At 38.4% G+C, this 60,948-nt stretch overlaps 2 protein-coding genes across 2 annotated transcripts; both read left to right on the top strand.

Annotated features, from left to right (window-relative positions):
* The first annotated feature begins 22,827 nt into the window (after positions 1 to 22,827).
* fdx2 (ferredoxin 2) lies at positions 22,828 to 27,454 on the top strand. The gene is made up of 5 exons (XM_062996930.1): positions 22,828 to 23,002; positions 23,598 to 23,652; positions 25,644 to 25,750; positions 26,264 to 26,351; positions 26,483 to 27,454. Exons 1-5 carry the CDS (start codon positions 22,828 to 22,830, stop codon positions 26,637 to 26,639), a joined length of 582 nt encoding a protein of 193 aa, XP_062853000.1. The 3' UTR covers positions 26,640 to 27,454.
* A 14,391-nt stretch (positions 27,455 to 41,845) lies between these two features.
* Positions 41,846 to 42,685, top strand: LOC134317305 (forkhead box protein D3-A-like). Its single transcript, XM_062998121.1, has one exon. It carries the CDS (start codon positions 41,846 to 41,848, stop codon positions 42,683 to 42,685), a length of 840 nt encoding a protein of 279 aa, XP_062854191.1.
* The last annotated feature ends 18,263 nt before the right edge of the window (positions 42,686 to 60,948 follow it).

Below are 60,948 nucleotides of genomic sequence, written 5' to 3'. Positions count from 1 at the left end.
GGTGATGTGCATTTGGGCTGGAAGTTGTTCATCCAGATTCATCTATCAACGGCAAGATTGTAAAGCTAGATTTATTACTCCAGAGAACATGTTGCCACTGCTACAGGGACTAATAACAGTGTGCTTTACACCACTTCTGCTGTTCTTGGCATTGTAAACTCTGATTCCGAGCTTATGTGCAGCTGCTTGGGAGTAGTAACCCAGTTTATAAAACTCTTGATGAGCAAATCTTGTGTTGATCTTTTTTCCAGAGAAACTATGTAGCTTTCTGCAAATTAAGAACTTATAATTTTCCACTATACACACTTCCGCAATCTATTGTACTGTTCTGTGAGCACTGGCAAACTGTTTGTACAACATTAGCACTTACAGCTTTAGGAAGATAGAGATTTGACACACTATTTTGTTGGGAAAATTAATCAAACTCAGGTTGTCAGTATAACTCATAGTGCAAATGTTTGTCTATGAAAATGTGCCGGGCTGTACGCTTGATTTTATTTTTAGGTACGAGCAATGTGTACGGCTAAAATAGCTCAATTCAAATAGTTATACATACTGTATGTCATGGAGAGTAGTTTTTCATTATTTATTGACATTTTGCAGGTTATAATAATAAACATTAATGTTCATGGATTATTTTTTTATACTCACGCTCTCTACGTCCTTACCCTGAGGTGCAGAATTCCTCACTGTAAATCTGATCAGGCTTAATCTTTATTTCAGGCAGTTTCTGACCTGCTGAGAGGTAACATATCCAAGACCTGTTGGAAATAAATCTCTACAAAGCTGATGAATTAAGTCTTTGTTAAAAGTTGGAGAATTTGCTGACTCTTGGCTGGGGTTCCCCTGAAAAGTGGCTGGTAACTTTAGGAAGATTGGTTAAAATGTGTGAGTGTAAGAAGTACAGTAGATACGATCAGGTCAGACATGTATTATCAAGCACCATAAGAGTTTCTAAGTTGTGGATTTTGTAAAAATATAATCATTATTCATTGTCTGTTTTACCACTGCTTGGTCCTGGTCAGGGTCGTGGTGGGTCTGGGGCCAAAGGTAGAAAACACCCTGTGCAGGTCTCCAGTCCATCAAAGAGCATACACACACTTGCTCTAATTAACCTGACTGACAGAATGGAACCTGGCTGCCCGACTGGGGAATCAAACCCTGACCCTTCTTGCTGTAAGGCGACAGAGCTATCCACTGATTTACAGTGCCGCCCTTTCTAAAAATATGCTTAGTCAAATATATACATATACAAATTTCAGTTATTAATTTGGTGATATAGAATGTTTATAATTCAAATCATCTTATAATGTTAAAATATCACTGAATTTTTATGAACTGGTGTTGAACTGGTGTTGCCTATATGTCCATACAAATAAACCTAGTTTAACTGCACTCAGTACAAGCCCCTGTTCTAGTTCTAGCTGATCTCTCCATAGGCGTCTTTCTTATGTAGCAGTCTCTAAGCCCATGGTGATGTGAAGCTTTGACTAGGGACAGTAACTTTTAAATACAAACCAATTGTTTACATGAGAAGAAAATGTTCAGTGGGGAGATTGCATTTCCATGTCTCAAAGTCCTTACCCTCCTAAAATGTTGGCTTTTGTCCAATAAGCAAGACTAAGGTAGTGGGTAATGAAGACCAGTACATAAAAAGGGTACATTTAGGATCCCCACATCAAAACACACACACAAAAACTAATATATACTGTATCACTAAATTACAACAGTAAATTAAAACCACATAACTTATTTGGTAAGTTTAATAATTAATGAAGGAATGTCCACATATTTTTGGTTATATAGTAAACTTTAATACTTGACAAAAAACAGAAATGCTAAAAGAAGGGTTTACTGCTCTTACACTAATAAATTACTTTACTATTATGAATGTGTTTATGTGAACAGGTTTCTGTTATTCCTTTACAACAGGGACAGTCGTGGTCATTACACACTATACACATTCATTACAAATAGATGAAAAGCTTAAGTACCCTTTTAACCAGTTTATAAAATTTTATATAAATGTTTAAATGACCATAAACTACATGTAGAGATCTTATAGACTGTAGAGTCACAGAAACCAAAGTCTGACCTTACTTAGCTATTACCTTTGCCAAATTACCACCATCTGATCATGCTGTGGCTGACCTCCTTTTGTTAGAGCCGCCCTGTCAGAAGTATTTATCCATCAAACTATGCTAAGCAGGAGTTGAAAGGTTTTCTGAAGGATTAGTGAATACCTTTTTCAAAAAGCATTTCTCCAGCTGAGCAGTGCATTTAAAAAGTCAAAAACTATTTGCTTGTCCACAATGATGAGGAAGGTAAGAGAAAAAAGGGAAACTGTGTTTCCGCAGCTACAATGGAATGAGCTTGAGTAATGCTATTGACCTGCATAAAGGAAGACGAAGAGCTACTGTGTTATAATATAGTTGTTTCACTGTAAACCCAACTTAAAGAGAAACTTGGGGTTAGTGAGGCCTAAACCAGTGACTTTATGATTACTAGTCCAGTACTTTAACCGCTGAACTGCCACTGCCCCAAGTTTCATGAGATAGTAAACTGGTTCCCAAGACTGTATCACTGACTGAACCTAGTACTACAAACACTTTTTCAATTTTGATTATTTTGTCAAAAAATGTTCTTTTCTAAACAAAAAATATCTAAAAATATGACAAAATCTGTTGCTAAAAATACACAAAACTTTATTTATTAATTGTGTAGAAGGATCAAAATTGTTTAAAATTAAACCAATTAAACCAGGTGGCGCAGGGGTAAAATACGCTAGCACACCAGAGCTGGGATTTTGAATACATCGTATCTCAGCTCTGCCATCTGGCTGGGCAGGGCGGCAACATGAACAATGATTGGCTGTTCTTTACAGGGTGGGATTAGCCAGACCAGGGTTCCTCATAACTGGTGCAATTACGACCTCTGCTGGCTGATTATTGGCGCACACAATCTCTGTACACAAGGCTGATCCGCATATGAACTGAATGTGTGTGTATACATATACATATGCTTCTTTTGTTTCTACTTTATTTGCCTGTGTAGAACTTTCTCTGTAAAGTGTCCTTGAGCTTGGTTAAAGGCGCTATATAAGTGTAACCTATTATTATTATTATTATTATTATTATATACAGTGAAAGCAATGACAATTTTGAATGACCTTTTTATTTGTTTATAGTAAAATTACCTAGAGAACTCAGTAAATTCAGTGAATTTACACTGTATTGCAGTGTGTAACAGATTCTGTTGCACCAAATGATGTTGTCATGAGGTCACAAAAGTTATATTTCGAGCTTTTAAAATAAAGGTATTGTCCATAGAAGCTAAACAACCTTAATCTTAGGGAGACTTATTAAAATAGTTGGTTTTTGTTTTACCTAGAAGCTTTTGACCCAGTAAGTCGTTCAATTATTTTGTTACAGAAAAAGATCAGTTGCATGAACACTGCATGAACATTTTGCATCAAAATGTTAAAGTGTAGTAGAGTAATTTGATTGGTACAAGCTGCAGTATTCTAGCATCAGCATTGTTGAGAATTGCTAAAATAACCCGTCACTTGTTTTTTTGTTGACTAGTCACTGTGACCTTATTATTGGAAAGGGGTTTACCTGCAGTGAGAACATTTTAAATGCCGTGGGTGTATCTGTGTAGAGCGAGGGCTGGCTGGGTAAAGCGGGGGTGAAGAGAAAACATTGAACCTACTCTACCTGACTAAACGTCATAATCAACAATATCAACGTTGTGTTGCACAATAAAGTCACAAACCTTAAGCCCGAAATTATTACAACCCTTGAGTTCTTGTTAAAACTCAATCACTCAAACTATAATTTTATCACATATAAATTCATGTATCTATGTTAAAAACCACAGTAACACAACAGCAGGGTGGTTTCCTATGTTTGGGCTGTGTCATTTACCAGTCATGATAAAGCTACAGAATTTGTAAGGGTTTTCTTTGCAGTGGTTTTAATAACCTTTGCACAATTACATGAATAATGATTTAAATTCCTGTATTTACCCCAGGAGTATCTTTAAAAACAGATAGCATCAGACCACATATAGTATTTAGCAATAGCTCTATTAAATACCAAAACTTAAGCTCTCAGCACTCTCATGCATCAGGCTCAGGGTGTCAAATGCTAAATTATTTCCACCCTCGGCTTCCTGTTAAAAACATGATTCTGTCACACTTTAATTCCTGGCATTACATCATAAACCACAGTAACACAACAGCATCTCATCATGTCATGCAGCATAGCTGTTTACTTTGCTTGGGCTGTGTAATTTCAATCATGATTAAGCTACAGAAAATCTTGTCCCCCGGTGGTTTTAATTACATTTCTCCAATTATGTAATACACTGATCAGACATAACGTTAAAACCACCTCCTTGTTTCTACACTCACTGTCCATTTTATCAGCTTCACTTACCATATAGGAGCACTTTGTAGTTCTACAATTACTGACTGTAGTCCATCTGTTTCTCTACATATCTTTTTAGCCTGCTTTCACCCTGTTCTTCAATTGTCAGGACCCCCACAGGACCACCACAGAGCAGGTATTATTTAGGTGGTGGATGATTCTCAGAACTGCAATGACACTGACATGGTGGTGGTGTGTTAGTGTGTGTTGTGCTGGTATGAGTGGATCGGACACAGCAGCACTGCTGGAGTTTTTTAATACCGTGTCCACTCACTGTCCACTCTATTAGACACTCCTACCCAGTTCGTCCACCTTGTAGATGTAAAGTCAGAGATGATCGCTCATCTATTGCTGCTGTTTGAGTTGGTCATCTTCTAGACCTTCATCAGTGGTCACAGGACACTGCCCACGGGGCGCTGTTGGCTGGATATATTTTTGGTTGGTGGACTATTCTCAGTCCAGCAGTGACAGTGAGGTGGTTAAAAACTCCAGCAGCGCTGCTGTGTCTGATCCACTCACACCAGCACAACACACACTAACACACCACCACCATGTCAGTGTCACTGCAGTGCTGAGAATCATACACCACTCAAATAGTACCTACTCTGTGGTGGTCCTGATCATTTATGAACAGGGTGAAAGCAAGCTAAAAAAGTATGCAGAGAAACAGATGGACTACAGTCAGTAATTGTAGAACTAAAAAGTGCTTCTATATGGTAAGTGGAGCTGATAAAATAATGTTATGCCTAATCGGTGTACATGAATGATGATTTAATTTTTGTATTTAATTTTTTAATAATCAAAAACCTAGGAGTGGTCTAAGAACAGACACCATCAGATTTAGACAGGTTTAGCAATAGCTTTTGTATATCAGGTAATCAAACTAAAGCTCTCTTTTTTGTACACAATATGAGAGGAATCAATTATTGGAAAAAACAATCAGGGGGTTTCCACACTTTTAAAAACTTTATTTATTAAGAATTCCAAAAACAAATAACATCACTTTTCTACATAGTCACCTTCCAATGCATTTTTCCCAGCAACTTTTTAATGTTATCAGCAAAAAAATGTTTTAGTCATGATGCCATGCAGGGTTTTAGACATTTTACAGTCATGATAAAGTTACATTAAGCTTTATTTTTAGTGCCCACCAAACTAGGAAAGCTTATAACAACTGGTTTAAAACAGTAGGGACTCTAATGTTTTTAATCTAAACAGAACTCACTTTTTTCTTATTTATTGAATCAGCAAACACAGCAAAAATTATCACATGGGGACTGATTTGGAAAGCTTTGCCAAGAAAATGTCTTTCATGGTTAAAAGGACTGTCAGAATCATTTAACCCTCTCAACTGACGGGGTCATAGCAAAGCAATGAATACCCAAGGTAAAGATTTTCATCATGGAGCATTGTTAAAACAGTTTGCTATTCATGTAGAAAAAAAAGATTTGCTTCTGTATTGTTCTGTCCTTCCTGGAGCTGCTTTACAGGAGCATACCTGTGGTTTTGGAAAGTTAAAGATCAGTAAAAAAGAAAAGAAGCAAAATAGCAGATGTGGAAAAAGAAACAAAAGATTGAGTGTCCACACCAGCATGCTTCTGTATCAGTGCTGTGGACCAAAACCCAGTTGAAATGATTGGACTAGATCCAGACCTACCATGGTGTATTGGTTTTGTTCTGAAGGTTCGTACTATGTGCTGAGTTTGTAACACCCAGCAGACATGCTGGGTTGATACACTCTTCTTGGCAGTACAGTTGACTAACACTTTTTGAATTAACCTTAAATTCCCATTTTTCATAAACAAATAACAAATAACAGAAAATAAATAAGAACCATGTTTGTAATGGAATTCAACCATTCCACAGTCGAATAAGGTGGCAGTAACACCTGACAGGGACTGGTAGACTGTTAAGGATTCAAGGGAACGTAATGGTAAATGAAAAGAGATAAAAAAAAGAGATGCCCTCTGCCAGAAAGAAGGGTGTTTAGGCCCACTAATTCAAAGGACACTGCCAAAGCAACACTAAAGTGGTTTAAAATAAGTTGGTTTATTCTCTTGGACCCAGTGGTGGACACAAAATGATTGTTTTTTTGTGTGGGCATATCTCAGAAAGTATATACAATTACATTATTACTAATGCCTAGTTCACACTACACGATTTTTGCCCTGATTTTCGCTCGCTGACAGGTCGGCGCTAGATGTGGCAGCTCGGAAACAACTCGGCGTTCGCTCGGGGATCGAAACTCGGCTTTTGATCGCTATGTGCGAACTGTTCAACGACTCGATCCGAGCAGCTCGCCGATCGCTCGCTGACTCAAGAAAAATATCTAGCATGTTAAATATCTGGACTAGTCGGCGACTCAAAATCGTGTAGTGAGAAAGGCATTTGCGAGAAGGTTGCGAGTGGCAGCGAGTGCTGTGTAGAACTACAGCCAATGAGAACGCAAGATACGGGGTGAGGGGGGAGCTGTACAAACGTGGGACAGGGGCATAATATGATTTCTATCAGAATACATTGGCACACACACACACAAGCTTTACAAGCTTTTTAGTATTTTGTGATCTTACCGTCCACGCCAAACCATAATACCAACGCGGCATTGCAAAAAATATTTACTGACCTCAAACTCACTACAGAACAGACAATCCCTGCTGGTCGTGTAGCCCAATCCACTCGGGTTCACTTATTTTTCCTACTTGCTTTTATGCTGCACATCAGCGCACAAACAACTCTGATCGCTCGCTTATTGTTGAAGTGAAATACACAATGACCTAAAAGACTCCCGATTGCAAGCGATCCAGTTGTGTAGTGTGAACTGTACAGTGATCTGATTACTTGGAAAGTCGTGTAGTGTGAACTTGGCATAAGAGTTAAAAATCCAAGGGGGTGTATATTTGCCTGACACGCACTCCCTCTGTCGTGTGCACTGTCCACCAATCCCTTCTTATTCACCCATACTTCTGTGGATTTGAGCTTGAGGTTGGCTTTGAGAGCCACACCCCGATCTCTGCACTCCTCCCCTTTCTGTACGGACGCCCTGGGCAACCAAGGTCTTTACTCAGCATTGATAACCCAATCTCTGCATACATAGGACAACTGTGCCTGCTAGAGGGCACCCAGCTGATCGGTTGCAGAGCTGAGATTTCAACCCAGTAGCTTTTGAATGTCGGTGCTTTCCACAAGGTTTAGGACTGTGTTTATGGGAATTTTTGACCATTCTTCCAGAAGCACCTTTGTGAGGTCAGACACTGATGTTGGACGAGAAGGCCTGGCTCACAGTCTTCGATCTAATTCATCCCAAATGTGTTCTATCGGGTTGAGGTCAGGACTCTGTGCAGGCCGGTCAAGTTCTTCCACAACAAACTCGCTCATCCATGTCTTTATGGACCTTGCTTTGTGCACTGGTAAGCTGCCATGTTGGAACAGGAAGGGGCCATCCCCAAACTGTTCCCACAAAGTTGGGAGCATGAAATTGTTCAAAATCTCTTGGTATGCTAAAGCATTAAGAGTTCCTTTTACTGGAACTAAGGGGCTGAGCCCAACTCCTGAAAAACAACCCCACACCATAATCCCCCCTCCACCAAATTTACACTTGGCACAATGCAGTCAGACAAGTATCGTTTTCCTGGCAACTGCCAAACCCAGACTCATCCATCAGATTACCAGACGGAGAAGCGTGATTCGTCACTCCAGAGAACACGTCTCCACCGCTCTAGAGTCCAGTGGTGGCGTGCTTTACCCACTGCATCCGATGCTTTGCATTGCACTTGGTGATGTAAGGCTTGGATGAAGCTGCTCGGCCATGGAAACCCATTCCATGAAACTCTCTACACACTGTTCTTGAGCTAATCTGAAGGCCACATGAAGTTTGGACATCTGTAGCGATCGACTGTGCATAAAGTTGGCGACCTCTGCGCACTATGCGCCTCAGCATCCGCTGACCCCGCTCTGTCATTTTACGTGGCTACCACTTCGTGGCTGAGTTGCTGCCATTCCCAGTCGCTTCCGCCTTTGTTATAATACCACTGACAGTTGACTGTGGAATATTTAGTAGCGAGGAAATTTCACGACTGGACTTGTTGCACAGGTGGCATCCTATCACAGTACCACACTGGAATTCACTGAGCTCCTGAGAGCAACCCATTCTTTCACAAATGTTTGTAGAAGCAGTCTGCATGCCTAGGTGCTTGGTTTTATACACCTGTGGCCATGGAAGTGATTGGAACACCTGAATTCAATGATTTGGATGGGTGAGTGAATACTTTTGGCAATATAGTGTATCTAAGTTCTCTATAACCACTGACAGTGGAAAGTGTTTCTGCATTCTGCTGCAATGTGCCATTACAGCTCAGAATGAAACCAGCCTTGAGGTTTGGGTGCAAATGCATTGTGGTAGATGTGAAAAAGAATGTGAAAAAAACTACAGACGGCAGGTTAAGGTTCTCTCCCACTTACCCTCAGCCCGTGAGACAGCAGTGTTTTTCTGCTGCCACCCACGGCCTGCCCTTTCATCTTTGCCCCTGTTTCTGGGTCAAGAAGGGTTGATGAAATGTCACAGGCCTCATGAAGGGTGAGAGAAACATTAGCGTCCATTATCCTGTTTCTTACTCATTGCTCTGTGTGGTGGTCCCTGGAGAACGTCTGTCCATTCCTGAAAGCTGGATGTGTGTGTGTGTGTGTGTGTGTGTGTATGTGTGTGTGAACATGTGTTTGCTCCTCCAGTTCCCAGTGGTAGGTTAGTTAGAGAGTTACAGATGTTTGTGACTGAAGCTCAGAACTATTAGCACAGAGGGCTAAAAAAATATTTATGCTCCTAATATAAAATACTACAATAAATTCTGTAGTGATTTTAAGGACCTTTAAAATGAATTGATGAAATGATTTAACATGAATATTTATCCTAAATGAAATGTATACATGTTTTCCTTTACTTAAATGTATTTAATAAGCCAAGACCATTATTCCCAGATGTGAAGTGCACGCATGAGAAAAGAAACACAAATACAAGTCCATAAAGCAATATAGTAAATATGAGGGTTCTTCAAAAAGTTTCCACACTTTTTTAAAACTCTATTTATTAAGAATTTTAAAAACAAATGACATCACTGTTCTACATAGTCACCTAACGATGCATTTTCCCAGCGTCTCAGAACTTTTTAATGCCATCAGTAAAAAATGTTTTTGGTTGAGCGCATAGCCACTGATGCACCACTGCTTACACATCATCATCACATGAAAATCTTCTTCCCCTTAAAGCTTCTTTGAGCGTACAAAAAGGTGGAAATCAGATGGCGCTAAATCCGGACAATAAGCTCTCTCTCAGTCTCTCAGACACGGCCAATTACTTCTCCTCCCACACAAAATATTAAAGTGCGGAAACTTTTTGAAGATCCCTCGTAATTAAAAAGGTTGTCTTCTTTATTTTGCTCTATAAAAAGTAACAAAGAAGATAAGCCAAGATTCTTATATTATTTAGTCGGCTTCGCGACTCGAGATCGGTAACTTTAGCTGTCAGTCTGAGGTTAGCGTCTGTAAGTTTACCGCAGGTCGCTTCAAGAGCACGTATACGTTCATCGACCAGGTTCGCGTTGGCTTCCAGTAAGGAGATTTTTTGGTTATGTTCAGAAACCATGGACTGCTTATGGTCCAGTTTGTCTTCCACTGAGGATATCCCAGCTTTGAACTCATCTGAGAGAGCTTTGTGATGTTCGTTGAGAAGATTGGTAAGAGTCACCATATTAATCTCGTCACCAGGCTCTGCGACTGGATCGGTTTTAGCACTCTGCTCTTTTTTTACCGAGTTTGGTCAATTTGGAAGTCATAATTCGATGTCGAGCGATCTCTTAAAGTAAAATCAGGAGCGAGTCATAAGCACGTCTACTCCATTCTCTTGCTTTACCGGAAGAGAACTGTTTAAGAGAGAACTGTTTAAGCTTAAGCTGTGTGCACAACTGAGGAATCAGGTCAGACAAACATGTTTTGGCTTTCAGCTGGAAAAACTGTGTAAATCCAATTTTCCTGCCAAACTTTTCCTCTTATTGGGTATCAAATTTTTTCTCTAATGCTGGGATCAGCAGTGGATGATCATCTTCCAGCTTCGACTACGCCAACGTAGCAGCTGATTCCCACACAGCTTTAGCTACACTTCAGTTGCTTTGCCAGTGAACATGCACTGAGATAAACAGTCCAACAGGAATGTGTTGGAAAGAAACTCAGTTTCTGATGTATACTTTCAACGGTGTAATTCCACGGAATCTGTAAAACTGGCAAGCCTGTGTGGATTCACTCGAGCAAAGCATTCGTCTTCCTTCTCACATTTAAAACTGGTATGCATCTTGTCACCAGCTTCTAATTTCACAGCCTATTTCAGGCTTTTTCAGATAAACACCCACACTTGACATGAAAATACTTGCCTGTCCTTATCTTTTATCTTTACGATAAAGACATATCCATAACAAATTCATATCTTCCGAAAGAAGTCATATTTACGGAAAAACACAGAAAATAAAAACTCAGGAGAAGCAAAAATGTAAGCAATAGCATGCTAAAAATAACATGTAAACCATCTATTTTCATCAGAGTAAATAAATATTTGACTATGTTGGATCTATGTATACAGTGTATCACAAAAGTGAGTACACCCCTCACATTTCTGCAGATATTTAAGTATATCTTTTCATGGGACAACACTGACAAAATGACACTTTGACACAATTAAAAGTAGTCTGTGTGCAGCTTATATAACAGTGTAAATTTATTCTTCCCTCAAAATAACTCAATATACAGCCATTAATGTCTAAACCACCGGCAACAAAAGTGAGTACACCCCTTAGTGAAAGTTCCTGAAGTGTCAATATTTTGTGTGGCCACCATTATTTCCCAGAACTGCCTTAACTCTCCTGGGCATGGAGTTTACCAGAGCTTCACAGGTTGCCACTGGAATGCTTTTCCACTCCTCCATGACGACATCACGAAGCTGGCGGATATTCGAGACTTTGCGCTCCTCCACCTTCCGCTTGAGGATGCCCCAAAGATGTTCTATTGGGTTTAGGTCTGGAGACATGCTTGGCCAGTCCATCACCTTTACCCTCAGCCTCTTCAATAAAGCAGTGGTCGTCTTAGAGGTGTGTTTGGGGTCATTATCATGCTGGAACACTGCCCTGCGACCCAGTTTCCGGAGGGAGGGGATCATGCTCTGCTTCAGTATTTCACAGTACATATTGGAGTTCATGTGTCCCTCAATGAAATGTAACTCCCCAACACCTGCTGCACTCATGCAGCCCCAGACCATGGCATTCCCACCACCATGCTTGACTGTAGGCATGACACACTTATCTTTGTACTCCTCACCTGATTGCCGCCACACATGCTTGAGACCATCTGAACCAAACAAATTAATCTTGGTCTCATCAGACCATAGGACATGGTTTCAGTAATCCATGTCCTTTGTTGACATGTCTTCAGCAAACTGTTTGCGGGCTTTCTTGTGTAGAGACTCAGAAGAGGCTTCCTTCTGGGGTGACAGCCATGCAGACCAATTTGATGTAGTGTGCGGCGTATGGTCTGAGCACTGACAGGCTGACCCCCCACCTTTTCAATCTCTGCAGCAATGCTGACAGCACTCCTGCGCCTATCTTTCAAAGACAGCAGTTGGATGTGACGCTGAGCACGTGCACTCAGCTTCTTTGGACGACCAACGCGAGGTCTGTTCTGAGTGGACCCTGCTCTTTTAAAACGCTGCATGATCTTGGCCACTGTGCTGCAGCTCAGTTTCAGGGTGTTGGCAATCTTCTTGTAGCCTTGGCCATCTTCATGTAGCGCAACAATTCGTCTTTTAAGATCCTCAGAGAGTTCTTTGCCATGAGGTGCCATGTTGGAACTTTCAGTGACCAGTATGAGAGAGTGTGAGAGCTGTACTACTAAATTGAACACACCTGCTCCCTATGCACACCTGAGACCTAGTAACACTAACGAGTCACATGACATTTTGGAGGGAAAATGACAAGCAGTGCTCAATTTGGACATTTAGGGGTGTAGTCTCTTAGGGGTGTACTCACTTTTGTTGCCAGTGGTTTAGACATTAATGGCTGTATATTGAGTTATTTTGAGGGAAGAATAAATTTACACTGTTATATAAGCTGCACACAGACTACTTTTCATTGTGTCAAAGTGTCATTTTGTCAGTGTTGTCCCATGAAAAGATATACTTAAATATCTGCAGAAATGTGAGGGGTGTACTCACTTTTGTGATACACTGTACATACACCGATCAGCCATAACATTAAATCCATCTCCTTGTTTCTACACTCACTGTCCATTTTATCAGCTCCACTTACCACATAGAAGCACTTTGTAGTTCTACAATTACTGACTGTAGTCCATCTGTTTCTCTGCATGCTTTGTTAGCCCCCTTTCATGCTGTTCTTTAATGGTCAGGACTCTAACAGGACCACTACAGAGCAGGTATTATTTGGGTGGTAAATCATTCTCAGCACTGCAGTGACACTGACATGGTGGTGGTGTGTTAGTGTGTGTTGTGCTGGTATGAGTGGATCAGACACAGCAGCGCTGATGGAAATCATTTAAACATCTCAATGAGTTCCTTTCTTGCTTTTGATCACTTTATGTAAGGAGCATTGCATATTCTCCTAGTCTGTATGTGGGTTTTCTTTGGCATTCCAATTTTTCCCCATCTCCCAAAACATGCAGACGGTGGATTGGCTGATATGAATGACCTGTTGGTGAAAGTAACAGACTAACTAAGAGATAGTTGATGCATGGTGCTTTGCAATAGATTGCTGCCTTGCACCTAGTATTTTAGAGTGTTTTAATAAATGAATGAATGATCTATGTACACAAATTGAATGTGTGAATCTGAATTAATTACATTGATTACGGAGTAAGAATAATACAATATTATTCAAGAGTTAAACAAGGTAAACAACACTAATGCCATTTAATCAGTAACAATCATAAACATAAACTCTACTTTGAGAAAGTACTGACCTATTTCTAACCCTTCAGACATGACACATCTAATAAAATAGGTGCATTAAATTAGATACAGGTAATAGCTTGCTGCACACCTGAGGCCTTGCAGTGAAATGGAGTACAGGTGGAATCTGCTGCATGCATGACTGCTGGGTGAAATCACCCATAGCACTCATTCACACCTTGACATTATTCACCAGACAGAGCTGGTCATAGACTGGAGAAAAAAAAAACATGTTCTCTGCTTTTGTAACAGCCAACACCTAAACAGTGAAAATATGCTGGCATTCATATTACATTGTCCCCTCATATTAACCTCCAATCTTCTAGAATAGCTTTCTTATATGTTTTAAGCGTGACATCATGAGTTGAGGACAGGAGTTGATTCATTTATTTTAATTGTTTCATGCTGGTAAGGGTTGCAGTGGGACTGCATTCACTCATACCCAGAAGTAATTAAAAGTAACTGTCCACTTTTTTGCATGTTTATGGAAACCCATGCAACCAAGATGCAAAATCCCTATAGATGCGACTGAACCCTTGTCCACAGGAACAATGTTACCAACTGCAGCACTCTGCCGTCTTTTGGCAGCTGATCTTGGGTAGTAATTTCTGGCTTGCAGATGCCATTTATTTAATTCCTGATGTATTTTATGAGGGTAAGAGGGTCCAGGCCAGTCAGTTCCACATAAAACCCAGCAAACCATTTATTTATGGTCCTCTGTACTTAAACAAAAAAGGATATTCCCTAAATTCTTGCTACCAAGTTAAAAGAACATTACTACAGTCAACATATGCTATATCATTACATGCCTTGCCTTAAGGGACCCAAACTATTTAAACAGCTCCAGACCTTCATTCCACCTCCACCATACTTCACAGGTGGTTCTATACATGAAAATTGAAAAAGTTCCTGCAAACCCATATCTGTAAAATGGGAGAATTTTGCTGGCATGGTTTGGGTCCACCTCTCCCCTGTCAGAGGTAGGAGTTACTACAAATCAATACAAACTGTCTCTAATGTCTCCATATGATCAACTATGTCTATGCCAATGATTGTAAGTTTATTTATTTATTAATAGGATTTTAAAGTTATGTTTTACAATTTGGTTACATTCATGACAGAAACGGTAGTTACTCATTACACAAGATTCATCAATTCACAAGTTTAATGTCAAACACAGTCATGGACAATGTTGTATCTCCAATTCACCTCACTTGCACATCCTTGGACTGTGGGAGGACAACGGAGCTCCGGGATGAAAACCCACTTAGACACGGGGAGAACATGCAAACTCCACACAGAAAGGACCCGGACCGCCCCATCTGGGGATCGAACCCAGGACCTTCTTGCTGTGAGGTGACAGTGGTACCCACTGAGCCACTGTGCTGTCCCAATGATTATAAGGACGACAATATCACTTATCCACAGAGAACAAGAATCATTTCATGTTTTGGTAAGAATGGAAATAAAGACAATGACAAGCTCCGGTTACAATATCTTAGACCCACTTGAAGAATTATGAAACATTTTGAAGCAGTGTGTTAGACAGTGCTCTCCAGCATAGTCATAAAGAAAAACATATTAGGAAACATCTTTTAAAAGAACAGTGTTCCATTCTGTGTAGAAGTGATACCAAGGCAACACCTGACTAAGCCACTTATGCCTAGACTACACGATTTTTGCCCTGATTTTTTCTCGCTGACAGGTCGCCGCATGTGGCAGCTTGGAAGCAACTTGACGTTCGCTCAGGGCTCGAAAAATGACTCTCAATCGCTATGTGTGAACTGTTTCACAATTCGATCCAAGATCGCTCGCAGATTCAAGGAAAATATCTAGCATGTTAAATATCTGGACCTGTTAGCGACTCAAAATCATGTAGTGTGTTGCGATCAGGTTGTAATTGTTATGAACGGAAGATGCAGAAGAGAAACCCTGGGGGAGGAGTTGTAAATATGTGGAACAGGGGCATAATATATTTTATATCAAAATACATCTGCACACACCCACAAGCTTTACAGTATTTGTGACCTTATCGTCCACACCAAACCATAATACCAACGTCGCTTAAAAAAAAAAAAAATGTTATTTGACTTCTAACTCTCTCTGCAGAACAGACAATCCCTTCTGGTCACATAGCCAAACCCACTCCTTCAGCCAGATTCATTTATTTTTACTCCTTGCTTTAACGCTATACATCAGCGCTCAAACAATGATTGGTCGCTTCTTGCTGGCATGCGTTATTGGACGTTGTATCATTAAACCTTTCATCACTTCTTGCGTGTGTTTTCGTGACAAAACGTAGTTTGGGAGACTAGATAGACTTGCCTGAGATTCCTCATGGTGATAGATTGTGTAGTGTGATCCCCTATCGCCGATCAATCGTATAGTGTGAAAACCACAACGACTTAAAAGATTCCCGAATACAAGAGATCAAGTTGTGTAGTGTGAACTGTACAGTGATCTGAACGACTTGAAAGTTGAGTAGTGTGAACTTGACGTTAGTGTTTTTTTCTGAAATTTTTCTGTAATTTGCCTCCAGACTGTTTGCAAGTTGAGTTCACCAAACAGAACACAAGATTCTCACTGTGTGACTCTTCATGTCTTCATGCTCAAATGTTTCCCTTAACTGACCCTTCCTCCACTCGGATTTCTTGGCCACATGGAAAAAATTTGTTGCAGACAAAAAAAAAAAAAAAAGCTTCTTTAAAACCAGATTTTGACAAAGTTGTCAGCTTAAATTAGTCTCCATATGCATAAGACATGTTTCTTAAATGTTTTCAGTTAACATTTACCACTGAACTGGTGTGATGTTTCAGTTTTTTAATAGGCAAGTACTTTGGCATTCAAATGGCTTGCAATTTCATGAAAGGTAACTGAATGTATTGGACAAAAGTGTCAATGCGGACGCTTGACCATGACCGTGTGGCTCTTCTAAGGAGACTGGGTGGAATTTTAGGGTGGACTTTTGTGCTCCTTTAGTCAAGAGAGCATTTGTCAGGTCAGGCAGCTGTGTTTGACGAGAAAGCCTGTTTTTCAATTAATGTTGCAATTCATCCAAAGATGTTCACTGGGAGGACAGGGCTGTGTACAAACCAAATCCTATTAAATCATGATTTTTTGTCATGCTGGAACTTATTGTTGGTTTTACACACTAAAACACATGAACTTAAAAATACAAGGGTTGTTTATTCACTTTTGGCCACTAGGCAACTTAACATGCATGTCCACATTGAAGGTGTTTATCATATGCCTGTCATTACTTGTCCATATCATCAGATAAATATTCTAAATGTGCTGAAAGAATGCCAAGCAAAAGGCAACAATGACAAGAAAAAAATAAAGAATAAAAACATCACTTGGTTTTATATGCAGTTGTAAGAAAAAAAGATTACAAATTAGAACTAGGTGGATTAATTACTTACAAATTTTTTTTTTTACAAAAAAAAAACGAATCCACCACAACCCTGACAGAGGTTTAATGTTTCATAAATGGATAAATAGATTGTTACTGAATGTTAATAATAAACATATGCTAAACTGATTCTATCCAAACTGCTAACACACTGGAAATTGTACATTTATGTCTTTATTAAATGCAATAAATAGATTTTTTTTGCATGAACAGACCTTTTTTAATAATGACAACATTCTCATTTGCTTAAGTTCAGAATTTTGACCTGGCAGACAGTCCAAAACATACATTTGTTAAAAAAGCATTGTGTTGGTAATTTACTATATATTAATGTACAATATTAGTTATAGTTCTAAGTTATGTTGCACTGCCCATGTTGATGACAGTGCTACTCTTATGGTCTTCTATATCTTCTATGTCTTTAAGCAATATTAAATTAAATGTTTCATAGATAAATGCAAACTGTTCAGACACTAAAGCAGCAACAGTTGCAATTTTGATTGCTTTCTTCACCATGCCTTACACCTAATCATACATGCAACAGAACAAAATATATGTACATACGATTTTGGGTTGTCTTTAAAGAATGGTTTTACTGCAGAGCAGATTTGAACCACAATAATGCCTAATATATTTGATGAAGACACCAAAGACTGTCCTAATTAATGATGAATATCAGTTGCCCGTCCATATTATATCATAATTTAATCAACATTTTATAAAGCAGCTTGTCAGGTTGTTCCACTGTTGTGTGGGTGCTTCACATGCACAATTGCCCATGTCTGAGTAAATCACTGCAGAAACTCTCTATAAGAGTTATAATGGGTCAAAGTTTGCAAGTGCAATTGGGAAGTATCCATGTCTAAATTGGAAAGAAATGGGTGATAAAATGCATATTGTACTTATTATTATCCTATGCTTAAATATTATTGTTTTAGAAGAGGCATGTATTGCATGTATTGATGTGTATTCTACCTAGATTAGTTTTGCAGTGGGCTGTGTAAGCTTTTAGTTGGTTGGACGGCCAGTTTTGAATATTAAGATATATACAACAATGGGACGGTTAAGATTTGTTGCTGTTGTGATGTAAATTATTTATGACCTTCTCTAGTAGACTCTCTAACATAGATACAGCATGGACCATAACAGTGATCCTAAATCTTTATAAGTGCAATGCAGTGTGTGTAGGTCTGTGATACTTCCTCTCCGTGTCATAATCCTGTCGTTTTGACTTACAGTGCTGGAAAAGAAAAGCCTTTGAACGTAACTCAGATACTGCTTTTGTTTAATCTAATCTCCAGTTTATCTCAAGCTCCATCGCTACAAGACTGTGAACACAAGTCTGCTCTGTTTTTAGTTTGAAAACAAACCTGCACAGGCTAGACATCTAAAGCTAAACTCTGAGATGGAAATCACTGACTGTTGCAGGGTGTATTTCATATTTACGGTATTTCAGAATACTGGTGCAAAGACGAGAGGTTACTGTGCTCTTATACAGCACTGTAATGTATTTAATAAACAACTCTGACTAGCTTTTAATAGACAATTATTTAACAATGGGAAAAAGTAGTTACTTTGTTGTTTTTTGAAAACTTCTTTAAAGGTCTTTACTTCTTTGTCCACAGTTTCTGTATACAAATGTCAGCAAGATTGTAAAGTAAAACACTATTTTATTCTATAATGCATTTTGTTATTTATTATGTAATGTTAACTTTTAATTATTAATTTTCACTTATCATTTGATCCCTGTCAGGTTCAAATCACTTTACATAATAACATTTCAGGTTTCATTTCTTGATCCTGTTGCAGGCTGTGTTAAGTGACAGTGGTTTTCCAAAGTACTCCCAAGCTGATGTGGCTATATTTATTTCATTAGCATAACAGTTTCTTATGCAATGTTGTCTAACCAGCAGTGCTTTCCAGCCTCGCCCTTCCAGGACTAAGATTCCTCTGAATTCCCTGAATCTTTTCTCAGTATTATGTCCAGTAGATGGTGAAATTATTTGCAGGCTTCTTTTGCCAACCAAAACATTCAAAGTAATTTCTTTGTACGTTTTAGTTAACAATATGGAAATTATGTTTGTATATTAGATTAAGCTGGTAAAGTTGCCACAAAGCAACATGATTCCTGATCAAAGCTTGCATGATTGTGTGGAGTTTTTCATGTTCTTTTTTTGGTACTACAGTTTCTTTCTACCCTCCAAAACACATGTATAAGGTGAATTGGTCACACTAAATAGCCCCTATTTATGAGCATGTCGGTGAATGTTTGAGTGTATTTTGCCCTGTAATAGATTGGCAACGTGTGTTTTTGCCTTGCACCCATTGTTTGGACTGGCAGCAGTGAACCAACCGCAACTCTGAGCAAGATTAATTGGCTGGTGAAACTAAATAAATAAATGACTATATCATATTATACGTTTTTAGGGTGGCGTCATTTGTCTTGTGAGCTATGACATAATGACTGATCTATAATCTATGACTGTTTACTTTATAACGTTGTCTGTTATGAGAGTTTGGAATAGAAGGTGCGCCTACAGAAACATGTCTTCTGTCTTCTAGTGCCCTCTTGTGGTCAAATGACACACTGACAGCTGTCTGAATTGTAAGACAGTAAACTTAACAGTTAAATAGAAGTATTTTTAATTTAATTTGACATGATTTCTAACTTATATATTTGACATATAATAATTGTAGTAAGGAGAATAATAATGATTAAACCAATTCTAACAATAAGAAAGATCCACAGTTGTACCAGAAATTAGTTTATGACTAATAAAAGCAGCTGCCTAAGCACATTTTGTAATCATCTACAATAAAGAACATGTTGTTGGACAAAAAAGTATGTGCTTCACTGATTTAGTCACAAATTGTAAAAACCCAATGCTTTAAAACTCACTAGCCACTTTCTTGTGAACACTGGGTAGGACACCACTACTTTAAACATCCATATTTGTTTATGTGAGAAAAGAAGTTCAGTTTATGTTTGAAGTGTAACTGGACAGCACATTGTGGCAAAAAATGGGTGCTTCACAGCAACATGGGTTCTGGGGTCCTGGGTTTAAGCCTCTCCTCCAGTTACTGTCTGTAATTAGTTATGTGTTTGGCCTGTTTATCCTGTTTTTTGTGTGGGTTTCCTCCAGGTATAACGGTTTCCCTAAAACATAGCAGGGTCTGGCTGCAGTCCCGAATGGCTGCAAGCGTCACAGATAAAGCACCATGTGACATAGGTTTAATCCTTGTCTCTGGTCACTGTCTGGGGTTTTACATGTTATTCCTATGCATGCATGAGATTTTACCTTGTTACTTGATTTAAAAAAAACAAACAAACATGCATATGTGTGTGTGTAAGTGTGTGTGTAACTGCATTTAGCAGAAGCTTTTATCCAAAGCGACTTACAGTACTGTGACAGTATACTGTCTAAGCATTCAAGGGTTAAGGGTCTTGCTTAAGGGCCCAACACTGGCAACCTTGCAGTGGTGGGGCTTAAACCAGCGACCTTTTGATTACTAGCCCAGAACTGCTAGGCTACAGCTGCAGTAGAACACATTTCTACTATCTGTGTGTGTGTGTGTGTGTGTGTGTATGTGTGTGTATGTGTGTGTGTGTGTTTGTGTGTGTATATACAGTATATGTGTGTGTGTGCGTGCTTGTATGTGTGTGTGTATTTGTGTGTTTGTGTATGTGTGTGTGTGTGTGTGTGTTTGTGTGTGTATGTGTGTGTATATATATACTGTATGTGTGTGTGTATATACAGTGTATCACAAAAGTGAGTACACCCCTCACATTTCTGCAAATATTTCATTATATCTTTTCATGGGACAACACTATAGATATAAAACTTGGATATAACTTAGAGTAGTCAGTGTACAACTTGTATAGCAGTGTAGATTTACTGTCTTCTGAAAATAACTCAACACACAGCCATTAATGTCTAAATAGCTGGCAACATAAGTGAGTACACCCCACAGTGAACATGTCCAAATTGTGCCCAAATGTGTCGTTGTCCCTTCCTGGTGTCATGTGTCAAGGTCCCAGGTGTAAATGGGGAGCAGGGCTGTTAAATTTGGTGTTTTGGGTACAATTCTCTCATACTGGCCACTGGATATTCAACATGGCACCTCATGGCAAAGAACTCTCTGAGGATGTGAGAAATAGAATTGTTGCTCTCCACAAAGATGGCCTGGGCTATAAGAAGATTGCTAACACCCTGAAACTGAGCTACAGCATGGTGGCCAAGGTCATACAGCGGTTTTCCAGGACAGGTTCCACTCGGAACAGGCTTCGCCAGGGTCGACCAAAGAAGTTGAGTCCACGTGTTCGGCGTCATATCCAGAGGTTGGCTTTAAAAAATAGACACATGAGTGCTGCCAGCATTGCTGCAGAGGTTGAAGACGTGGGAGGTCAGCCTGTCAGTGCTCAGACCATACGCCGCACACTGCATCAACTCGGTCTGCATGGTCGTCATCCCAGAAGGAAGCTGACGCACAAGAAAGCCCGCAAACAGTTTGCTGAAGACAAGCAGTCCAAGAACATGGATTACTGGAATGCCATGTGGTCTGACGAGACCAAGATAAACTTGTTTGGCTCAGATGGTGTCCAGCATGTGTGGCGGCGCCCTGGTGAGAAGTACCAAGACAACTGTATCTTGCCTACAGTCAAGCATGGTGGTGGTAGCATCATGGTCTTGGGCTGCATGAGTGTTGCTGGCACTGGGGAGCTGCAGTTCATTGAGGGAAACATGAATTCCAACATGTACTGTGACATTCTGAAACAGAGCATGATCCCCTCCCTTCGAAAACTGGGCCTCATGGCAGTTTTCCAACAGGATAACGACCCCAAACACAACCTCCAAGATGACAACTGCCTTGCTGAGGAAGCTGAAGGTAAAGGTGATGGACTTAACCCAATTGAGCACCTGTGGCGCATCCTCAAGTGGAAGGTGGAGGAGTTCAAGGTGTCTAACATCCACCAGCTCCGTGATGTCATCATGGAAGAGTGGAAGAGGATTCCAGTAGCAACCTGTGCAGCTCTGGTGAATTCCATGCCCAGGAGGGTTAAGGCAGTGCTGGATAATAATGGTGGTCACACAAAATATTGACACTTTGGGCACAATTTGGACATGTTCACTGTGGGATGTACTCACTTATGTTGCCAGCCATTTAGACATTAATGGCTGTGTGTTGAGTTATTTTCAGAAGACAGTAAATCTACACTGCTATACAAGTTGTACACTGACTACTCTAAGTTATATCCAAGTTTCATGTCTATAGTGTTGTCCCATGAAAAGATATAATAAAATATTTGCAGAAATGTGAGGGGTGTACTCACTTTTGTGATACACTGTATGTGTGTGTATGTGTTTGTGTGTGTGTTTATATATATATATATATATGTGTGTGTGTGTGTGTGTGTGTGTGTGTATGTTTGTGTGTGTGTGTGTGTTTGTGTACGTGAGTGTGTTTGTGAGTGTGTGTGTGTGTGTGTTTGTGTATGTGAGTGTGTTTGTGTGTGTGTGTGTGTGTGTGTGTGCGTGCGTGTGTGTGTTTGTGTGTGTGCGTGTGTGCGTGTGTGTGTGTGTGAGTGTGTGTGTGTTTGTGTATGTGAGTATGTGAGTGTGTGTGTGTGTGCGTGCGTGTGTGTGTGTATGTGTTTGTGTGTGTGTGTGTTTATGTGTGTGTGTGTTTATGTGTGTGTGTGTGTGTGTGTGTGCTTGTGTGTGTTTGTGTGTGTGTGCGTGTGCGTGTGTGTGTGTGCGTGTGTGTGTGTGTGTGTGCGTGTGCGTGTGCGTGTGTGTGTGTGTGTGTGTGTGTGTGTGCGTGTGCCTGTGCGTGTGCGTGTGTGTGTGTGTGTGTGTGTGTGTGTGTGTGTGTGTGTGTGTGTGTGTAATGTTCCAGTAGGGGGCAGTGTGCAGTCTCAGTGTGCACCGCTAGTGTTACTCCTGCAGCACAGAAACAGGAGGAGATCACGTGATGAAAACAGTATCATGGCGGCGGCAGCAGCAGTCAGAGCGAATGTAGGACTGACTTTGAGATTTGTTAAAGTTTTCCCACAGTGCAGATTCTGTCCATTAAACCGATTAAAGATCTGCACCGGGACAACCACACAAAAATCCAGCCACCGCTTTTTAGCACACAACAGATACTTACAGACTTCTAACAGTGAGTTTATTGATGTGCATTTCCATCTAAACTGTATGAAAACAACTCTGAGAGAAGCACGTGGTTGTGTGATCAGGTTTACTGTGTTTAACCCGGCTTATATTACAGTTCAGATTCATTTAAGTTCAGATTGTTACTATTTCTCAGTAGGGTGTTTGCAAAGGCAAAGCCTAAATCATCATGTTCTTATTATGATTGTACAGTACAGGTGGTAAACGAAACAACGCTTTTATTGCTTTATATTAAATCCTTAGCAGTTGAATGATAAAACTAATGAACAAAGAAAATGAATGATATAATATAGATGGATGGATGGATGGCCAGATGGTTAGACAGATGGATGGAAAGAGTTTGCATGTTCTCCCCGTGTCTGCGTGGGTTTTCTCTGGAAGCTCCGGTTTCCTCCCATAGTCCAAAGACAAGCAGTCAGGTAAAATGGAGACTGTTTGACATTAAACTTGTGAAAGAAATAAAAGCTACTGCAGGTCTGTATGAACTAAAGTTGAGTTACAAGGTTGTTTTTTTCCATTTTGTAAAGACATTTGTTTAAAGAATTTGATGTCCTGATGTTAAATTTAAAATTTTGTCATTTCAGGTCTGCACCAGAGTGAGCAGGGCAGTACAACCATAGAAGATCCAGATGAGAATGTGTGAGTCTCTTTTTACCCTTCCTCATTTAAAAAATATTTTAAGAATGATACCCTAGAATGGTGTTTAGGTTCTTAGCAGACCACCTGTAAATAGCTTAAACAAATGTCAGTAAGAAAACCTTTTATTAAAACAGTGTGAGTTTGTTAAAAGTCAATCAAACCAGAGAATGGACAGTAAACATGCAGTATTATGTTTAATAGCACCTTGTTTATGTCACATTTAAATAGTCAATATAATTAATGCACTGGATGGGATATAGCTCAAAAATGTATGCATTAGTAAAGAACCTTGTGATTTACATGATTACTGCAAGAGTTTCTTTTCTGTGGCTTAATGATTGGAACAGATACACTATAAGGCCAGAAGTATTTGGAAACCTGACCATGACATGCTGGACATCCCATCTATGCACTAGCCATATTTATTGGGGCACAGAGAAATTAACAACATAGTCAATTATAATCACTAAAGAGTAACTAGCAGGCCATTAAGCAAAAGTAAATGGCATATAGAATGTCTTACACCACCAAATGAACTAAAATGAAAATTTTCTAGTTTGCAGTATGTACGAGCAAGTACTCATATATTAGTAGTCATATTTTTTCAGAAAACCCACAATAAACTTCAAATTTCTTAAATGTGCATTTTTTAGACTTCAAAGTACAGGGGTTGGACAAAATAACTGAAACACCTGGTTTTAGACCACAATAATTTATTAGTATGGTGTAGGGCCTCCTTTTGCGGGCAATACAGCGTCAATTCGTCTTGGAAATGACATATACAAGTCCTGCACAGTGGTCAGAGGGATTTTAAGCCATTCTTCTTGCAGGATAGTGGCCAGGTCACTACGTGATGCTGGTGGAGGAAAACGTTTCCTGACTCGCTTCTCCAAAACACCCCAAAGTGGCTCAATAATATTTAGATCTGGTGACTGTGCAGGCCATGGGAGATGTTCAACTTCACTTTCATGTTCATCAAACCAATCTTTCACCAGTCTTGCTGTGTGTATTGGTGCATTGTCATCCTGATACACGGCACCGCCATTGGATGCACATGGTCCTCCAGAATGGTTCGGTAGTCCTTGGCAGTGACGCGCCCATCTAGCGCAAGTATTGGGCCAAGGGAATGCCATGATATGGCAGCCCAAACCATCACTGATCCACCCCCATGCTTCACTCTGGGCATGCAACAGTCTGGGTGGTACGCTTCTTTGGGGCTTCTCCACACCGTAACTCTCCCGGATGTGGGGAAAACAGTAAAGGTGGACTCATCAGAGAACAATACATGTTTCACATTGTCCACAGCCCAAGATTTGCGCTCCTTGCACCATTGAAACCGACGTTTGGCATTGGCACGAGTGACCAAAGGTTTGGCTATAGCAGCCCGGCCGTGTATATCGACCCTGTGGAGCTCCCGACGGACAGTTCTGGTGGAAACAGGAGAGTTGAGGTGCACGTTTAATTCTGCCGTGATTTGGGCAGCCGTGGTTTTATGTTTTTTGGATACAATCCGGGTTAGCACCCGAACATCCCTTTCAGACAGCTTCCTCTTGCGTCCACAGTTAATCCTGTCGGATGTGGTTTGTCCTTCTTGGTGGTATGCTGACATTACCCTGGATACCGTGGCTCTTGATACATCACAAAGACTTGCTGTCTTGGTCACAGATGCGCCAGCAAGACGTGCACCAACAATTTGTCCTCTTTTGAACTCTGGTATGTCACCCATAATGTTGTGTGCATTGCAATATTTTGAGCAAAACTGTGCTCTTACCCTGCTAATTGAACCTTCACACTCTGCTCTTACTGGTGCAATGTGCAATTAATGAAGATTGGCCACCAGACTGGTCCAATTTAGCCATGAAACCTCCCACACTAAAATGACAGGTGTTTCAGTTATTTTGTCCAACCCCTGTATGTGTTAAAGTCCTTTATAAATGTATGTAAACTTTTATCTTAAACTATATATTTTGACTAAATGTCTTGTGCTGCAGTGTTAATGTGGTGTTTATTGACCGGTCTGGACAAAGGATACCAGTGAAGGCAAAAGTAGGAGATAATGTCCTTTACCTAGCACATAGACATGGCATCGACCTTGAAGGTAAGCTCTAGTAATAAAGCATTCATTTATATTAACAACATAAGTTTGGCATTCTGAGGTGCTACAACATGTATACAGGCAAATGAATAAGGTAAAATGAATAAGGTGCTTTGGCATACAAAACCTATTTCTGGAGAATTCAACAAAATTCAACAAAAACAAGAATCTGTGATTTGTTAATATAGATGTATAATACAACAAAGAAATGACTTAATGTTTTGGTTGACTAACGAATGTATGTTTTAAAAATAAACAATATATTTTTTAATAATTTGTAATAAAAATCATATTTTTAAAATTGAGAAAATTGTTAATAGAAGCCATCTTTATAGAAGCCTCAGACTTTTGGCCCCTATTTTTTTTAATGAAAAATTGTTAAATTAGATTTATTATTGATCTATACCTATAATCCCAATGTTTGATAAAAGCCTAAACAGATAAAATTGTTTTAAGTTTGTTTAAAAGACATTTCTCGACATGTATAAAGTTAATTATTTATTTCTTTGTTTTTAGGTGCATGTGAGGCTTCCTTGGCTTGTTCTACGTGTCACGTTTATGTACATGATGAGTTTTGCCATAAACTACCTGAGCCTGATGAAAGGTATGCAGCTGTTTCTGTTTTCATTTCAGGAATACAAAAGTTATTAAAAGAGTTTAATTATAAATGTATATCTACTCCAGTTTACTACTATGGCAGCATAATATTGTTGTGCTGTGTTTATTTCCTCATAGGGAGGACGATATGTTGGACATGGCTCCTATGCTGCAGGAGAACTCTCGTCTGGGCTGCCAGATTATTCTCACCGCTGACCTGGATGGAATTGAACTGACCCTCCCCAAGGTCACACGGAACTTCTACGTTGATGGTCACGTACCCAAACCTCACTGAGAAAAGGGAAAATTAAACATCATAGATGTATTTATACCTTGAAGACTGAATACCTGAAAACCAGTCAGAATACCTGAAAAGCAGTTTGGTTAAGTTCGGCTATGACTGTAAAGAACATGCAACAAATCAGTCTGGTTTTTCTCCAGGTCTAGCCGTACATAATGAAATATGGGCATCATTTAAAACAGATGCACTTGGTCATTTTGAGGTACATGGGCTCCAAATAATGAGCTGATATCTATGGTTAATGGAACCATTAAAAGTTGGATGGAACACTTTTCCATTTTAGAATGTGAAATGTCCACACCTGCAACATTTGAATGTTTGAAAGATGATGGTTATATGTTTTGTTATGTATTTTAAATCCATTAAACGCACAATTATATATTGTATTTAGAAAGTATTCAGACCCCTTGAATTTGTGCACACTTTGTTTTTAATGGATATAATTTCTGCTTTTACCCATCAATTTACACTTAATTGCTTATATTAACAGTGAAAACGTGTTTTAAAGTAGTTTTGTGAATAAGAGATTCTCAAAATGTTTTCACATTATTGGAAATTAAGTGTAGATTGATGAGTAAAATGGCCATTATATCCATTCAAAATCAAATCCACACAAAAGTGTGCAAATGACATAAATGTCCTAAATGTTTCCTAAATGTCAGTCAGACGCACAATAATGTTTCTTGTATGTTCTGTTTGCAAAGGAAAAATGGATCACTACATAAATAATATGCACCCCTTATTATGTTTTACACAAAAATGTGTGGTGAAATCATCATCAGGCATTTAAATAAATAAAAACATTGTCAAGTGTCATTTTTCATTTGCTGTTTTATGAATATTAGTAAGGGTATTAATAAGAAGAATGCCAAAACAGTATTTTTTTTTAACATAGGCACTAATACTGTATATTGACCTCATTTGCAGGTTGGCTTATGTTGTGAACTGATTTTCTGGTAGCTGTTTTAGTGTTTTATTGAGTTGGGGGGGGGGGGTAGTCATCATGGCCACCCAGATTTATTTTTAGTGATTGATTAACAAGAGGAGCCGCTCATTTTGGAGCAGATGCTTCTGCCTGGCACGGCAGCCATCAGCCCATGGCAGATCTGGGTCAAGAGTTGTAGGTGCTGTTCACATTAAACATCTGATAAATGTGCTATAAATCAGAATCAGAATCAGAATCGGGCTTTATTGGCCAAGTATGCTCACACATACAAGGAATTTGCTTTTGGTTACACAGATGCTTGCAGTGCACGAAAAATACAATACAGACAATCTTATTCACACAGCTCACTCTCTCTAACACACACATTCATACCTGTAAACATAGAAAACATTGTAAACATTTAGCATGTGCAATTTACATTGTAATTTTAAAAAGGTGCAGTTTTGTGCAATATAAAAACTATAGAAAATATAAAAATATATAAATATGAAATGCAAGCATAAATTACTGTAGCATGGTTGTTGGTCCCAGATTGACTGGTTTCTGAATGCCAAAAATTGCTGATTTCATATGATGTAACACCTAGTTACATTTCTGTAAACAGATATAATATATTAGGTACAGTGTCCACATACCACATTTCACCGAAACAATAAAAATTTGATCTGGTTTGACTGGTCTTCATTTTTGTTGTCATGCAGATGGTATGGTGAAAAGTGGCATAAACATACAAATAAACTGGTAGTGTAGTGCTGTAGGATTTTTGTTGGCGGACTTTGGGGCTCCTAATAATAACTGATTACTGGTCAAGTGACACAGCATATCATAAATACTTTTTATAGCTATGTGCATCTAATTTAAAAAATAAATGGTATAATAATATGAAAACCCACTAGGCTATATCAAAGAGATTTAGAATATGAATGTTTTCAGCATTATTCTGTCCAAGTGCATTAGATGTTTCATGGTTAATGTGATTTATTTAGAATAAGCCGTTAATTTAACTATATTTTAAATGTTTTATTCTGAAACCAGAAACACCTGCGCACCCGAGTTCACGTGACCTTTCATGATCACGTGACCCCACTAAGCTCTAGATTTTAAAGGTAGTGATTGAGACAGGCTGGCTGCATGGTTGTAGCTTTTCCCAAGTCTGTTATATGTTAAAATCAGGTAAGAAACAGTAATGATCTGTTTATTGTCACACATAATCAGTAACTGTGTTTGTTTAATAAATATGTACATATATAGATCACATTAAAAAAAAGCAAGATGACACTTTAATATTTGGCATGAACACTTGGGGTCAGAGTGGATTCTCCATAATCAAACCGATTTATGTCTGATCTCAATCAACAATGTATTTTCATGCTTAAGTTAAAAAAAACACAAAGATGTATAAGGTAGCCTCTAAAACTACTACTGTTTTATTAGTTAATTAATTGAATTTCAACCGATCATAATTGTAATGTGGGATTTTAGTTTCTCGAAAACAGTCATCTTTGCATTTTGTCTTAAATGTGCATTTATCTACGTTTTCTTATTCTTTTTATTGCAGCAATTTATTGCAGCAAACTTTGAACACATAGTTGTGCACTTTTAAATGTTTGTCGTGCAATCAGAGCAATGAATAGCACACCCCACAGTATTTATTTTTATTTTTTTGTAAAACTGGAACTTTGCAAAATGAAAAAAAAAAAACATACTGTTTTGCAGAAACCTTTATAGTTTATTAAAAAAAAGATTTTAGTGCCGTGTTTATATAATACTCACGTAAGTGATTTTAGAAAAAAAAACATGTTGATCGTCTGCATTGCATAGATTAACAAATGTATCTTTTTCCTATCATAACATTATTTTACATTTAAACAGATCCATTGTCGTGAATCTTCTCATTATTATTAATATCGTTTGGAACCTCTTAATTCCGAACATATGCAAATAAACCGCTCAGTTGCAAATATATGCAAATAAACCGCCTAGATTGTAGAAATTACCATCTAAAACCAAGAAGTGTTTTATATATTTGTATTTGCAAACGTTTGATTCGTATTAATAGAAACATGGCATCTGGTTGGAAAAATAAACGTTTTCAAGTGTCACTGTGCTGGTGCACGCTCATCTTTTTGCACGGGCCTATATGTAATACAGAGTTAAATTTAGTTTAAATCTTTGCTCTGTTTGTTTTGCACATTTAATTCAAATGTGAGCTATTGCATGAGTTAAAATGATAAATAATTAACCCGCAGCACATTTGAAAATTATGTGTATTACAAAAATATTTTCTACGTATTTTAACGCAGTTTGTGCGCGCGCAGCGGACGCTGAGGCAGTGAGTGCGCGAGCGCAATTCAAACAGAAAATCTCCTCAGAAAGTCACAATGTATCAATTTTAGATTTATTTCGCTTTGAAGTATTAAATATTGTGTTAAAATAGCTTACATTCGGACATTTTTATCTAGCAACTGTGTGAACAGTCCGTGGAGGAAAAGTGAGTTTATAAATTTAATAAATACGGTATATGAAACTGTGGGCGCCTGTCGCTTTAGTTATAAATATTAATATTTATAATAAATGAAGGTGTTGTGCTATTGTTTTTTCATGTCTTTATAAATTTCACAGAATGTGTGGTTATACAGTAGTAACATTGTGTTTATATTTACACCAAAAGGTACTACACTAGCAGACATGAGTATCTAACCATTCACAAATGCATTATGGTTAGAACAATGCATGAACTTTTCTTTTTCAAAAAAATGAAGAGGTTGACACGGTTTATTAACTGGATACAATTACAATTAAAAATATAATATATGTTAGTTGTATGCAGCACTATGATTATACATTTAACACTTACCTGTATACCTGCTCAATTATTAGTAGCCAGTCAGCACAGTGCATAACATTTATGCCGACATGGGTCAAGTGCTTTAGTTTATGTTTACATAAAACAGTGTCAAGATGTTGCAGTACTGTAAGTCACTTTGGATAAAGGGTGGCATGGTGGCTAAGTGGGTCGCACTGTTGCCTCACAGCAAGAAGGTTCTGGGTTTGATCCCCAGGTGGGGCGGTCCGGGTCCTTTCTGTGTGGAGTTTGCATGTTGCGTGGGTTTCCTCCGGGTGCTCTGGTTTCCTCCCACAGTCCAAAGACATGCAAGTGAGGTGAATTAGAGATACTAAATTGTCCACAACTGTGTTTGATATAACCTTGTAAACTAATAAACCTTGTGTAATGAGTAACTACCGTTCCTGTCATGAATGTAACCAAAGTGTAAAACATAACATTAAAATCCTAATAAACAAACACTTTGGATAAAAGCATCTGCTAAATGCTGAAAATATAAGGAAAGGAAACTGACTGGCATGGTTGTTGGTAACAGGTGGACTAGTTTATGTATTTTAGAAAATACCAATATCTGTTGCACACAACAGTTTGAAGAGTTTAAACAGAATAGTGCAGGAAAGCATCCAGTAAGCGGCAGGTTTGTGGGTGGAAATGCTTATTAGATTAGAGAGGCCAGGGACTAGCCAGACTAGCCAAAGCTGGTAGCAAGGCAATGGTTCTTTAATGAACCCCTTGTAACTATTCTAAGTAGAAAAGTATCTTAAGATGTCAAACTTTGGTTTTAGTCCTAAAGGAAATGCAGCAAAATGTCCAGCTGACAAATCTGCATCAATTATGTAATTTTAATAAACTCAACATGGACCAAAATGTCAATTGTGTTTCCAACATTGTGTGATTTCATGCCACAAATAATTAAGGTTGTTCTGATGCAAAGTGGTTCCTACATACTATTAGTATGGTGTTCATCATAAAGTAGACAGAAGGTTAATGTTTATTATAAACAATAGAAAAAATGGTTAGTATTTCTGGCACCCAGTGTTTCTGGAAGGGACTGAACACACTGTGACTCTGACCTAGATAAAATAATTAGAAAAGTTGAAGGGCCATGTTGAAGTTGTTATTGACTAAAACACAATAATGTTTAATTTCTGATGCTTTGTTGAGCTGTTGAACATGATTATGAGGCATAGATTGGTTTATAAAAATAAAATTAGTTTGACATCATTTACCCACCTTTAAGCCAAACTAATTTCCAGGTTTTTCTATAAAACCTGTCTTTCTTAACCATTAATCTTTATATAGATAAAGAACGGCCATAGGTAAAAAGTGTGAGAATATTATTGCTACATCCCTTCTGCCAGTGTTGTCCATAACAGGATGTTTTTAATATAATTCTTTTTTGCCCTACAAACAGGCAGAGAAGCATGAATTTGGAGGTTGACACTCCAGATGACTTCAGTAACTGCAGACAGAGCACCAGAGAGAACCTTGAAGACCCATGTGTAACTCAGCCTTCCATTTTATACCTTCTTCAGGAGGCTACAAAAATTGCAACACCTGTAAACAAGTTGGATGCTGGAGGACTCAATAATGAATCTAAAGAGAACATTGTTTCATGTAATCCAGAGTGTTTCACTTCCCAGAAGACAAATTGTCATAAACAAGGCCAGACCGAAATACAGCCCAGCTTTAAAGGAGCTTTTTCTGTAAAGGGCAGTAGTCCATGGGAGGTGATGAGTCTTATAAACCTTCAGTGTGAAAGACTTTTGCACTCTAAACAACTGAATAGAGAGGAAGGGTACTCACATACTGATGAAACAATACAAATGGATACCAAAGTTGACCACAGAGAACCATTAAATGGCTACACTGAAGTGGACACATTTCAGCATGGAAGGCAATCTGATGTTTGCTGGTCCATGCCACACATTATTGATGGCACAGATCACTTGACCACCCAAACTACAAGTGATGCTATAGAAGTTAAAGCTGAAGATCTTGCCGAGCTTATATCTAAGAACACTGAGGAGGACTTGCATTCCAGTACTGTAATTGCTGATGAAAATCGAGACAAGTGTTACCTTGTTGAAACGCCAGTGCTTCCACTTGACTTGTCTAAAAAAGAGGATCTTTGTGAATCAAGCTTTCTTTCTGCAAAACAAGAAATCAAAATGGCCAGTGAGATTTGTTCCATTGACTTTACATCATCTCTGGTTTCTGAAACAGATGGGGACTCTGAAATGTGCTTCTCTTTTGATTATGACAAGGCAGCATTAAAGCCTACACCACAGCCATTTAATACATCCCACTGTAGAACAGATATAAACAATAACCTGGAGGAGGAAAGGCTTCAAGATGCTGATGAAGGCAAATGCAAATTGAGTACCTGCAGACGGACACTTAGGAAGCAGGCCCACCCTGAACGCAGCCCCGACTTTCAGGATTCTGAACTACAGGGAGTAAAGTTTAGTATGCATACTGAGCTGGACCACAACATGGATCAGTGCCGCCTTCTTATCACCTCTAACTACAGGTAAGTCTCTAAAAGGCTCTTAAAGTCTCTTAAAATACAATATAGAACACACAAAATATAGTGTATTTGATATTTTGGTGTCACACCATTGTAATCTTTTCTGATTGTTTTTCCACTGCCCTGTAGTGAGCTTTGCAGACGTAGCAGGAGGAGTCATGTCAGCAGATCCAGGTCACTGCAGAGCTCTCAGCGAACCAGCAGCTCTGAAGAGGAAAGTGACTCGTCCAGTCTAAGCAGTAAGTCACAGGTGGAAATACAAATCATTAAATCCATTATCACATTTTTAGTATGTCAGGATATCTGCACCCATATTTGTTGATGAAACAACATTGCATGCATAATCTTCTTATGGAAATTGATTTAATATATTTTTAATTGGACTTGTTTAGTGTATAGATCTAATTAATCAGTTTGTATAAAACACTGTACAAATACAATGGACTTCATCAGGTCAAAATAATGTATTTGCAAAACAATAGACCAAGGATTCTACTGTATGTTGAGGGTTGATTATAGTTGGTAGAAATAAAATCCTTGAATGAAAGTTATTATTAATAATTAATTTCAAATTAAATATTTATATGTTTTATTTTGCTATGTTATGGTCAGTGGGGATATTAATTAAAAATAATATCATTATCAATATCAAAATATTATCATACATTTTTATCATTAAAAAGAACCAATAATATAAGGATCCATTACAATTTTACTTGCACTTTAAACTCTTACACAAAATACTGCTGCTTATTTCAAATTCAATTCGATTAAAAATTTTAATTTCTTGTTTCGTGGCAACTCTTTTTATCAAGCCTTGAAAGTTAATAACATTTAGACAAAACAAATGTAAAATGTACATTTAAATGAGTTAATTAGAAATAGTCGTTATTTCATTGTGTAACCAAAAGAAGGTCAGTATATCTTTAAAGCCTCAGAACCAAACAGGTGCAAATGAAATCCACATGGTACAGTGAGATTAAAATATAAATAAACAAATAAATAAACTGCTCCAGCAGTCAAAGAAACGTGTTCTTTTAAAGTATACATTAAAGCTATCTGGTAAGATAGATATCTGAAAGAAATAGTTTACATGATATGTATGTTTATATATGTGTTTGTTGTGCAGACAATACAAAAATCTGTTTTGGCAGAGGGGTATTCTTCAATAAACTTTGTTTACAAAGGGACCTTACATTTTGCCAAACATTGTATATTGCATTCAAGATCATTTTTTTTTTAAGTATAAGCTCCTCTATTTTATTATTAATTTGATTATATTATATTTCCTGTATGCTTAAAATTGAGATTTGTACATTCTCTTTTAGTTTATGCGAAGAGTTTAGAGTTTAAAGGGCGAATGGGTGCGAGTCTTTTGTGAGGTCAATATGTGCCAGCAGATGGCGGTCTGGACGCACTCAGCCAATGCAGGGCTGCTTAGTGCAAAGCATGCCGTAAACCTTCACATAACCTGTTTACAATAAATTACATTTAGTTTGACAGAGTAATGCACGTAGCAGGTACTTTTATTTTTTGTTTTCTTTTAAATGGACTCATCTAAGTGGTCTATTGGACACCTTGACACTAAGTTCTTGGCATTGTTTTTATTTTAAAAAGTATTACGTTTGCCTATTAACATTGTTCAAGGTCAAAAAAAGTTATAGCTAATGAATAATAATCCATTTTTGCCCACTATCTCCCAATTTAGTCATTTCCATTTCCCAGTTGTAAATCCACTGCCACTTGCACAACTGGTCAAGGAGAGAGCAAGATCACCACACACCCCCTCTGACACACCATGTCTATACAACCTTGTATAATTGTAATAATTAAAATTGTTATTTTAGAAGAGACTTTTATAATGTTGGAGAACAGATGAGTGTTAAATAGTTTTATGTTTAATTTATGTTGTGGTGTTGTACTTTTAGAGAAGATATGTGCATCATGCTGTACTAAGAAGACTCCTTTATGGAGAGATGCTGAAGATGGTACTCCTCTCTGCAATGCTTGTGGGATCAGGTGAGAGTGAGAAGTTTCTGTAGGAATAGTGGGTCCCTAAAAACAAAAAACCCAATAGAAACATTCTCGATCAGTACATTTGAGTTGAAACAAAAGTAACCATTAAGTTCAACGTTGTGTACAAATAAAAAAAAAAAACTCTTTAGCCAGTCTCTGTTTAATTCAGCCATAACACATTTGGTGTCCCGTTTGCTTCTTAATTTGTGCATAGTCACTACAAAGACTAACATGTTAGAAACAGTAATAAAAGCATCTTAAATTTGGAATCCCTTTTCTTAATCGGCATACAGCTTAGTATCACTTTGGGTATTGTCAAACTTAGTTTTAGCCATTTTTTATTCATATGAATGATCACATCTAGGAACATGACATTTTTGCTAGGTAAGAGAAAACTCTACCACTGTACTAACTTGCTGGTAACTACTGGTCTGTGTTGAAAGCTATGGTTTTTCTTCCTATATCAAAAAATAATGAAGTAGATGGATAGATAAGTGAGCATGGTATACCTTTTTCACTGTTCTGGTTCCGCTTTGGTATAAAGAGTTTTCCCCACTTGTCTAAACAATCAAGTCAGTAAGGAGCAGGCCAAGCCCACTTAGGATGAAGATCTGAGTTGGCATGCTGTTGTGTTGTTGGACCACAGACCATTTAGAGCTAAAAATAATCTTGTGGTCCAGTGAAAAACTAAAGTTTACACAAAGCATTTATTGGTTTATTTGGAAGTATACACTTTATTTATATATATATGTATGTATGTTATGTATGTATGTATGTATGTATGTATGTACAGTGTATCACAAAAGTGAGTACACCCCTCACGTTTCTGCAAATATTTCATTATATCTTTTCATGGGACAACACTATAGACATGAAACTTGGATATAACTTAGAGTAGTCAGTGTACAGCTTGTATAGCAGTGTAGATTTACTGTCTTCTGAAAATAACTCAACACACAGCCATTAATGTCTAAATAGCTGGCAACATAAGTGAGTACACCCCACAGTGAACATGTCCAAATTGTGCCCAAATGTGTCGTTGTCCCTCCCTGGTGTCATGTGTCAAGGTCCCAGGTGTAAATGGGGAGCAGGGCTGTTAAATTTGGTGTTTTGGGTACAATTCTCTCATACTGGCCACTGGATATTCAACATGGCACCTCATGGCAAAGAACTCTCTGAGGATGTGAGAAATAGAATTGTTGCTCTCCACAAAGATGGCCTGGGCTATAAGAAGATTGCTAACACCCTGAAACTGAGCTACAGCATGGTGGCCAAGGTCATACAGCGGTTTTCCAGGACAGGTTCCACTCGGAACAGGCTTCGCCAGGGTCGACCAAAGAAGTTGAGTCCACGTGTTCGGCGTCATATCCAGAGGTTGGCTTTAAAAAATAGACACATGAGTGCTGCCAGCATTGCTGCAGAGGTTGAAGACGTGGGAGGTCAGCCTGTCAGTGCTCAGACCATACGCCGCACACTGCATCAACTCGGTCTGCATGGTCGTCATCCCAGAAGGAAGCTGACGCACAAGAAAGCCCGCAAACAGTTTGCTGAAGACAAGCAGTCCAAGAACATGGATTACTGGAATGCCCTGTGGTCTGACGAGACCAAGATAAACTTGTTTGGCTCAGATGGTGTCCAGCATGTGTGGCGGCGCCCTGGTGAGAAGTACCAAGACAACTGTATCTTGCCTACAGTCAAGCATGGTGGTGGTAGCATCATGGTCTTGGGCTGCATGAGTGTTGCTGGCACTGGGGAGCTGCAGTTCATTGAGGGAAACATGAATTCCAACATGTACTGTGACATTCTGAAACAGAGCATCATCCCCTCCCTTCGAAAACTGGCAGTTTTCCAACAGGATAACGACCCCAAACACAACCTCCAAGATGACAACTGTCTTGCTGAGGAAGCTGAAGGTAAAGGTGATGGACTAAACCCAATTGAGCACCTGTGGCGCATCCTCAAGTGGAAGGTGGAGGAGTTCAAGGTGTCTAACATCCACCAGCTCCGTGATGTCATCATGGAGGAGTGGAAGAGGATTCCAGTAGCAACCTGTGCAGCTCTGGTGAATTCCATGCCCAGGAGGGTTAAGGCAGTGCTGGATAATAATGGTGGTCACACAAAATATTGACACTGGGCACAATTTGGACATGTTCACTGTGGGGTGTACTCACTTATGTTGCCAGCTATTTAGACATTAATGGCTGTGTTGAGTTATTTTCAGAAGACAGTAAATCTACACTGCTATACAAGTTGTACACTGACTACTCTAAGTTATAGCCAAGTTTTATTTCTATAGTGTTGTCCCATGAAAAGATATAATAAAATATTTGCAGAAATGTGAGGGGTGTACTCACTTTTGTGATACACTGTATGTATAAACACTTCTCTCTTTGTCTATTGCTAGCAAAAGAATGACCAAAAGTGGCACTTGGTATTATAACTAAGAATAGTTTTTCGTATGTGGCAGGTATAAGAAGTACCGTGTGCGTTGTCTGCAGTGCTGGAACATTCCCCGCAAGGAGTCCAGCTCAAACTCCAAATGTCTGAGGTGTGGAGACCTCCTGCGGCTTGCTGCACAAAACAAACGCACTAGCTGGTAGGACTACAAAGAGACTTGAATTCTGTCTAAATATGTTCAGGAATGGACTGATTAAAAAAAAAGTAATTTTTGGATTAATCTACTTTTGAATGTTCTATTTTCATTGTGCTTGAACGTTGGTTGGTGTAAAGTATTATAAATATATAAAACATGAGTGTTTAAAACAATGAGGAATTGCATTTCCCTGGGTCTGCTTTTTGCTCAGCAGTAGCTCTAGTCCTTTCTCAACTGTAACTCTTTATAATGCTCAGCCCTCATTATTTTCTTATTGTGTTGTGTGCTTAGCTCTGCTGGCATTATGCAGTTGTTCTCAGTATGTAAAAGATTCAAGTGGCCCAGTATTGTTTGATATTACACATAGACTAAATATGTCTGGAAAAAATATAATAATCATTTAAATGTAGCTTCTGTCAATTTAAAGTTGACTCATTTTCATACCTTAAGTATAAGTGTCAACTATTTTTCTTAAACTATGTGTACTCTCTCTCTCTCTGTATATACTACTTGTGGATGTAATCTGTGGTTGAATGTTGCACTTGGCTTGCTGTGTTTGCAGTGTTGTGTGTAGCCCATTTGGGCCTTAATTACAAACCAGTTATTATGGTTCTAACAAACTCCTGCTTGTTCATTTTGCTGTTTGTTTACTTGTATGACATTTTTTTGCCAAACAACATAAAATAGATTCTAAACACTTTGAACACTTTGTTTAAAATAAAAATGTTGTGATTTTTTTTGAGAATTTGGTGTTTAACATGATCCACTACCAAATATCTATTTAAAAAAGAGTTACTCTGTCCAGCCTATCTAATGTTTGCTTTAGTTGAAAACTTGTGTGAGGTAAGATTAGTTCTTCTCTAGTACAGACTATACATATATTGGTTACATATATTGGTAATTAGTTGAAATGTGAGGTGAGATTGATTTGATTTGGTTATGGTTGAGTTATATTATTAGAAGGCTGCAGGATCTGTGATTTGTTAATTCTACTGAAACTTAATTTAACTGATATATCGAAGGAACAGATTTATAATGCTTTCGCTTAACAACTTTATTGTATTTTGTAGATACAAACACATTTAGAATTTTAATGGTTGTTAATTGAGAACACTTATTGTTGCAGTTTTGCAAGTTACATTTTTGCCATTTTTACATTTTGGTCTTCAAGACATTTTGCATTATTTTGTGTAGTCATTTCAGGGGGAAATTGTGTTTTTATTTATTTATTTTTATTAATTCAAAGTGCCACTGCCAACGTCCAACTAACCATTAGTTTTAAATTAGCTATAGCTAGACTGTGCAGCATTTGTTGTTTTGTTACATGCAGTGGGGCAGACAAAATGCTTTAAAAAGGGTTCTGTGACAGTTTACCATAATACTGTATGAATATCATATGGTCATATCTCCTACTACTAAATGAATGAATGAATCAAAAGATTTTTTGCACCCTTGCCCTTTGCTCTAAATCGGAGTTGCTTTATGAAAGTCATGTGAGGTAAACTGCTGTATGTGGACCAGATGGACTGAAGTAGAAGGGAATGTTAAATTAAAGTACTGAATACTTGCTGTTGAATCATCTTATTTGTCTTGTTCCCGGCCAGGAAGAAATTTCTGTATCTATCAGCATGAGCTATATCACCACAGAGCTGCAAATCATTCCCTTCTGTGTCAGCTTTTGCATTAAATCTGAAACAAACGTGCAGGCTGCGAAAAACAAAAATAATAGTGAAAACAGCCTTCATGGAAACACTGAGCTCATGCATTCACATCTTTGCACGCCACTTGTTGATATTCATAATTAACATTTTATGTTGCTTGTAATACTAAGAAATGTAGTGTTTGTACACACATGCTGCACACATTCCGAAGGCATGACTGGAAGAAGAGGGTACAGGTACTGGACTGGCCTGCCAGGGAGAATGTGTGGAGAATTTATAAACTGTGTCGGAAAACCCTTAATGAAATATCTCAAAGACTGGATAGTGAGTAGGAAAGTGTTTTAATCTTGTCTGCAGAGAAGAATCACACCGACAGAGTCTCACACAGAGGCTATGTGAATGCAGTAACAAAATAATAAACATCCTTATATGAAGAGTGAAGGATTCCACAGTTAACATAGGAACTGGTCTAAATAAGCTAAAACTGGGTTTTGGCCGTCATACAATGCAGTTGACACACTTCTTATCACGTACACCAGAGGTCCCCAACCTTTTTTGCAGCATGGACCGGTTTCATATAAGATATAATTTCATGAACCAGAGGGGGCGGGGGATTTAAAATAGAATAACTAAAGAATGGGAAAATCAGTGTGAAGCCTGAGCTTTTTATCGATGCAACAACGCTGCTCCCACCTACTGGTAATTAGAAACAATAACACCTGAAGAGTTTTGCAATTTAATTGCTCTTGTAGCGATCTCTAATTATTTATTCTTTCAGTGCGGCCTGGAAATAAATGACCCATGGACTGGTACCGGACCACTGACGTACACCATCTACGCATCCAGTAACATTCTATTGTAGTAGTATTCTTGGAATATGACTACTGGCAATCATGCACTATGCAATCTAAATTTTCTGAGTAGTAATTGATTGTGTTCATACTTCTAGTGTAAATTAACATTTTTCTCTCACAAAACGAAAACATGACAATGGCACCCAGTACTGTTGGACACCTTAAGATGTGTTTGCAGGAAGAATGGGACAAAATCAGGGGTGGCTCTTTTCTTGGACAGTCTGTCTTGCCTCTGAATATCGTAGTCCAATCAGCGTCGAGTTGTGTTCCGTATAGTACCGCCCCTTTTAGGGCGATTTCAGTCTGACTAAAAAAATCGCCCCAGATTGCTCTCATAGACTCATGTTAAGGCTCTTTTTTTCGAACTGCAGGTGCTGCAATACATTCTGAATGGGTTCCGGGAGGGCTCGCACTTACGTGCTTGCGTCACACGTAACCTGGTGTCGCGATCTCGTCACCATGACTACCATCACCTCAGTTCGGAGCAACTCCATTGTGTCATTAAGGGAAATGCCATTCAGTCCTGGTATAATCAGGATAAATGAGCAACTATAGAATTAGGGCCACCCAGACCAAATTTAAACATCAAGCAAGTATTTACAAAGGGGGGAAAATCATATAAGTTATGAGTAAGTAATGTCATTTTTAATGAATTGTGATTGCACTTATTGTATCTCCCCAATTGTTTAATTGTACTTCTTTATTCATTGCACATCAGCCCCGATGCCAATCTTTATTCTGGATCTGCTGCACCTAAAATAAAATGCTATCTGATGATGACTGAATTAAATTGTTAGTGTGAAGGCTTTACTTCGTTTTATGATTAATGGTAAAGTTATTTGTGAGGGCAAACTGACAGATGACTTATGATGTTAATTATTTAAGCTTTAATTTACCCATTGAACGGGTCACCTTGGCCATCATCGCAACAATTGTCAACCCTGAGAGATTTTGCAGGATCAAAATCACACTTGAAACGCTTAATCACTTGGTAGCCTCGGTGCCAAAACGTCTTTTACGTGTTTTCAGAAGCACTGGCAACATTAAGTGATGCGAAGTGGTAAATGTTTTACCGTCTCAACTTTTTATAATGTATTGCAGGCCTGAAATGCAGGAATGGATGGATGTATATAAACAAATGAAATTAAGATGACCAGACAAAACTGCCTGCAATGAATAAACGTCAAAGTAAATGTAATAAACACTGCAGTTTTTTATTTGCATTTTATGATGTTCCAGTTTTTTTCTTTTGGAGCTGTATAGTGCAGAAAAGAATTCATCCAAAAAAGTTACTAGTTTTGTTTGTTTTATTGTAACTTGTACATTCACGTAATGAACAAACAGCATTTGGTTTGGATGTCTTTGTATTTTTGTTGACCGAATTTGCTAAACCTGTCCCATTACATCACCTCCTCGTCTTCTAATGGTTGGAGTTTCAGTGAGAAAAAAAAAAGTTCTTGGGGATATTTTTCTCAGTCTTTTCCAGCACTGAACTGAAAGAACTGCCCCTCCTCTTGCGATTTTTATCACAATCAAAATAAACATTTATCTTTGTGTGACATGAAGGACGGAACTGGTGCGCAGATGTACTTCTCGACTGGAGGATTTAGACCAAAGCACTGCTGAGTTATGATTATTTTTATGAATGAGCGCTCAGGATCATTGAAGATTTGCTCTGGAGCTCAGATGTAAGTTTCTGGTGGAGTTTTGGGACGCAGGTGGTGGAAGAGTGAACTTTTTCTTTATTACAGGATAATGATCTTGGATAAAAGCTCCATGGAGGAGCAGGATATTGATATCGATGTTGAAATTGTTGGAGAGCAGGACAAAAAAGTGGACACACAAACTGCACCACTGGAAGGTGAAGAAAAGATCAGACTAAACGAACATGATCCCGGTGCGCAAAAACGAGGCGAATCGTGCGTAAAACCACCATACTCGTATATTGCGCTCATCACCATGGCTATCTTACAGAGCCCCAGAAAGCGACTGACGCTCAGCGAAATATGCGATTTCATCAGCCGACGGTTTGTCTATTACAGAGAAAAATTCCCAGCATGGCAGAACTCCATCAGACACAACCTCTCCCTCAATGACTGCTTTGTTAAAATGCCTCGCGAACCCGGGAATCCTGGGAAAGGTAACTACTGGACCTTGGATCCGATGTCCTCGGACATGTTCGAAAATGGAAGTTTTCTCCGGCGCAGGAAGCGCTTTAAGCGAGAGCGCTACTTCACCAAGGATCCGGACACACCGCTTCCAGGCTTTCAGCTCAGATCCTACAGCGCGTCGCTCCCGGTTCCAGCATTAGATCTGTATTTTGACCGAACTCCTATATCACACCATCATCCTCCTTTTACACCACCTGTTGGAAACATTTTACCTGCGCTGTCTTCTCTTCTGAAAGGCTACTTCCCTCCTCCAGTGCACGGATCTTTCCCCGGAACCTCGATCCCTCATGCGGCCGCTCTGGCTCCGTTCGCTCCGGGTCTTTACAGCCTCCAGCAGGAGTATCACAAACTGCAAGCTCTGCACAATAGTGCGATCACCACCAAACTTTTACAACGCTTTGGTGACTCTACATTGTTGCCTTAAATGAGAAAAATATAAACTGTAAATATTTCTCTTTTTCCTTGGACACTACATTAAAATTATGCCAATTTTTATTTTGTATAGTGTGTACACACTGACAAATACATCGAATTCATTAATTTACACTATTATATTTACAAATAAAATGCAGTACAGCAGCATTATTTAATAATTCATTAATTTACACTATTATATTTACAAATAAAATGCAGTACAGCAACATTATTTAATCTGAACGTTTTTGAAGGGCTGTGTAGATGTAATATATTTTATTTATGTGGAAATGAACACAGGTGTGAATTTAATACTTTTTAATTCATTTAAAAAAAATTTTTTAGTAGCTTGTAACATCTTGCTGTCATTTAAAGTCATATTACCAGTCGTTATTGTGGATAGATTTTCTTTTATTTTGCGAACAATCTTCAACTGTTCAAAACACCGTGCATGAAACGATTCTTTGGGAAACCGATGGTTTACCTTTATCACACCAAACAATCTTTTTGGCATCTTTATTTTTAAGATTGTGTATTTAGTTGTGGATAAAAGAACAACAAATACCTACTTGTACAATAAAATGATTTTATTTTTACCCCAGTTACTTGTTTAAACTTGTTTAAAATACTATTTAAATTTGTTTAAACATGAACTAAAGCATGTCAATTGTTTACCTGTTAATTATAAATGATTACATTTAATTATCATTGCAGCTGTACCCGTACATGATCAAAGTCCAAATCAATTTGCTGCTATTTTGCTCATCTTTTTTGTAAAACAACTGCTTGCCATGAGGTGGGGATTAACTGCTGCAATATAAAAGACGATACTGTTTTCATATTAATACTGAGTAGGCTATTACTGTTTTTCTAAATCACCTTTTTAAAGACAATAATAAAAATAATACATTTGCAGGTTTTATTAAATAGGCTATAATAGTATAAAGACAAACAGTAAGAAATTCTATGCATGCAAGAATGTTTTTGCAAATTAGAAAAAAATGTTAACGGAAAACTAACAGTTTATAGCTAATTCTAGTAAATAATTACACGTTACAGTAAAAATGTTGCCATTAGTATTAATTCAATAAAGCAGCGAAATTCCCTTTCATGTGTTGAGCACGACACATGTAATCACTGCTCAATACAAAATCTATTTAGATCACCCAGACTACCAAGAGTTTTATTTATCTTATCCCAGAGCTTTTATTGAAGTATAGGTCAGTAGACTGGGATGGCCGGTTTATAGCTAATTCTAGTAAATAATTACACGTTACAGTAGAAATTTTGCCATTTCTTTCATTTTCTAATATTTAAAACATCTACCTTCCTTACATTCATGTAAATAAATAAATAAAACACTGGCTTGAATACTGGCTTGAGATTATATTAACCTCATATATAGATGTACTTCACCACATTACTTATTTAATAAAGATGTTAATCAAATTAAATGTATTATTATTATTATTATATTATTATTAGGTGCCGTCAAGTCAGTTCTGGCGACCATGTGGAGTGTTTAGTACAATATAAATCGGGGTTTCTGTACAAACAACTGTATAAAATCTAATTTGACTCAACAACAACAATTATACAATTATAATATATAAATAAACAAATAATAGAAGATACATAATACAATTTAAAATTACATTTTTACTTAACAAAATATAATTAATATAAAATAATATATAAATATAATAATTGTCAAACATTTTATAATGAGATCATTTAGACCAGAACTTTTGGAGGAATGTAGAGATGCGACTCTTGAAATAATATGTGTAACCTGGAACAGGGCCTGTAGATTGTGCTCAGTTTTTAAAGCCTTTTGTTCTTGCAGAGTAAAACAGATGTAATTTTTACAACACAATAAACATAACAAAAGTAAAAGCTAGAGTAACATATAGTAAAACGCAAGCAACATTAATAATTTGTCTGTTTTGTCTTTAAACAGAAATAAATATTATGTCAGTTCAGTGGACCTAAACACCAACTTCATCCCGTAATAATACTAACCATTCGTTTCTTTACATTTTTTTTACATTTTTTGTTCATCGTTTCGCTTTATGTAATACTATGGTAACCACGCTCTTATTTTATTTGTATTAAATAAAATTGACCTTAGCTGTTGTTTTGTTAACTACATAGTACGTCAATGTAAACAACTGACTACAGCCTGATGTTAAAACCGCTGTAAATGCGAGTATTTCCATTTTAATGTTCACTGCAGGTAAACGATATTTCATTTACATTTACATTTTCAGCATTAAGCATCTAAACAATTGAGAGTTAAGGGCCTTGCTCAAGGGCCCACCAGTGGCAACCTGGCAGTGGTGGGGCTTGAACCGGCAACCTTGACCACTAGGCTACAGCTCACGAGATGCGGAATGTGAGAGGCAGAATGACAGAAACCAAACATCCATGATTTATGCCAGTGCTTTGGTAAATACTGTACATTTGCCTTATGTAGAGATTAAGTCATAGTACTTTGTCAGTTTTCCTTCATGTGGACAGACGAGTTTGATGAGGAAACGCACAAACCCAATCTTAGGGCCAATTTATTAGCTTAATTGTAAGAACAATTGCCAAAGTGAGCAAGTATGTACACTAAAGGTCTTCTCATTCATTTTTTTATTAGTCTACAAATAAATAGATCATAAATGGTTCTGGACAGCTGAATATTTAAAAAATGCTTTTTTAAAGGTGGGCTTAAATGGTACAGTGTTACAAAAAACTGTACTGACAGCCAACATAAGCTAACTTTCAATGAAAATAACTTTATTTACTAATGTGGGCAAATTGCTTAGTCCACATAATATTTAGTCCCAATGCATTATTTGTAAAATCATTCAAAAAGTAACACAATGTTTTTTCTTACCATTAGTTACTGTGAGATCTTTTAAACCCAGTATGCTCAATTTAAGTCCACCTAAATGTGTTTCAATAGTGCTTTAGATTTATTAAATTTTATGTTCTTTATCATACAGTTTTATCAGCAGTGCATTACTGAAGTAACATAGTTTTAACAGGGCTTATGTGTAGTTTTGTTACATGCATTATTGAAACGTTTTTGTTTGTTATGGAATGTAAGGTTTAATAGATTTTAGAGAATGTGAAAAACTGGAACTGACACTAGAATAAAACTGTAACAAAAGTAAAATAAATTATACAGTGGTACCTTGAAACTCATGGTCAATTGGTTCTGGGCGTGGCGTTGAGTTTAAAAGGCATTGAGTTTTAAGGTATTTTTCCTCATAAGGATGTCTGGAAAACCTGTTAATGCATTCCATGGTCCCATGGAACTGCATATATTTTAGGCTAATGTAAAATAATGAGGTTGTTTTTGACACTTATACACTGAAAATAACACGAATATAAAATAAAAACACTGACATACAATTGAAAAGCAGTTAACAGTAATCAATATAAAAATACAATAAAACCTGCACTTTACCTATGTTTTCTTATGCTTCTTAATTAGTGGAGAGAACTTATGAGCAGTATAATTAAGAGAGGTTTAGTGTATATGTCATTCTTTTAATACATTAAGTCAGCTGTGCAGCACCCATGCCCTCTGTGGTACCATGCTGCCTGAATAGGACATAAAACCATAAGAGTGCATCATTATACATGCTGCATAGAAAAAAATTTTTTTAACAAACCCCATGTCACAGTTATTGGCTCCCATGCATTTAGGACTAATAAAATATTGAAATTCTCATGTTTCAGAGCAAAACACATGAAAGCACTCCTCAATACAAAATCAGCCAGACTACCAAGAGGTTTATTTATCTTATCCCACAGCTTTTAATGAAGTAGGCCAGTAGACTGGGATGGCCATTCCTGCTAAAAGATTTAGCCCAGTTTTAGCTACCTGACAGAGGCAGCCAGATTTTCATTTATAATGTCTCAGTACTTCATGGACTCCAAGATATCATCCAGGTTTTCACTGTTCCTTTGGGGGAAATGGCTAAAACATCACAGATTTTCCCCTGTGCTTAACACCATCCCTCACACAAAACCCACCTATCATTTTACCGTAGAACCTGGTTCTAGTCAACGTTTCAGTAGCATCTAACAGCCTGCAGATATTTACGTACTGTATGTTTATGGTTAGATGAAAGATAAGCTTTTCCTCTGGCATGCCTTCAAAATAGTTTCTTGAGGTGGCATGTAATTGTAGAATTAGAGACTTGATGACCTCAAAATGCTACCATATTCTGCAAATCTACAACCATAATCCTTGGAGAAAATTTGACCCCTTTTTTGTGAGATGTGTCTTCCTCCAGGCAGGAAGGTTCATTACAGCTCCAGATGTGTTAAACATTTAAATAGCTGTTGCCTGCTCTATGAAGATCAACTCTATTTTGTAATATTCTATTTGTGTATTCACAAATGAAAATTGTTCTTCCTCGTGCTAAAATTAAAAAAAAAAAAAAATTGGCCTTTATGCTACTTTATATTTATTACTTTATCCTGGATTACCCCGGAAAGAGCAGCCAGTTCATCAGAGTGCCTTGCCTTCCTCTTCCTCAGATATAGTCAGTCATATACTGTATGTGTACACCCCTGGCTGGACGATAGCACCCAGGTTGATTTAAACCTGGATCTCAGCAGTGGTGGGTTAGCTGAGTAGAACACTGTGCCAATTGAGCACTCACTTTATACTTGTAAACTGAAAGTTAAGAATGACTAATGGTTTTCAAACAATTTGGTTATTTTAATCTATTTTATTTACTTGAAATATAAATTTTTATATTTTAGATTATATATTGCTCTTATTTTTTGTTAGAAAATGTGCTAAATTACCACCTAGACATTTTTCCATATCTTTATTTTGCTGTTTTACTAAGAGTGCCAATAGTTTCGGATTATATAATTATTTAGCAAAAGTTTGTGTTTAAACCTTTCCTAAGGTTTAACAAGTTGCACCAATGTATCCTCATTGTATAACTTGATTATGGTAAATTTCTTTAAAATAAAAAAGTGGTGCAACATAAAAGTTTTCACCCTGTCATTAATAAATCAGAAGTTTGAGCCCCAATAATACCAAAGCCACCTATTGTTATAAGTTTATAAACAGGGGGTAGGGGATGAGGGCATTCCTGTCTCCCTGTCAATCTGAGCAAAACATGTTCATTGACATTTCTTAAAACAGCAGCTAAAAGACAGCATGCTAGCTATCACTTGCTTAAATTGGTAGTTGTTGGAGACTTGGTTAATGGGACACAGTTGGGTCATCTACACAGAGGCCAGGGGGAATATAAGATCAAAGTAATTCCTGGTGGGGATCATGGTGGGCCCATTTTTGTCCAGTAACAATTGACACAAGGCAGGAGTAAACTCATCACTGGGGAAAAAAGGGGAACTCTTCACAGACAGTGACCAGATTCACGTTTCCACCTACCTCACAAAACATACCAATCAGTAGACTGGCTGATCTTAACTGCCCCTAGGTGTAAGCAACTCTGACTACTTAATAGAATTCCTTTGTCATATATACATATACACATGTACAGTACAATGAAATTCTTTCTTCACATATCACAGATTGTTTGGACCTGTGGTTAGAGCACAGGGTAAGCCACTGTATGGCGCCCCTGGAGCAGAGAGGGTTAAGGGCCTTGCTCAAGGGCCCAACAGTGGCTGCATGGCAGAGCTGGGATTCTAACTCTCAACTTTTCAGTTAATAGCTCATAGGTTGCCACTGTCCTTACTAAAGTTACTAAAGATGAATAAATGAAAATGCTAGAAGCTCATGTGACTGTACCTCCTGCTGTGATTTATTTTGACCCATGATTAAGCATTACGTGTATTGAACATGTGGAACCACAATACTGTTGAGGATCCTAAACTTCTCCAGATGAACATTTTGGATGATGCTTTATAAAAACAAATATTCAACTGAGACGTCTCACCTCATGCTGGTTTCCGAGTTTGAATCCCAAAGTCAGTTGCGTGTTAATATTGCATGTGTATATGGACAATAGATGAAAGCAGGCAGGATGTAAATGACAAGCCTGCTGAATGATCTGTATTGTATACTTATGTTTTTGACTGCACATGCCATGGGGGGTCAGTTTGCACCTGACAAAATAAACAGTACCATCTGATTTGCGTGCAGTAAGAGCTCTCTCTCCTCACTTCATCCTTCCTGTTTTCCACTTTTTCCATGTCTGCATTATTTTCTGTTTATGTCTATATAAACACTAAATCTGTCTCGCTAATTAGTTTCGCATAGGGATTTTTGCAGGCACGAAAGGAAGGTCCATGTGTGAGGAAGTCTAGATGTGGTGTATCACTGTAAAGAATAGTGAAATTTAATTATAATACAGTTATAATCTTCAGATTCATTTCCCTTCCTCTTGGTATAGATGAATAGAAAAAATATATGTGCTTAATTAGCTCAGTCTTATGCTATACATATAAAACATCTAACCTTTAATTAAAGTAAAATTGTTTAAAGAAAATTTAAACCATAATCAAAGGTTAAACAATTTATCAAAACTATTGGCACCAGCAAGTCTTCTTTCCTATTTCACTTTTTAAAGGTTCACTTAGGGGTGTTTAGAAGAAGACAGCCTTTATTTGTCATATATACACCGATCAGCCATAACATTAAAACCACCTCAGAGAAGCACTTTGTAGTTCTACAATTACTAACTGTAGTCCATCTGTTTCTCTGCATACGTACTTTGTTAGCCCCTTTTATGCTGTTCTTCTATGGTCAGCACTTTCCCAGGGCCACTACAGAGCAGGTATTATTTGGGTGGTGGGTCATTCTCAGCACTGCAGTGACACTGACATGGTGGTGGTGTGTTAGTGTGTGTTGTGCTGGTATGAGTGGATCAGACACAGCAGCGCTGCTGGAGTTTTTAAATACTGTGTCCACTCACTGTCCACTCTATTAGACACTCCTAGTTGGTCCACCTTGTAGATGTAAAGTCAGAGACTCACTGCTCATCTATTGCTGCTGTTTGAGTTGGTCATCATTGAGATCTTCATCAGTGGTCACAGGACGCTGCCCACGGGGCGCTGTTGGCTGGATATTTTTGGTTGGTGGATTATTATAAAGTTATGGTTGATCAGTGTACATATTTGTACAGGACAACAAAATTATTTTTCCACGTATCCCAGCTTGTTTGGAAACTAGGGTCAGCGCGCAGGGTCAGCCATGGTATGACCCCCCTGGAGAAGAGAGGATTAAGGGCCTTGCTCAAGGGCCTAACAGTGGCTGCATGGCAGAGCTGGGATTTGAACTCTCAACCTTTTAGTTGATAGCCCAAAGCTCTACCCACTAAGCTACCACTGTCCATGTGTTATGGAGCTCATTAGCAGTTTTTATATACAGTATATATTTTATTCATTCATTTATTTTCTTGTTTTACCATCACTTTATCCTGATCAGGGTCACAGTGAGTCCGACAGTATATTGTCTAAGCAGCTGAGGGTTAAGGGCCTTGCTCAAGAGCCCAACAGTGGCAATCTGGCAGTGGTGGGGCTTGAACCAGCAACCTTTCAATTACTAGTCCAGTACCTTATCTACTAGGCTACAACTATTAAATTTTAATTAAGTGGTGGTAAAGCTTGTGTTTAAGTATAAGTCCATGCCATAATGCCCAACTTATTTAAATTCTATTGTATTAGAACTTTCTTGGGGCGGCACAGTGGCTCGGTGGCTAGCACTGTCGCCTCACAGCAAGAAGGTCCTGGGTTTGATCCCCAGGTGGGGTGGTCTGAGTCCTTTCTGTGTGGAGTTTCCATGTTCTCCCCGTGTCTGCGTGGGTTTTTCCTGGGAGCTCTGGTTTCCTCCCACAGTCCAAAGACATGCAAGTGAGGTGAATTGGAGACACTAAATTGTCCAGGACTGTGTTCGATATAACCTTGTGAACTGATGAATCTTCTGTAATGAGTAACTACCTGTCATGAATGTAACCAAAGTGTAAAACATGACGTTAAAATCCCAATAAAACAAACAAACAAACAATTAGAAGTTTCTCTAGTATCCTCTGGCTTTATGAAGATGTTTCTTGAGTTGGTTTCCCAGCAGACCTTGCCTTCAGGCCACTCTGAGCATGCTGAACAAGCGTTCCATCCTGTTATTTATTTCTTCTTCTATGTTTGTGTTGCCACATCTGTGAACGTTCACTCCTGAATGGCTCTGCCATGCTAGAAACAAACTCGGCCACAAACACTTGAAAACATCATAATATATACACAAACACTGAATTACATAGTAAAAAATGCTTTAGTAGAGACCAGGATAATCAGTTTACTAGCAGTTTTCAACAGGTGTGTCATAGTGGTGTAATAGTAAAACCTTTAACCATAGTCGCTTGGAGTCAAAAACAGTGCATTAAAAGTGCATTCTAAACTGGTGACTGAAGTGTTATACTATTAAGAGTATGACTTAAGGTTTTCAAATCAATATACCAAATGTATTTGATCTGTGTTATGTTTATGATAAAATAATAATGTTATAAATACTACCCCTAATAAAAACAAAAGTTGGGACAGTTTGGAAAATGCAAATAGAATAAAAACACAGTGTTACTTACATTTACTTTGACTTTTATTTGATTGCAGACATTTGAACCCAAGATATTTCATGTTTTATCTGCTCAACTTCATTTCATTTGTTAATATACCTCCAATACTGCATTTCAGGCCTGCAACACATTCCAAAAAAAGTTGGGAAGGGGGCAATTTAGGGCTAGTAATGAGGTGAAAAAACTAAATAATGATGTGATTCCAAACAGGTGATTGTAATCATGGTTTGGTACATAAGCAGCATCCAGGAAAGGCTGAGTCTTTGACAAGCAAAGATGATCAGAGGATCTCCAGTTTGTCAACAAATGCGTGAGAAAATGATTGAAATGTTTAAAAACAATGTACCTCAAAGAAAGATTGGAAGGAATTTGCATATTTCTTCCTCTACAGTGCATAATATCATTAAACCATTCAAGGAATCGGGAGAAATTTCAGTGCGTAAAGGCCAAGGGCGCAAGCTTAAACTGAAAGCCCGTGATCTTCGATCCCTCAGACGGCACTGCATCAAAAACCGCCACTCAACAATAGCTGATATAACCACATGGGTGAGGGATTACTTTGGCAAACCTTTGTCAAGCACTACAATACAGAGTTACATGCACAAATGCCACTTAAAACTTTACTGTGCAAAAAAGAAGTCTTATGTTAACCATGTCCAAGCGGCGTCAACTTCTATGGGCTCGGAGGCATCTAGGATGGACCATCACACAGTGGAAACGTGTATTGTGGTCAGAAGAATCAGCATTCCAGGTCTTTTTTGGAAAAAAATGGACGCCGTGTGCTCCGGACCAAAGATGAAAAGGACCATCCAGACTGTTATCAGCAACAAGTCCAAAAGCCAGGGTCTGTCATGGTATGAGGCTATGTCAAAGCCCTTGGCAAAGGTCATTTACACATCTGTGATGGCAGCATTAATGCAAAAAAAGTACGTTGAGATCTTAGAGCAACATATGCTAGCTTCAAGACGTCATCTTTTCCAGGGACGTCCATGCATTTTTCAACAAGACAATGCAAAACCACATGCTGCACACATTACAAAAGCATGGCTGCGGAAGAAGAGGGTACAGGGACTGAACTGGCCTGCCTGCAGTCCTGGCCTGTCCACAGTAGAGAGTGTGGGGAGAATTTTGAAACTAAAAATGCAACGACGACCCCGTACTGTTGCACATCTTAAGACGTGTTAAAATAAAAGCTAAAACACTAAATCACTTGGTATCCTCGGTGCCAAAACGTCTTTTAAGTGTGGTGAAAAGAAATGGCAACATTACAAAGTGGTAAATGCTTTACCATCCCAACTTTTTTTGGAATGTGTTGCAGGCCTGAAATGCAGGAATGGATGTTTATTAATAAATGAAATGAAGTTGAGCAGATAAAACATGAAATCTCAGGTTCATCACTAAAAGCTAAGGCTTCTCTTTCAAATAAGTTCAAGATATATTCACATTTATGGCAACCAGTGAGACTAGACTGGCTGCAGTGGAAAAACAGTGATGAAAAAATGATGGAATGTCATAAGTATTTTATTATTAGCTGTTTTTAGTCACTATACAAATTCATCTGCCATATTTGCCATATTTTATCATAACCCCCCCTTTCCTTTTCTTGTGGGAAACAGTTGTCTGACAGCAGTGTGCATGGGTAATATGATGAAGTGTGTAGGAGTGTACTGGTCCTCCCGGTGCTGCTGGTGTGATGACAGTGACATACAGCAGAAAGCCACCCAGAAGGGCATTGAGCTTAGACTCCAGCCATGCGTCACGCATGAAGTAAAACCACTGATGGGTGAAAAGGGTGAATATTAGAAAGAGATTAGTACCAGTAGTTAAATGGGTAATAAAAGCAGTACAGCATATGATTGATGGTTTATGGACACACAATGAAGTGTTCGCTTTCATCTAGCATGTCGCTTTAGATCAACATTGTTATTTAAGCGCACAGTGAGATCAGACTGACCGAGTCCAGCTCAGCTAGAGATCACAACATGTTTGTGATTAGCTCAGAACAGAACGAGGCAACGAGCGTCTGCTGAGCTTTCTATTTTAGACATGCTGGATTATTTAGAATTATTTTATTTACTCTTTAGGATAAATACAAGTGTGCCAGTAAACCTGCTGGACTTCATTAGATAACCATAATTCAGAATTGTTTCCATGAAGCTCAAGACCACCTGGTCAGAGAGAGAAAATACACTTTGAAGCTGAACGTTTATTGCAGGAGCAGCTGCTTCAGTATTATTAGTTTGTGTTATGTTTTCTACATTGTACCTACACTATATTGTAAGTATTCACTCACCCATCCAAATCATTGAACTCAGGTGTTCCAATCACTTCCATGGCCACAGGTGTATAAAACCAAGCACCTAGGCATGCAGACTGCTTCTACAATCATTAGTGAAAGAATGGGTCACTCTCAGGAGCTCAGTGAATTCCAGCGTGGTACAGTGATAGGATGCCATCTGTGCAACAAGTCCAGTCGTGAAATTTCCTCACTACTAAATATTCCACAGTCAACTGTCAGTGGTATTATAACAAAGTGGAAGCGATTGAGAACGACAGCAACTCAGCCACAAAGTGGTAGGCCATGTAAAATGACAGAGCGGGGTCAGTGGATGCTGCACAAAGCAAGGTTCATAAAGACATGGATGAGCGAGTTTGGTGTGGAAGAACTTGACTGGCCTTCACAGCAGTGGAGATTTCTCTAAGACTGCAAGGGAAGCTTAGCTTCCTCTAAAATGTCAAAAATTAAATGGTCAAATATGTACAGTTGTGTTAACATTTCATTGACTACAAATGCGTTAGAACATCATCTCGAAGACGAGTTCGTTCAGAATCAGCTACTTATCACAAATCGACTGATTCGAACTTCTCATACATTCCCGTAGCGTCAATGCATTTGCCCGTAGAAGCTGAGCGTCTATTCACTTCAACGGGACTGCATGGAAAGGTTTTTTTCATTGCTTCGAAACTCGCTGGTCATTGGATAAATGCCACGATTTTGTCCCGCCCCCAGACGCTGAGCGTCTCTGGGGGTGAATGGAGCTGTCTGGACGCTGAGCTTCTACAAGATGATTGGAGGATCAGTCAAAAGGCTGAATCCCATTTTGATTGACAGCTATTTTGAGATCTACACGTCACTTAATCACTGGGAGCTTCAGTCCCATCGTGGATTTTGCGAGTGAAGTCGACAGACAAACTGCAACCCATTTCAGGCCATTTTCTTGAAAAGGAACGGAGGGCAGAATTTATGTATAAATAAATTGACAAATTTTATGATGTAAGCCGACAATGAGCTTCCCCTCTTTGAAAGACCAGCAGCAGCCACTGCTTCACAGAATCCTGACCTCAACCCGATAGAACACCTTTGGGATGAATTAGAGCGGAGACTGTGAGCCAGGCCTACTTGTCCAACGTCAGTGTCTGACCTCACAAATGCACTTCTGGAAAAATGGTCAAAGATTCCTATAAACACACTCCTAAACCTTGTGGAAAGCCTTCCCAGAAGAGTTGAAGCTGTTATAGCTGCAAAGGGTGGGCCGACATCATATTAAACCCCATGGATTAAGAATGGGATGTCACTCAAATTCATATGCGTGTGAAGACAGATGAGCAAATACTTTTGGCAATATAGTGTATATAGTATAGTATATAGTGTATATACAGTAGTGTATATACACTATGGCATGTACAAACAGACATGACCAGCATGAAGGATGTACCTGCTTCATGCCTCATCCCAGATGTCTGTTGTTGCCAGCTGGTTTCTTGTCTTCTTGACTGAGATATCTTCACCAATGAGGATGTGGGTGTTTCTTCCTGTAATTTTTCTTTGCCACTGTCGCCCTCAGCTTGCTCAACAGGGGTTTTTGGTCTGTCGGTTCTGGTTGCTGTAAAGTTGCTTTGAGACAATGTCTGTTGTGAAAAGCACTATACAAATACATTTTACTTGACGTGACACAGGAAGCAGTATTACCCATTATTCACCATCTTTGTGCAGCCGCCTTTGACCAGCCAGAAGAGGCAATTACAGCAGTGCCAAGGAATATCCCTCCAACCATCGCTCCCGACAGACAGTTCAGTGCCTTGCTATTCTATAGCACAGTGGAGATTCAAACTCGGACCACTGCGCCACCCGAGCATCAGTTGTTGTTGCTGTTGGCTTCCCAAGACACGTGTATGTAAACTCTTGACTCCTCCTGTATATAGATAACTATACATTTATTAAAACAGCAGTGTAGCTTAATGCATTTAAATTCTGCAAAGCAGTAAAACCTCATTTGCTTTAATAGAAAGGCATGAAGGATCAGAAAATAGCATCATTAGCGGTTCGTTCCGGTGGAAGTGAGATTGAATGAACTGCTGGATCTGTGGTAGAGGTATAAAAAATGAAGAGCTCAGGGGATGAGACCAAAAACAACATCAGTGACGGAAACTCTGCGCCTCTGACGCAATTTCAGAAACCACCAGAACGAAACTGGTCTTTTAATCTACTGCTGGACTTACTGAAAGAGACACATAGATGCAGCAGCCACATACACTGTACTCTACCTCATTTTCTTTCTTTCTTTCTCTTCTTTTTGTTTGTCTGTCTTTTATTTTCTTTCTTTCCTTTCTTCTTTTTTTCTGTCTGCATGTCTTTCTGTTTGTCTGTCTGTATGTCTGTCTTTCTGTCTATCTTTTCTTTCTTATTTTCTTTCTGTCTGTCTTCTTTCGTTCTTTTTTCTTTCTATCTCTTCTGTCTTTATTTTTCATTCTTTTATTTTCTTTCTTTTTTCTGTTTGTCTTTTATTTTCTTTCTTTCTTTCTTTCTTTCTTTAATTTTCTTTCTTTTTTCTGTTGTCTTTTATTTTCTTTCTTTCTTTTATTTTCTTTTTTCTTTATTTCTTTTATTTTCTTCTTCTTTCTTTCTTTCTTTCTTTCTTTCTTTCTTTCTTTCTTTCTTTCTTTCTTTCTTTTATTTTTTTTCTTTCTTTGTTTGGTCTATCTTTTTTATTATTTCTTTCTGTCTGTCTGTTAGTCTTTCTGTCTGTCTGTCTGCCTGTCTTACTTTCTTTCTGTCTGTCTATCTCATTTTCTTTCTTTCTTTGTTCTGTCTTTCTTTCTTTTTTATTCTTTCTTTCTGTCTATTGTCTCTCTTTCTGTTTGTCTGTCTGTCTTTCTGTTTGTCTTTCCTTCCTTTCTTTCTTTCTTTCTTTCTTTCTTTCTTTCTTTCTTTCTTTCTTTCTTTCTTTCTTTCTTTCTTTCTCTCTCTCTCTCTCTCTCTCTCTCTCTCTCTCTCTCTCTCTCTCTCTCTCTCTCTCTCTCTCTCTCTGTCTCTCTCTCTCTCTCTCTCTCTCTCTCTCTCTTCTCTCTCTCTCCTCTGCCTGTCTGTGTGTCTGTCTGTCTGACGTTCTTCCTTCATGAGCGACTGTACCACCCATGCTGTTGGGCGAGAGTGCTGTTTATGTGTATTCTTTGGTGGTCCTTGTGCAGGCAGTATTTTTTGCCCTCGTTCTTTTTGTGCTGCACTTTTTTATAGCAAACACAAAATTGTTCCTAATTCCCTGCTGCTGGAGGGGGTTAATTTGTGGCTTTTGGCTAAGTGTACCACACTCCTAATTTAAAAAAGCTGGACTTTTTCTGTCTCTCTTTTTACTCTGTTTCAGCCCTGACGTGCTCCACACTTAGCTAATGTTGAGAGTGGGATAGAGAGAGAGAGAGAGAGAGAGAGAGAGAGAGAGAGAGCGAGGGGGGGGGGGGGGTCATGAATGAACATAGCTTTTAAAACACTCCGTTTAAATGGTGGGGAATTTAATGACTAATGATTTTTGGTGCACAATCCCGACTTGCCTTTTGCTGAACTTCAGTAAAATAGCTTTAACCTAATCTACAGCACATGTATTGTTGATGTCATTACCATGTATATAGAACAATGTGTTTACTATAAAAACTGAATTGATAATAAAATTCTAGTAAGTAAAAGGTAGGTTATGGGGTAGCCAATGTTTAATCAAAACTCATATTCTTGCAGATTAATTTCTTAATTGTTTATGATAATTATGACATTTATGTTTATAATTGCCATGATGGAGAAATTGTCTAACATTTAAGTGATTGAAAATGGCTTTGTTATAACACAAATGTTAGGATAAGCAGAAACACATTTATCACCCATGTAAAAAGCTCCCCATGGTTGCTCAACTGCTTCATCAGATTTGGGATGTATGGATGTATGTTAACAAATGAAATGGAGTACCTCGGGTTTATACTTTCTGCAGTGAAAGTAAATGTATTTGCATGTTCCATACTGTCCCAACGTTTTCTGATTTAGGATGGTACTTTTTGCGTCCACAACATGTAATTTGTTTTAAAATGAGAACACCAAATGCTTCTGCGCCTTATATCTCGTTCCACATTGCTTTGATTAAACATCCCTTTTAGCCACTGGAACGTATATTTAAAGGTCTGCATCGCTCCTCTGTGACCTTGCATTGCTTCAGAAAGAACCATAAAGCAGCTACAATGTCGTCATCCCCAGCTCATTCTGTACATTAATCAGTACAGCCTCATAAAACTGTTCAAGTTGCATTTTCCAGCACCATGGTGGTTTGTATGTGTGTGCATGTGTGTGAGCGTGTGTGCTACACAGTTTTATCAAATAGCTCAATACTCTTTAGTGTAGTGCAAGCCAGGTATAATAAATAAGTACAAACCCAATCCCAAAAATGTAAATAAAAACACACAGCAATAACTTGAAAATGCTGTTATGCAAAACCTGCATTCAATTATATATGTAACCAAGCTAAGATATTTGAAGTTTCCCCTATTCAACATTATTGATTTGTTATTGTCATTATTGATACAGTATACAGAGAAATAAATAAAAATATATATTAAGGCTGCAACCCATTTCAATTACAGGACATTTTTACCACTGATTACTAATCTTATACTTTTGAGCAACATTCAGTCATCGTTTAGGAATCGAGGACACCAATTGCTGTAGTTGTAAAAGTGGATTTCCCATTCTTGTTTTATATTACACTTTAGCTGCTTAAAGGTTTGGTGTGTGTAGAATGTGTGTAGAATTTGCTATTGTACTGATGCAATGGGACATCCATAAAGATAAAGATAGTATAGATTGAAGCATACACTGATAACATAACATTAAAACCACCTCCTTGTTTCTACACTCACTGTCCATTCCTATCAGCTCCACTTACCATATAGAAGCACTTTGTAGTTCTACAATTACTGACTGTAGTCCATCTGTTTCTCTGCATGCTTTGTTAGCCCCTTTTCATGCTGTTCTTCCATGGTCAGGACCCCCACAGGACCACTACACAGTTGGTATTATTTGGGTGGTGGATCATTCTCAGCACTGCAGTGACACTGACATGGTGGTGGTGTGTTAGTGTGTGTTGTGCTGGTATGAGTGGATCAGACACAGCAGCGCTGCTGGAGTTTTCAAACACCTCACTGTCACTGCTGGACTGAGAATAGTCCACCAAACAAAAATATCCAGCCAACAGCGCCCCGTGGGCAGCGTCCTGTGACCACTGATGAAGATCTCAATAATGACCAACTCAAACAGCAGCAATAGATGAACAGTGAGTCTCTGACTTTACATCTACAATGTGGACCAACTAGGTAGGAGTGTCTAATAGAGTGGACAGTGAGTGGACACGGCATTTAAAAACTCCAGCAGTGCTGCTGTGTCTGATCCACTCATACCAGCACAACTCACACTAACACACCACCACCATGTCAGTGTTACTGCAGTGCTGAGAATGATCCACCACCTAAATAATACCTGCTCTGTAGTGGTCCTGTGGGGGTCCTGACCATTGAAGAACAGGGTGAAAACAGGGTAAAAGATATGTAGAGAAACAGATGGACTACGGTCAGTAATTGTAGACTTATAAAGTGCTTCTGTATAAAATGGACAGTGAGTGTAGAAACAAGGAGGTGGTTTTAATGTTATGGCTGATCAGTGTATATTGCTGTTGCTTTGTGTAGTAAAGTTTGTTGTGATAAATTTTGTATACTAACAGAGGTTTTTAATGTAGTGATGACTAAGGGATCATAGATCATGGGCATTCAGTATTGCTTTCAGATTTCTCTGGATACTCTGAAACTTTTAATAATGTTATGACCAATAGATGGTGACATTTCTAAATTGCTTGCAGTCATGCACTAAGAAACTGTTAAAATGTTAAATCTTTTGCTCACTCTTGTACATATATTTGTGCAAAGCTGAAATTAACCTAAACTTGAGTTAGCAACAGGTTAATATTCGAGGGTTCTTCAAAAAGTTTCTGCACTTTTTTTTTAAAACTATTTATTAGGATATTCAAAAACAAATGACATCCCTTTTCTACATGGTCACCTTCCGATGCATTTTTCCCAGCGTTGTACCAACTTTTTAATGCCATCAGCAAAAAAGTTTTTGGTTGAGCAGGTAGCCACTGATGCACCACTGCTTTCACATCATCATCACATGTAAATCTTCTTCCCCTTGAAGCTTCTTGGAGCGTCCAAAAAGGTGGAAATCAGATGGTGCTAAATCTGGACTATAAACTCTCACTCAGTCTCTTAGACACGACCTGCTTTCCAACCAAAATATAAAAGTGCAGAAACTTTTTGAAGATCCCTTGTAATAATCAACATTTGGTTATAGGCCTATAAGACTAGCCTTTGGTTATTTTTGCTACTCAGCTAAATGTTTAAAAACTATTACATGAAGTATGAAGCACTTATATTTCATTAGCCTTGTAGTTTCAGTAAAAAACTACAGAAAGCTGCATATACATGTCTTGACTGGTTGATTACATTTGGGGAGGGGTGGGTAGTGTAATTTTAGCTGAACTGTTCCTTTAATGTTAATGTGAGTGTGGTTTATGGTTATATACAGTACACCAGCCTCTGATCTCTCTTCCTTTTTTCAGCCGCTCTGCGCCGCAGTGAATGTCTCAGTGGGAAGTCAACCCATAAATCCACTCTTCTCTGTGTGTGTTCAGTACCACACATTAAGCTCAGTCATGACAGGTGTTGAAGACTCAAAACAGAGTAAGAGGACGTGGTGAGTGGGAGGGTGCAGACGCAGGGGTGTGTGTAAGGTAAAAATGAAGGCCAGAGGAAAGAAAGTAGGTGATGAGGATGTAAAGGCCAAAAACTACTAGTGTGTTTTTACTGCTGATGCCACAGAGGTGAGTTTATTTAAACAGATGTAGGAGAACTGAGTGTCACATGGCTGCCAGATGCCATCTAAACTTCCCCAGTGAAATAAATTTAATAACCATTTTGTTGTCCAGGGTAGCTCAAGCACAGTTGGTAGAATAAGTGTCACACAGTAACGTGGGTTTTAAGTACCTTGGTTTGATTCTTGCCTCTACTTGCAGTTTTGTGTGTACCTTCTTGTGTCCATATGGGTGTCCTCTAAGAACTCTGAATTTCACCCGCCTCCCAAAAAGGAGGGGTGTTTGCTATAAATTGCAACTAAATGTGAGTAAGTGAGTAGATATTGGTTTAGTACCCTGTCCAGTTTGAGATGTTCTTCCTGTTTCTGCATGGGTTCTCTTCATTACCCCAAGGTGTGTGTGTGAATGGAATGAATAAGTGTATGTTGCCTTGCAATGAATTGAAACCCTGTATAGTATGTATTCCATCTTGCCCCAGTTTTAAGGATTAAGCGATTATGACACACTAGAGATGCTAATAATTGGCTGATCTGGGCTGTATC

The sequence above is a fragment of the Trichomycterus rosablanca genome, chromosome 6 (assembly GCF_030014385.1).
Source record: "Trichomycterus rosablanca isolate fTriRos1 chromosome 6, fTriRos1.hap1, whole genome shotgun sequence".
NCBI classification, from domain to species: domain Eukaryota; kingdom Metazoa; phylum Chordata; class Actinopteri; order Siluriformes; family Trichomycteridae; genus Trichomycterus; species Trichomycterus rosablanca.
Note: the sequence above shows the minus strand (reverse complement) of the source record. Positions and strands in the feature narration are given on the sequence as shown.

Coding starts and splice junctions, on each gene's coding strand:
- fdx2 (XM_062996930.1), top strand. CDS start 22,828: ATGGCGGCGGCAGCAGCAGTCAGAGCGAATGTAGGACTGACTTTGAGA. Junction 23,003..23,597: donor ATACTTACAGACTTCTAACA/GTGAGTTTATTG, acceptor TTGTCATTTCAG/GTCTGCACCAGAGTGAGCAG. Junction 23,653..25,643: donor GAAGATCCAGATGAGAATGT/GTGAGTCTCTTT, acceptor CTTGTGCTGCAG/TGTTAATGTGGTGTTTATTG.
- LOC134317305 (XM_062998121.1), top strand. CDS start 41,846: ATGATCTTGGATAAAAGCTCCATGGAGGAGCAGGATATTGATATCGAT.